Raw genomic sequence first — 68,349 nt, 5'->3', positions numbered from 1 at the left:
GTTGCAACGCATTCTGCTTCTTGCTCTTACTGGTGCCTACAGTACTACGAGAACTGTTGCTGTTCTTGTCCTTGCCAATGTTCTTCCATTGCCTATTCATCTGGACCAATTATGTGCAGAGTTTATGCTTTTTACATTACGGCAACCCGTTGTCTACAGCAAGACATTTTATAACCCGTTTGAAATTCAGCCAGTACTTCATATCTGGTCTGACCATCCCTCATTGAAATATAAATTTTCTTTTGCTCAACTTAGCTATCAGGAAGCCTTGGCTTTTTCGTGTCATCGCCCATTGCATATTTACACAGACGGGTCATTCAGTGATCAAAGTGCTGGTGCTGCTTTTGTTGTTCTCAGCTCCACACAAAATATTTTATACGTTCATCGCATATCCTTAGAACCACCTTCAAGTGCCTATGCCGCCGAGCTTGTAGCATTCTATTCTGCTGTTGCGTTTGCTATTAATAACCCTCCCTCTATGCCCGTTCATTTCTACACTGATTCGCTATCTCTGCTTTCTGCCCTGTCTTCAGTTACTTCATTTAACCCGACAATTATTTCCATTAAGAAAGATCTCTATCGTTTGTCTTCTCTTGCCTAATTTCTTTTATTTCATATCCGGGGTCACTCCGGAATTTTTGAAAATGAGTTAGCTGACCAGGCTGCTGGTAGTGCTGGGCAATATGGCCATTTACACACTTCTACCCCTTCACGCCGTTGCGTGCGTTCCCGTTTACACCATTCTTCACTTCTTTTATGGCGAACTTATTGGCAAGAAAATAATGGCGACACAGAATTATTTAACTGGATCCCAGATACGCTTAATATTCCTGCCATCCGTCTACTTAGGAGACCTCTTATTACTTTACTCACTGAGCATGCTCGATTCCCTTTCTACTTTAAAAAATTGGCTTACCTCCTTCAATTTGCTCATGCGGTGTTTTGTGCGAAGATGTCAGTCATTACTTCCGGAATTTCCCCCTTACTGCTCCTTTAGTTTACCGTTTAAAGTCTCTCTGCTCATCTGGCATTACACGTCTACTCACCCCTCTCTTTTGAATAACCCTGCTGCTTGTGCTGTTCTGATTCAAATGGTTCATCTCATCAGCAGCACAATTCCTACACATTCCCGATGAGTACCTTCGTCACTATCATTTTTCTGCATAAGCTCTGTACAGAGAAGTGCTCTGTGTTCCTTTGCTGGAAAATGAAGAATCTCTCTGTGGTCTGACACTGTGTTTGAACCAACTGTGCCTGTGACTTTATCTGTGCTGACCTTTTCTGTGACCAAATCTGTGCTGACTATCTGTGGTGTCTGGACCAACTGTGCCTGTGACTTTATCTGTGCTGACATTATTTGTGACTTTATCTGTGCTTCTGACTGTCTGTGGTGTCTGGACCAACTGTGCCTGTGACTTCATCTGTGCTGACATTCTCTGTGACGTTATCTGTGCTTCTGTGTGTTCTGCGCCTTTGGGTTTTTTTGTTTGTTGTTTTCATTTTCCTGCTTTCCTCTTTTAAGTTTTTTTTTGAGCGTTTAGCTCCTTTTCTTTTTTTTTGTTGGCTTTAAGCCCGGTAAAGCGTTGCTGGTCCGGGCTCCCTCTCTTTCATTTGTCTTTTTTTGTATTTTTTCTGAGAGGACCAATAAAAGGGTAAAAGGGTTATTTAAGCTGGTTATTACGATTCAACGAGGACCCCGAGTACGCAGGTGGAGCAATTGCCGACAGGTCACTGCATTAACACCACCACCGCCATCGAAATTCTACCAAGGAGCCGAAAAATGCCTGGCCGACATCTCGGAAGTGGTGGTCTACACGAATGAACAGCAAAAGGCGGAAAGCTTTGCAGACAAAACTGTTACGTTTCGATCTTCACTATCGGACAGCGGTTCAGAGAGCAACTTCGATTACAAGGTGCAAAAATCATAAGTCAGGGAAAGCGGCGCTAAAGATTTTATATTTTCGATGTAGCCAGCTCTAGAAGGTTATCGACTGGCAATTGCTGCTTGGCGTTTCTGTATTTTGTCGCTGTACAGGCGTGAGCAAAAGTGAAGGGACCACGGGAACGATGGCAAAGCTTCTTGTTAGCGCTATCTAACGGTGCTTGCCTATTGTCGGGACATGAGCAGCACGCCGTCCCTAATATCCTGACCTGTTCGTACGCGCATTTTAGTCAGACAGGGTTTTTTCGGGAGCAAGAAGAAGCGAGTGTAGGGTGTCTGGGAAAGCAAGATAGCCCGCGCGAGCCGTTTTATCAGTAAAGCTCTACACGTATATCGTAAGTCACTACCGCGGCGCAAAGTTTGCGCGTATAGTTCTGCCCGAATAATCCGCGAAAGGTGAGTATTGCAAAAAAAAATTCCCGCAGAGCTCAACGATCCGTCATGTTTCGTTGACTGTAGCAACTGATAAGCACAGATGTGGACTTTCACAGGATAAGCAGGTCAGCACGAAAAATTTTGAGAGGGACACCTAATCACTGATGACATGTGACAGTGCGATAGCACTGAGCCTCGTTGTGCGCCCTTATCTACTATCACATATATAGGCGACATTCCACTGACACTTTGCACACATTTCATAGACGCCAATGCACGTGTTGGTTCACGGTTCCGATTCCGTCAGCCGACAGCAAAAGTATGGTGCTCACGTAAGGCTAGTGACATCACGTGGATATCGTTTTGGGAGCGAGGAAAAAGTGGCCACTGCGCTGCGCAAAAACAAGAAGAGACGCATTTTGAAGTCCTCCTCTGCCCGCGTGTGCAGCACAGATCAGGGCTGAGCATACGCTGCACCGGGCCACATCCTAAAAAAGTATGGAGGGGTTCGTGCTTGAGGGAACAAAGGGAACGATGACCAAACGTGAACACTCGTATGCTATTTATTACACTTGCAATTAATACAGAGCCGGCCAGATAGCTACAGAACATCAACGAGGCATTCCTCGGTAACAGAAGGCTAGGGAAGAAGGGCTTCCTGCTTCCCGGGTTCCCCGTGCGCGCCGCATTTCTGGGGAAAAGCGAACCACGAGGATCTGCCGGGGGAGTTGACGAGAGTGCGCGTTTGCTGCGTTCGCTTCGCTGCCTGGATCCAGAAGGCCATCGGCAAGGCACGGCGGATCTTCGGTGCGCCAGCCGCGGAAGATGGCGAGAGCGTGCGGCTGCAACCGCTCGTTGCGCTGGCTGGATCCCGAAGAGAGACTCACCGTTTCCACGGAGTTCCGCGCAGCCTTAGAGGTATCGCTACCGTCGCTGCTTTTGCTTCCCCATGAGAGAGACTTCCCTTCTCTCCCAGTCAGTGCTGAGCTGACGCACGACGGTGAAGATGGTCGGCCGCGTCGAGATGGAGGGAAGAACAGGTTTTTCACATTTCTTCTTTCTATTTAAGCATTTCTCATGCAGCTGTGTCATATCAGGTTTCAATATCGTTCTGTCATTTTTCTTTCATCTTGCACTCATTTTGTGCTTTCCCTCACAGAACAGTTCATGTGACCGCCGAGAGCGAACGTTGGCGTGGCTTTGCTTTTGTGATAACCTCGTTCCCGTTATGGTCCACGTTTAATCGCAGGTTTAATCGCGCAGGTAATCGCGTGCCTAATCTCATCTGTCTCGTTCTTCGCTTTATACTTGCTAACGTCGTCGCGGTGACAGCAACGATTTCCGCGGCTGCCAGAATTGCAAGCTCTGCTCTGACAGGTGATGTGAAAATTGTCCCGGAGGCATCGGCTTCTACAGTTCAAGTTAAGGTGCGTGGTATTTATTGGACGGCTAGGGATTTGTTGGAAGTTTCTATGCTAATTGCGCAGGCTCAAACGTGGCCCTTTTATAAGGGCTGCTGCATAGCGTGCTGTACTGGCAAGTAGCTGGCAGGTCCGAAACAAACCCTAAAAGTTGTGGAGTTGCCCGAGGTAGCTGACCTCGGGTTAGGTTTTTTTTTTGTCTCCGGCGGTTGGAGCCCGTTGCGTTTGTGGGTGGTCGGGCATCCCGTATGCGGGGCCGCACCATTGGGCAATCTTGACGCCCTCCCTGTCATGGCCAGGCAGGCCAGTAATGGAGTCGAGTTATATCAAGGATCAGAGCAAAAAACTCGCTGTCCCCATTCGCGTACCAATTACCATAACCCATTTCACCCATCTTCTCCGCCACGTCCCAGGAGAGATCAGGGGAGTCTATTCGTGCCCGCTCCCCCGGCTGTGGGTCGCTATGAAGCTTTTTACCCCCCTCCCCCTTGATTTTTTCTCATTTTGCCCACCTACGGGTGGTAAAATTATAGAATTGCCTTCGGACCTTTTTCATTTATCTTCAGCTTGGATTAAGCCTGTTGTACGTTAGTGGTGTAGGCAGGGGCTTATTATTTTTCACATTTTTAGGTTGCCCCAACCTAACGAATGTTTCTCGTTCCCGGAATGTGTTCAAATTTTCTTTGTCGACGAGAGCTTCCGTACAGGAGCCGGAATAACCTGACCCTAAGAGCTCAGTTGCTAGGAGTGGGTGAACGGAATGAGGTTGGAGTGGCTTTCATGTCACTAGGCAGTTGGTTTTACCGATTATAACTGCGATTCGCTTTGTGGGTCCAGAAAGTCCGTTTGAGGCTGGTTGGTACCTAGCTGGTACACTCGTATTACAACGCAAAATGTTCGTTCCTGCATGTTATACATGTCATCACGAAAACATTCGGAAACGTTCTATCTAAAGCCCTTTTTGGACTTGGCTTATTTTCTATAGTACTGTAAAATTTAGTGAATTCGATCCTCGTTAATTCGGAAAACCGGATTATTCGGACACCCCATCCGCTTCCGTCAAACTTGTGCGCTGTTCTGTGGCGTGCAAATCTAGTTAATTCCTAAGAATTTGGCCGTGCTTCAGTTAACTAGGACAGGCGGCGGGGCCATGCGTTCAGGACGACGAAGATGGGGTAAGTGACGCTGATGTTCAACCGAAACGGTAGCGGGTAGAAGTAACCAAGCGAAGGTTATCTGATTGGTGGCTAAAATCAAGACAAGAGTAAAAGTTTACGAGACGTGGCTAGGTGGCTTGAGCCACTGTCCGATTTAAAAGGTTCAGCATTATCCATCCATCCATCCACGTAAAGGCGCCGCACTCATGGCTATGGTCATCACCCTAAGTTTTTAACCCAATAGCTCGTGTCTCAAAATATCCGGTGTCGCTGGTGTCGTTGACCATGAGCGAAAAATCCAGGAAAAATCCCCCGAGAAGCAACCTAGGAGAAAGATGGGCTGCCTATGTCGCGTGACCTTGTGGCGTCATTACAACCCGTCCACCGAATTGTGAGCGAACTGCGCACCGCGGCAGGTGGCAGTTAAATTAATGATTGGCCGCGGGAGGTTGCTTGCGAAGAGCTGCTTGGGTCGCACAAGGCCCACAGGTGGCAGCAACTGCCATCGCAGGGCAGTGGCACATTTCTTAACTGCTGCACCACTGCGCCAGGAGTGGCATGAGGACTTCCAAGGATATAGGAATATTAAGAGAGAACGACCAACTCTGCATATACAGGGATTGAACTACTTCAGCTATCATGTCATACACTTAAGGCGGAACGGGCCGCCGCGGTGGCTGAGCGGTTATGGCGCTCGGCTGCTGGCCCGAAAGACGCGGGTTCGATCCCGGCCGCGGTGGTAGAATTCCGATGGAGGCGAAATTCGAGAGGCCCGTGTGCTGTGCGATGTCAGTGCACGTTAAAGAACCCCAGGTGGTCGAAATTTCCGCAGCCCTTCACTACGGCGTCTCTCATAGCCTGAGTCGTTTTGGGACGTTAAACCCCCTTAAACCAAACTTAAGGCGGAACGTAACTGCACCCTCCAATTTTTAGTTTTTGTGCTCTGCTTCGCCGTTCCCTTATTTGTTTTCGTTGTGTGCGCGTCGCAAACCGTGTAGTCAGCGTTCTGTATGTTACGCAGTGTCTGTAATAGTTTTAGATTCCGTAGTTTGCGTGTATGCAGAATTGGCGTTTTGTTTTGTTCTATCTGTCGTTGACGCCGTCAGCATCTGAGGACAAACTTGTTGGTCCATATACGACAAAGTACACGCTGTGCGCCATTTGCTGGAGCTGCGCAATATAGGTATTTCCGCGCGTAGAAGCAGTCAAAGATTAGAAATTTTCTCAACAAATAAAGTAATGTTAATGCAGGAAGCTTCGTTTTGGTTTTTTCGGTCTCTCCGATAGTTCGACAGTTCGGAAATAGTTTTTGGCCCCGCGAAATTCAAATTCAGGTTTTACTGTGATAGATTCGCTCGATGTGTCGCGGGGTAGAAGCACCGAGAACACTGCGGCCCTAGTAAATTAAATCGGATTTCGGCGGGTGTCATTCATTGCCGTAAACTGGTTCTGCATTATTTACTTCTTTAAATAAGAACCGAAAGTCGTAAGAAATTTAAAATCTGCCTAGCTCATCTGTCAAGCGAAACCTATTAATCAGTGTAAACCTACGTCAGTGAAGAATGACCCTTGAAACAGTGGCGTCAGTTTATACGGCCCTCGCAGATAGTTTTGCGATCATCACTCACCCTCTTCCACATTAAAGCTGTTGTGCTTGTACATGCTTTTGAGCAAATGCCTTACAAGTCTGGGATTTCGGCCCTCATGCCCCTTTTCCTGCCAGCCTAGGCATAATGCATAATGCTCCACTAATCTAGCTGATCATTGCCGTGAGTGTCAATCATGTTTTCCGTCCTTGCATTTTACTGACATTTTGTACAAACACCCCGACCAGTTGACCAGGGAAATTATCGAGGCGTATAACATGACAAAGAAACTAAGATTATGTGTCAGCCAACCATCCCTGCTCCTGCGTGACTGTGAAGTTGCATATCTGGACATCACATAGTAACACATGCGTTCTGATTTTGTGTTTTTTTTTCGTTTTCTGTTTCCTTTTATAAGTGTGCCACAGCGCTTGGTCCTGTGTATTCTTCGTCTAGTCCCCGTTTGTTCGCGCTGTTTTTTTTGCATTATGTATCACCAACTCGCCCGCTTATCTATCCTGTTCAGCCTAGGCAGTTTCATGTTGCGAAAATTGTTCACCACAAGGCTGTTTGGGGAATGAAATTAAACGAAAGTTTTGGCCTTCATTTCATTTTTATTTTTTCACCGCAAAATCTAATCATCTCTTAGTGCAAACGGAACGCTGTTTTATAAGGTGCTTGTCTGAACCCTGAATTTTGTTTGTTTTTTGATCGGCTAACGTTCGCCATAACCTGCCCGCACATTTCCGATAATACAGGTTTGAGATTAACAAGCAAAGTTAAACAGCGCGCCAACTTTTGATAGTGTGATGTGTAAGAAAAATGATAGGTGTTACGTTACGGGACCGGAAGCGGGCAGAGTGGGCGAGGGAACAAACGTGGGTTAGTGACGTCCTATTAGAAATCAAGAGCAAGAAATGGGGTTGGGGCTGGGCATGTAATTCGAGGGCAATATATCCGCTGGTCCTTAAGCGTAACTAAGTGGATTGCTGGATAAGACTAGCATAACAGGGGGCGGAAGAAAGTTAGGCGAGCAGATAAGATAAGAAGTTTTCGGGGATACAGTGGCCACAGCTGGCAAAGGACGGGGTTAATGGGAGAGACATGGAAGAGGCCTGTGCCCTGCAGTGGGCGTAGTCAGGCTGATGATGATGAACATACAGCCGTCGTCAAAAATGTACATGCCACGCGGTTGGTTTCTCGGCCATGGAGGGCGCCTCGTTTTTCACAGTCAGGATCCCAAACCACTCGAAGGCGAGAGGAACTCCTTCCTCACCCTTCTGAATCTCACCAATTCCAGGGGTTCTTTGAAACCACTATACGGGGTTCATACCCGAACGTGAGAGATGTGAGAGAAGAGATTGAAAGAAGAGACGCGCGTCGCAGAAACATGTCCGCCGAAGTGACGAGAACAGAAATGATTCCGGACCCCTCCACTACGATCCGTATTTCTGCCCTCCTTTTTTCACTCTCCGTATCGCGACTTCCCTCACACCGCGGTTTGGGATGTCTACCTAGAAGTGACCGTTACTGCGCCATTTCTTTAATAATAATAATAATAATAATTGGTTTTTGGGAAATGAAAAGGCGCAGTATCTGTCTCATATATCGTTGGACACCCCAACCGCGCCGTAAGGGAAGGGATAAAGGAGGGAGTGAAAGAAGAAAGGAAGAGGAGGATCCGTAGTGGAGGGCTCCGGAATGATTTCGACCACCTGGGGATCTTTAACGTGCACTGACATCGCACAGCACACGGGCGCCTTAGCGTTTTTCCTCCATAAAAACGCAGCCGCCGCGGTCGGGTTCGACCATTTCTTTTTCTCAGAACCAATTTTATCACCGCGAAACGACGCTGCTCTTTTTCGGCTGCTGGTTCGAATTCTGCAGGTGGTTCTTGTTTGCTAACGCGGTAGCGTAATTGGTCCCCTTAAACGGAAAACCCGGCGTTGTCATCGGAGGCGTGAGCGAAAAATCCCCAGAGAAATCCTCATACTTGACCTCGGGACGCCATCTCAACCTGCCCACCTGACTGCGAGCAAACTGCCCACCGCGGCAGGTAAATTAATGATTGATCGTGAAAGGTTGCTCGGGAAGTCTCGTTAGCACCGCCAGTGGCTGTGTTTGTAACATCCACCTGCCGGCCGGGGCAGTGGAACATCGCCTAATCGCTGCGCCAGGAGTGATATGAGGACTCCCAGCGACCTATAAATGCAAAGCAGATAATATCTAATCCCGTATTATGGGCATTAATCTATTAACGCTATCACGTTAATAGGTTACCCTATTTTATACCCTTAAGGCGGACATGAAGTTTTTTTTTTCTGCTGACGCCATGCTGACGAAGGGTTTTGGAATATTTCGAAGAAGTCAGCTATCATTAACAAGGTGTAACATTTTCTTCACACCTTACATGGGATTCGCATGTTGAGAAGATAATAAAAAACCTCTCGTTGGTAACAGGTGCAATTGCTCGTTGCCGCGCGTTCCTTCCTGGTAAAATAAAGCTACAAATATATAATGCATTATTTGTCTCGCAAATAAGCTATTGCTCATTAGTCTGGTTGACAACAACTAAGACCAACCTAGAAAAAATTTACCTTCTGCAAAAGAAAGCTATACGTCACATTGCCAATCTTGATTACCTAAGCCACACACAGCAAGCTTTTGAAACATTCAGTGTGTTAAAAATTCAAAGTATGTATGAATTCCGAATATTGCTTTCATTTCATCTGTCGTCATCCTTTAGGTCTATGATAGAGGGCACTGCGCTACTGAAACAGAACGATCACACAGTTAATACTCGCAACACAGACACTTGGTTAGTTCCCCATTTTCGCACTGACTATAAGTTCCAAGCACTACAGCACAATCTTCCAGTAATTTTAAATAGATATAAAGACATAAATAACCCTACTAAGAAAGCATTGCGTGAATTATTTCTTCAAAAATAATTCCTGATGTATAATTCGCGCCCAAGTACAGCTGCTCCCTTGTATCTTATGTAAATATGTTTTCTGTATTTCCCTATTGTAATTTATTGATGATTGTGTGCTTTCTGGCTGTCCTGTTTTTTTTTGTGAAAACTGTAACCTGACTATGTGTTCGTTTTTTTGTGTGTGTGTATGTAAAAGTTCTCAACAAAGTCTGCTTCTATGCCTTGTAACGGCTGCCTGGGCCTCGTCAAGCTGTATACCTACAGCTTTTAGTCCAGGCAGCCGCCAGAATTTTCTGGAAAATAAATGAAATTGAATTGAATTGAATTGAATTCTGGCCTTCATCCACGCGCTGACGTTCAATTTCAAGTTTGCCGCGGTTATTGTACGGCCAAAAAGCTGGGCAAAACATTAACCGTCCAGGAGGCATCTGGTGCTCATGTGAAGAGCTTAGCGGATGACACTGGCGATTGTATAAGCTTTGGGCGCAAGTGCATATTCTCGCTGGTTTCGCTAATAGGCGTGGCTGGAAAGTGCTGACGTGCCTTCCGGTGGACGTTCGCGCTGGGCTGAAAAAGAATTGGCCGGGTGTACTCAAGCCAACGTATCAAATGCGATAGAGAGGATGCGTGGCCTTCGGCAAACTTCTCTGATCTAGCGTGCATGCTTCGGGAAACAATCAGAACAATCGACTATGAGAAACACTATCAGAACATTGGTTAGGAGGCGCACTTTCTATAAAAAGTCGCCCAGGGGCGAAAACAAACAGTGTCAAATATGTCTAAGATCACGAACGCAGAGCGTTGCGTTCCACTTGCTAGCCACCCTCCAGCACCGCTGAACCATTTTCTTCCTATTAATCATGAAGGAATGATTGTTTGTGGTTTGAAATAAAAGCGTTAATTGAGCCCAATTTGATGCGCAAGGTTTCTGCAGTCTCATGATTATAATTTTGCACCTCTTTTCACAGAAGCCAGTGATTTCCGTTATGACGCTGTGTTCTTGCTGAATTGTAGCCGTAATTACGCAGTGGAGTACCTCTGATATGGCATTTTATCTTCCATCTAGGGAAAAGGCCGCGGGACGGAATCTCATTCCTTGCAGTCTTCGCCATGTTTCCGCACCAGCCGTTCTACGTTCCATTGAAGCAGCTGCGGTTTAACGTCACCACCTCGTCACCGTACCCTGGAGTGGTTCGCTGCAGAAATATATTCTGGACGTCCACGGACAAACGGCCAGGTTCTAAATGGTGCTCGTCAACTTCGACCTTGAATCACACCAGTCCGCTCTCGATGGTCAGACGGCAAGCATGACCATCAATGGGATTACCTATCATGGCGTGCCATTCAAAAGGGTCAACATAACGATCGAGGCTCCTTTCTCGCTCTTCCCAAAATCAGCTCGTATTTTGGGGGGAATCCATCCCGATGCACGTCACAGTCAACGTCGATGAAGTGATAAAGGTCTCGGAAAAGGAGCTGTTACGTAGGGTCAACGACGAAGCTGACTATACGCACAAGCGAAAAGACACCGAGGCTCTCATACGCGCCTATTTCACCGAGGGAGAGGTGGCCACCACGGAGGAGATTTAGAGGTGGGAATGCGTCATTTACCGGAATAAAAAATTAACGGACAGTCACTGTGATTCATGAGGCAGAGCTTGCGTTAGCATTAGTGTTCTTCCCAGAGAGAGCAGCCGTTGACGTGGTCAGACCGTGCGAGTGGATGGCGTGATCTGTCCGCCAATCACCGTGCGGAAAGCCGTACACTCTCTCCTGCTCTCGCCAACTCCCGACTCTGATTGGCTAGCGCTGTTTGTCTCTTGCCGTTGTCGCTTCTCACCCTATCTCCATCCTGCTCCCTTGGAATGGCAAGGGGCGCTTCCTTCTCTGCACATTGCATTCCTTCACTGAGGCTTCACAGCCAGGAGAATGGTGAACACTCTTTGCAGTAATATGCGTTCTAATGCCAGCGCATTAAAATAATCTCTATCAGCAGGAGTGCCGGAAAAATCCCTCGTTCACATCATACTGATACTAGGAGAGCAGTGAAACGGCTCAGGTTGCGTTTATCTCTGAGAAAAAAAAAGTGTGCACTCTTGAGGTCCATTAGCCCTTCAAGGGAGGAAATGTTTAGCACGTTTATTCTAGCTGTTACGTAGATTTCAGCAACAGCTGCTGATACGCTCTCTCGTCTCGTGATTTGTGCATCAGGCCTACGTTAGGGGAGAATTTGTCTTGTAATAGTATTTGCATTTTCCCGCCCTTTAATTGGTGACTTCCATACAGTGTTGAAAACCTGTGCTTCAGAAGGCGGCGCCGTGACGGGGCATGTTCATTGTCGCACGCAGGTGTCTTTACTGTGTCCGCTGACGAAGAGCAAGATGCGGATTCCCTGCCGTGGTGTCAGCTGCCGGCACGTGCAGTGCTTCGACGCGTTCGCCTACCTTGCCTGCAACGAGAGTACTCTGGGCCCGTCCTGGAGTTGCCCTGTCTGCTGTGACGAAGTTCCCGTCCAGGATATCCGCGTGGACCTGCTCACTTTTGAAATTTTGAGCGCACCCGATAACGCCTGTAGCTTCATAGTCTTCCCAGCGGATGTAGGCTGGCAGACGGTGACTTCGGATGACGGTCACGCCATCGCTTTGGTCGATTGCGGCCGGGAGAAAGTCAAAGCCGCCCCATGAGATGCAAGTGACGTGCATAGCCTGCATCGAGCTTTCTGGTGGTTTGAACGAATACCAGCGGCTCTGGTGTATTGGTCACTTGAAGTGAAGGTGGTGGTGGAAAACGTTTATTTGATCGGAAGGAAGGGTGACTGGAGGCCGATCCTTGTGGGCGGGGTCCTCAGTCCAGAATTCGCACAGTTTATCCTATTCCAGGGGCCCGCACTATCAGCCATTTCTGATTCTCAGGCTAGACTCGGACAGATCAGCTTGCACAAACTCTGGGGATGCGAAAATAACCCGCGCCCACGGTCCTTCCTGCCTTCTCCTACTGTAGAAAGCTGGGACCAGCTCTTCACCCAGCTAGACAAGACCTTTCAACGTGCGCTCATTTCGTGGGTCCAGGACGTCGCCCCCCCCCCCCCCCCTTGGGGCCACACAGGACCCACCGGCCTTAATCCCCGACACCCGCGGCAAATAAAGTTATCTGTCTCTCTGTGCAGTGGTTAGGGAGTGAGACAGGTATGGGTGGTTTCTTATTGGAGTTTGAGCACCACACATTGTGGGATTGAGTGCACACTGTTTCATGACGGCCAACGCGAGGGATATTGCAAGTTGTAGTTGCGCTTGTAGTGAGTTTCAGTAAGCAGTTTGTCTGGAACTAGCGGAATGCGGTAGCGTCCGCTGTGGGGAACGATGGGGGGGTGGGAGGTGCTGGAAGGTGATTAGTTGATTGGTTAATGAGGCTTAACGTCCTAAAGCGACTCAGACTATGAGGGACAGCGTAGTGGAGAGCTCTGGATAATTTAGACCACCTGGTGTTCTTTTGCTGTGCACTGACATCGCACAGTACACGGGCCTCGCTAGTAGCATCTCATAGATTCATAGATTGATTCACACGGGAAAACGCGTGCGGCGGAGTTAGCGGACTCGTCAAGCACCAATAAAGGCTCAACAACATGAAAATAAGCCCTGGAAGTGCGATTCGGGCAGGTGCAGACTTTGTAACTGTTCCATCGGAGCAATTGTAAACCGTGCATCTAATACGTCTTGAAGAAAAAGTTGCCTTTCGCGAGTTTTAAAAGAAGAGGGGATGACAGTGCGTGCCTTCCATGGCATTCAATCTTGGCATGTGTGGAAGCACGTAGCACGTACACGCACAGCGGGGTCTGCATGGAAGAAACTGCACAGGAATCAAGGCTTTTTGCGTCGTCGAATCAGTGGAATAAACGTTTGCAGCCCAGAAATAAATTGTTTTTATTGAAGCGGTTCTTCATGACCTTTCCATTTTATCTATTCCGCTAAAAATTATTTCAATATATTGCTTGCAATTATTTAACTTGCCGGGCTCTACGGGCCTTTTATACGTTTAAACTGCGCGCGCTGTCTTCCAGTCATCCAGATGCGCACGACAGAACTGCTGCTTGCGAGATGTGGCACGTGATTGTAGTGCGATGACTTGATAAGGGCGGTGAAAGCAGCGGGCTGGGGGTGATTCAGGAGAGAGCGCTGCTGGGGCGCTGTTACGCTTTCGTCAGCCAGCACGAGCCGTCGCGATGTGCACTGACGATGAGGCGGCACCTTACCAGTAAGACAGAAGATGTAATAGCAGTTTGGCGTGAGTGGCTGCCACTCCCGCAGCCTGTTTTCTTATGCCTTTTCGTCCCATTCGCGCCTCAGTGTGCTTGTTTTGCGACGCTCAGCTTTAAGGACCCGTTTTGTTGTAGTAGAAGCATTTAGCTCTCGAGAGCACAGACCGCATGCTCTCCTTCGCCGCTACGTTCCCTATTGTGCCTTGTTGAAAGCATTGGTTTAGTCCGGAATAAGCCGGTGTCGTTTATGCATACTGTGGGTGTGTCACTCGTCGGGCGAGACCACAGCTCATGTGCTCGTTTCTTAGAAGGCGAGGCCTTCAAACTTTAACCTCTTTTTGTGTAATCTTAGCCGCTCATAGAGTTCTGACCGCGTTTCGGTTGATGCGGAACGCTGAAAACGTCCGTGTGCTGTGCGATGCCGCAGCGCATCAAGGAACCAGAGGCGAAAAGAACTATTCACGGTGTCTCTCATATCTGATCTGCCGAGTCAGGACGTAAAGGACTACATAGAATGTCGCACCAATATTGAAAAATCATACACGGTTAAAAAAGTTGCTGGTGGTTTAGCTCTGGTTAACCCTGGTCGAAAGCGAAAAGCTGCATCTCCCTGGCTACGTTTGTGGTCAAGTGACCGGCGGTTTCAATAGATAGCCTCACACAGTAGTAGGAATTTTTTTATTTGTTAAACAGCTTGCTTTCCTCGAAACGACATTAAAGGCGCTCACACAAGACAGTATACATTTAATATTGCTTCGATGATATTTATTAATACCTGTATTATTGCTCGTTGAATTCGGAGATATGGAACTAAATGCAGTTGTATACGACGCTCAAACCCTGCAGATAATTTCAGAAAGCGATATTGAAAAATAAATTGTTTTTTTTGGGGGGGGGGGGGAAGGAAATGGCTCAATGCGAGACAGGCATCATTTCTTTTCTTAAATCAACTTTCACTTTCCTTCCCTTACGGCGCGGTTCAGGTGTCCACCGAGATATGTGAGACGTGCGTCATTTCCTTTCCTTAAAACAACCTTTATTTAACTTTCCTTCCCTTACGGCGCGATTCGGGGAATAACATGGTAGTAATGTTGATGATTGGGAATTTTTATGGCCCAAGGGCATCTGTGGCCAAACAGCGCCATGGAACAAGGTGTTTTCTTCTACTCAAGGTGGGGTCAAAGACCCATTTCCAAGCATTTCACCCTGGCCCCGCCGCGGTGGCTCAGTGGTTAGGGCGCTCGACTACTGATCCGGAGTTCCCGGGTTCGAACCCGACCGCGGCGGCTGCGTTTTTATGGAGGAAAAACGTTAAGGCGCCCGTGTGCTGTGCGATGTCAGTGCACGTTAAAGATCCCCAGGTGGTCGAAATTATTCCGGAGCCCTCCACTACGGCATTTCTCTCTTCCTTTCTCCTTTCACTCCCTCCTTTAACCTTCCCTTACGGCGCGGTTCAGGTGTCCAACGATATATGAGACAGATACTGCGCCATTTCCTTTCCCCCAAAAACCAATTAATTAATAATTTCACCCTAAATAAGCCGAGCACCAGACCAGGGGAAAGTTTGTATCTATTGTATCACGGGTGGGTTCCCGGCGGCACTGGGGATCGAACCCCGCACCTCCTGCATGAGAGGCTACTAGTATTGTATTAAGCTGTCCTCATTAAACATGAATTCAGTGGCGGCGCAGGTGGAAAGAAGCCACGGGATAGGACACACGAGTAAACCGAGATATGTGAGACAGGCGTAATTTCCTTCCTTAAAACCTTTTTTCATTTCATTTTCCTTCCCTCACGGGCGCTGTTCGGGTGTCCGCCGAGATATCTGAGACAGGCGTCATTTCCTAGTTTGACCTCTAGCTACATTCAAGGTCAAACTTCCGGCCCCGCTGACGGCTCGAAAAGGTGGCTTAGTGACGCTCTCGCTTCAAAATGCCTTAGACTTTAAACCTGAGTGGCGGGATAGCCTTGTGCAAGGGTCTCATTGTAGCGGCCGTAGCTACTAGAGCCACATAATTATGCAACACGTTTTAATGATTGCGGATGCTTATATAGAGGAGAATGTGTTAAGTTTTAAAATATGAAAAATTAGTTTTTTTTGTTTCGTTCCCTAGCACTTATAGTGACCATTCCCCGCATTTATCTGTTGCGTGTTTGTTTGCTTGTGTGTGTGTCTGTTTGTTTCTCTGTTTGTCTATGTGCAAGCAAGGCGCCTCCACCGTCAGCGCAACGTTCAGCCCCACCAAGTGCTCGGTTTAATGCGTGACGGCGGTCGCCATTTCCGCTTGAGCAGACTCTTCTACTACTAGCGCATTCGTTTATAATTTCCCTTGGGACCATCCCACCTCTGAGCTCTGAGTTAATGTCGCCAAAACGCCGAAGGTGTTTCTTTCATATATCTAACTACTGGCGCTTCGTTACAATAATGAACTAGGAAGTTATTTCCAACCTGACTGGATGTGCAAGATATGAAAGTATATACCGTTTACGACACATAAAGTAGTACTGCGTCAGTGTGTCCGAAACTAACTATGGTTTACACATGATGCAACAAAGTCCGTGAGTTCCTATAAATGTTGCTTCACTCAACAATACAGCAGTAAGCGTTACTCCCTTCAGGGTTCATGGGTGCCTGAAAGAAACTCCACGACGAACAGCAAGATGCTCCTTAGCTGACTGCAGCGTCAGAATACCGCCGTTATCCCACCGCCGCCGTTGGAGGCGCGCGCGTCGCTCCGGAGTTGGATGCTCGCGGCGCCTGACCGCTGAGGAGAGTTTCTTTAATACTCCTGTTTATACAGAACGTACCACGACAATGCAGGCTACAGTTGGTTTAATTCAGAAGGATCTGGTGAGAGCTATCGCAAAACTTACACCTGTACATTGCTCCCAAGACGCATGTACCGTCAACCAGCCGGCTGCAGAGCATTAGAATAGCTTTGAACCGGATGGGAGGCTACAAGTCGAAGCCGCGGCCTAGTATTCAAGGTGGGAGCCCAGGTTGGCCGATGTTTGGCCCACTTCACAAACAGTAACGAGCATATAACTGCAAACATATTCCACGCCAGGATGCCGCCCCGTGCCCCTTATAACAGCAGATGCTCCAGGCCAGGGTATGGTTATCGGGGAAAAAAATAGCTGTTCTAATGGAAATTCTGGTGCGTACCCAAAATAGCGGGTGCCACCCATTTCTGATCCCCAGGATGTCAGCATCCATTCAGGGTGAGAAACGGCTGAAACGATTGCACTGGGATAAACAAGCAAGCCCCGTAACAACGTTCCCTGTGGCCGTAATCTCCCCACCAATAGGCTGCACTGAGAAAATATTGAAACGCGATGGCAGGATGAAGAACAGAGAACGACATGATGACAGTAGGAAATGTAATCGCGGAGCGCCTAGCGCAAGCGCTGAGTCCAGCGTCGCTGACCGCTTGATTTTTATTACGCGATAGCATAAGAGCCCCAGGCCTCCGCAACCGCGGTGGTGTCACACTTTTCTAGCTGTCAAGTGTGGTACATCGAACAGCCAGCTGCGGCCTGTGAGGGCTGGCGGGTGGCAGACGTGAGAGGGGGAAATACCCCTTTTCGTTTTTAGGAGAGGGGAGAGTGAGGCCGTGCGGTGGCTGGCACGGGAAGAACCCAGACGGTGGCTACCGTGGAAGGTATGGGTTCTGACGAAGGCGAAGAAATGCGCCACCTGAGGGTGGTTGGCATGGAAACGGCACAGCGAGGTTCTTATGCTGTCCGATATTGTCACAGCCGCTTGTAATTAGGGGTCCTCTCATTTTAAAAAGATAGATTTAAGGTTCCCTGCAGAAAATCCGGGTCGTTGTGAGGTGAAAAGCAGGGGCCCTCCTGCCGCCAAGGTCACGCGACCTCATGATGTCATCTCAGCCTGGCTAGCGGGGAATGCGGCAGATTAACTTTCAAAGTTTTGCCGCGATAGGTTACTTGGTAAGAGCAACCTGGGTCTCACAAGTCCCGCTGGTGGCTGCGTTTGAAACAGCCACCTGCCGGGGCACTGCAGATCGCTTAATCGCAGCACCATTGTGCCAGGCCCCCCATGTCTATAAACGTGTAATCGAAAAAGACTGATTCCGCATGTATGGGCATATAAGCAGAACTTCCTTTCTACTGCTATATAAACACATTCGTGTTTAGAGCGTGTCCCACTTGGTGACGACGACGGAAGCGAAGAACCGAAATACCGGGTGGTATTTGCAAACTCATTAAGAATGAGGTGGAGGCCAACAACATATTTGTGCATTAATAACCTAACACATCCCTAAATAATGACACTAACGTAACTACCCCGTATAGATATACTGGGCACCTGCCAAAAACCTTAATTGTTAGGCGAGTGTAAGCAACCAGAACCAGCGAAAATCGGCACAAAAGAAAAAACGCTGGCATCGAGCAATCCTAGCAGTAGCAGACCAAATGGTGGAGCTCAAAATCCGGGCGCTATTGTGTTAAATGTACGGTGCAGGCAAAGAATGGTTTGTGCATTAAAGATCACCAATTTCGAAACTAAACCGAGAAGCGGCGTCCAGAAAAAGAGCATGAGCAATGTAAGAGCAGAAAGCAGCATGACTATAGTTTGCATTGATATATTGGACAACACGAGAGAGATTTAATATGCGGCCCATGTCAGTGTCGCTGTTTAACTTGCAAGCTCGGCGCGGTGCCGCGGCCACCTAGCACGAGGGTAATGTGCCAGATAGCCTTCCGTTCTTTCAAGAGTCCGTTGCTGGGCCAAAATCAGAAAAACCGCTAATCTATACAGCGATGTATACAGTAAGAAGAACAATTCCTATTGCGAAGACATAATTCTAAGACGGCCTGTTAGTGACTGCGGTGAGAGAGCACTCTGTCACCACAACGCTACCAGGGGTTATAGCTGCCTTGTCAATATTGCCTCACTAATATGCGCAAGAAGTGAAATCGATGGCAGCACTGCTTCCTCTTGGGGGGCATTCTTAAAAATAAAGTTCTTCCTCCTCCGCCTCTTCCTCTTCTTCTCCTGGTTTTAAGCGTCAATGTACAGCAGCCCCTGCCACTCTAAACAGAATGGAATAGAAAAGGAGTGAACTGTCCGCTAGCGCACTTACTTTTATAAAAGAGGGTGCGCTAGAGGACACCTTATTCCTTTTTACTCTCATGTAAAGGTATTCGTGTTTAAAGCGTACCGTCGTGTTCCATGGAAGTAAAGGCGATGAAGAAGAGGCAACGTCTCGAGCTTACCGTAGCCAGATCGTGCGCTATAGTGCTGACACAACCAGCTAGTACGTATTCGCGTCCAGCCGAGTCCAGATTTGAGGGTCATTGCTTTCGTCTTGCAACGCGCGCCTTGGTTCAGTTACCGTGACCCTTACTCTTAGTGCGAAACTATAAACAACGGACTGCTTGCTCGGTGAAGCTGCCCGTGCGACAGATACCAGCCTCCCTCCAAACTCTTGAGGTGTCTCGAAAGGCGCTTTGGTGATTTGCGTCTTCAATCAGAGACCAGGGCCATCGCGGCGTCATGCAACCCGGCAACCAGCCAGTGGGCAACCCGCCTCCCGGCTACCGCTACCGCGTGGTCGAGATACCGCTCGATCAAGTGTTCGCAGACTCGATGAGCTCCCTGGCTGGGTTCGGCGAAGAAGGCACTGAGCTGCAGTACCGCCAGTACGTGCAGCAGCTGCAGCAGGCCGGCCTGGAGGAGTATTTGCGCCAGCAGTATCTGGACCCGCAGCTTCAGCAGGCGATGATGCAGCAGCAGATTCTCCAACAACAGTTGATGCAACAGCAGATGATGCAGCAGCAAATGATGCAGCAGGAGCAAATGGCCGCCGCTGGTCTTGGGGGTGAGTCTACGCACCCATCAAAAACCCAGCAAGTATAATGCGTTGACCATTCCCAATCTTCTCTTTTACTGTGTTTTCTGTCCATATACGGCGACAGAGCAGCTTCGCTTAAAACTTGACCGTCAGCAAAGTAGATCTGTGAGCGACATCAGCATGTTAAAGGCTTCGATCATTGTATGATAGCAGTGCGAGAACTACAGACATCTCTTATTGTGAAAACCCTCGCCTAATGGACTACGACCATTTAGTGTGTAAAAAGGAGCAGTGAAATGGCCGCGGATAACATGTAGGTACCGAGAGCTCCGCTTTATGAAATCAGGTGTGAAACGGTGTTACTTTAATTTGGCGAAATTCCAGCACTCGGTATGTTGTGATGCGACTCGTACATTTGTTCCGCATGCGTGCACACAGTTGGAGTTCCTGGTGCGCTGCGTACAGCACGCCCTCCGACTATGCTTCCTCCTTTCGGAGAGGTAGTGCCGCCCCCGGCTGAGCCACATCCTCGGCCTCTAATGCCAGGACAGATTGTTTCTGGGAAAGAGCCAATTACTGTGAGTATCATGGCCGCTTAGCTAGGCCCCTGCTTTGATGCGTACAGTCATGGACAGAAGTTTGCGGGATGCAGATTCGCGGAAAAAATTAATTTCCGCGTTGTCCTGCTGCCATTCAGACGGTATTCTTCTGCGAGGTAGAACACGCATTCCTTCTCCCGTTTCTATGTTTTACATTGACCTGTTGTGCCTAACCGCTCCGCAATAAATTTTTTTCCGCGAATCTGCATCCCGCAAACTTTTGTCTATGACTGTACAACTCGTTTTATAGAAAACGTTCTTACTAGGTTAGTTTGGACAGCCACTGCGTTCGCGTCGTATGTCTAGCCACGTGAATTCCTATAGTGTCATAGACGTCGCAAATGGGACTGAGTGAAGCATTTAAAGCTAAAGTGCGTCACTGTTAAGAATCCAAACCTGCCATTTCGATTTTTATTCTTAGTTGCATTTTAAGAGATTTAAGTCAGCCCACTAAACAAACACATGCCGCGCATGGGGAGCGTGGCAATTTAAAGTGGTCACAGTGAAGATGTTTTCTTAGTGAAAAAGAAAGCCGCTCGCCAGCAACGCAAAACTTCTGTGCTCAACCTGCAGTAATTGGGGTGCAGAGATACCGTACATCGTTCTTTACAAGCGTGAATAAAAATGCATGAAGTCGACACCGATGTCGGTTTAAAGAAGCGCCCGTTACACCCCGTCCTCCTCCGTCCAGCAAGCGGTGCAAGTGCTAACGGCCATCAAACTGGCGTCACATAATCGCCATCTTTGCGATCTCTCGCGGGAGGCAGTAAACAAAGAAATGTATCTTACGCTCTTTCCCCTCTTCGCACTCATGGCATCAGTTTCTAGGATTCGGTTCGCATTGAAATTCGCAGGGGCACCTAATTCCATGTTGTGTTGGCAATGCGAAAGCATTCGCAGCTGTTGCTGCCTTTACCAGAAGTAATGTCCCTCTCGGTCAGGTAACGTCACATCTCGACTGTTGAGGTCACTTCTGTCCAGCCAATAGGAGGGCTCCCCTCTGGTGACGTCACTTCTCTCCAGCCAATGGGTGAATTTTACTACGGAAGACGCATGACCAGTGACGTGGCTTCTACTGCTATCGCGTAAAAACAAACGTGCTCGACTCTTACACCCTTGATTTGTGAGTTTTTGTAAAACTTGAGTCACCAACTTTCACCACCCGTCGTCACAAAAACTCTCTAAATTTCTAAATATAACCCCGAAGGCCTGGAGCGCCTCATTTTCCTCACTTATTTCAAGCCATTGCTTATTGACTGACATTAGCGGTTGCTCCGGTGTTTCTGGTGTTTTGAGGCGCCGCGAATAATGGACGATTCGTTGGTCTTACGCTTAACGTTTTCTGCCTCTTCCACAGAGCGGACCTGGTACTCCGCAGATGAGCGAACTCCGTCAAGACGAAGAAGAAGTGAAGGAGATGATAGAGTGAGTTACGGGTTCATATAGTTCCCAGAAGTGAAGCCCGAGCTTACTTTATTTCTTCCCGTGTATATCCTGCCTCTGGAATGGCCCGTCTCGGAATAGAACGTGGACGTTGCACTCTCGACATTATTTCCTCCTAGAAATGTGGCGAGCGCTTTAAAGGAGGAAAAGCTACACACACTAAGCACAAATACGCGTATGTGGGGGAAAAAGGGAGTGATTTGTCCCTCTAGCATACTCCCTTCTTTTATTAAAGAGAGTGTGCTAGAGGACAGCTTACCTCCTTTTTCTTCTTTCTGTTTAAAGTGCACGGACAATGACGGGCGTCACCCAAGCTGCGAGAGAAAAAAAAAAGCGGTCCAAGAACATAAACTGAAGCTAAATATAATTCGCTTTGGGGAATAGTCCCGAAACACAGAGAGAGTACAGTGATTTAATGAATAAAATTATTTTAATGATACTTTAGTAGCAATAAGATAAAATGGACTTCGCCCGTGCGTGCAATGCCGAGAGCAGAGGACGGTTGTTCTGTTAAGGCAACAATTCCAAGAACCGCCAATGAACCGCCTGTGAAAACAAATGGTCAGGTGGGAAGACGAGCTTCTCCAATTTGCAAGGATAAGGTGGCCTGGGCAGGACAGGGTTGATTGGAGGTGTTTGGGGGATGTCTTTGTTCCGCACTAGAGGATGATGTTGATGAAGAGTGCTTGCAGTTGTACTGGTGGTGTATACTAGGCAGTGCTTCTTCCGCTTTTCTTCGTACACGGCTTTCTCAGAGCTGAGATGGACGGCGAAGCAAACTCTCGGGTATTTCGCCTCCCCCGTTTGAACATGCCGCAGCAGTAGGGGTGTGCTGCACCTCACACATTTATATAAGCGGCCACTCCGAAGGCCACGCTGGTTGGATTGCTCAGCGCCACGTGGCTGACACTGTCACTGCCCAGCGGTTAGAGGCTGAAGTTTTTGTTGACGACATATTATGAGGCCGTTTGTCCCTGAAATCTGTACAGACCTATCGCTGAAAAACACTCTTTAATATGGTGTCGCTGAGCTTTCAAGCGCCCCGTGTTGTAGAAATTAAGCTCCGTGGTTTAGATCGATTTACTCCGTATTTTCTCGTTACAAGTCAAGGGTAAAACTAAGTTCTAGATGTTTTTTTTAACTGCTCGGAGAGCGTGGGTGGCTGACTGACATGACGCGGCCTTCAGTTTCTAGTTCATAAATTGTTACCCCGTGCATAACGTGGACGCCTCCTCGGCTTCCATTCGTGCATCTATTCATTCACTCGCCTTTTCTCCTTTCACCCTCTCCGTGTGACGGCAGAGAGATGATGGTCGAGGACGAAGAGGGCGTGGCGGGCATGCTCATCTCGCTGCTTCCGGCCTTCCTGCTGCTGTTACTCTTCATACCGCTCGGCATACTCTTCTTCGTACAAAGTGAGGGCACCACACGCGCAGGAGTCCTTCACGGACTCAAGGAGTGGAAATTGGTCGACGGAGCATGCGCTGCCACCCTGTGGCTGCGCCGCCATGCTGTCACGTGGTTGGTTACGTGGTGCGGAGCAGCTGCCGGCGGCGCGGAACAGTGGCTGATCACGTGGTTCGTCACGTGGCGAGCCCCGTGGTGCGGAGGAAAGTCACTGGAACGGGAAAAGTACCGCAACCATCACCAGAGCCGCCATATTTGGTCCACCGCCGCTGAAGCGACGGACGCGCGCAGTCTCTACGCAGGCATGAAGTGCACAAGCGTCACTACGAGACTGGAAATGCTGTGCACGCTTATCTCGGACCATAAGAGCAAGTGCTACGTAATGCTCCGTATTATCTGTGTGCCGGCGGCCGCGAGAAAGAAGCGAGCGGACCATTTATGGCGGGGAATGACTACGTCACCGAGGAGAACGAATCGGGAGCGCGCGCGCGCTGGCCGGCCGGAGCGGCGGCGAGAGAAAACGAATGCGGTACTTTTTCTGTTCCAGTGACTTCAGCGAAACCAAGCTGCCACATCTGTGCCCATCCGCCGTGTCAAGTGGAACGAAGATGAAGAAGGAACGCCCAGCGAAACGGAGCGGCGAAAGACTCACTTTGCAATTCAACTGAGCAAGCTCCACTCGGCCAGCTGTAGCTATCGCGTAACTCCAGGTTTAACCAGAGCTAAACCGCCGCCAATTTTTGTTTACAGTATAAAAGGGTGTGCTTTATAGGACAGCATACTCCTTCTTTACTCCTTTCTCTTTAGATAATGGGGATGGTGGCGGAAAGCGAAATTAGTTCCCTCTGTCGAATATTTCAAGAGCGTTAGCTCTTACTCATGTTTCTCGATTTCTTGTGGTCTGCTACCACCTCCCTTCGGTGTGAAATTTTCTAAGTCCTAGGAATTCTAGATGGCGGCCACCGTAGTAAATCGCAGTAGCAACCCAACAAGGGATTGATTGGCGATGTCACTTATAAATCGGAGATGTAGCCAATAATGGTAATTCGTTGATGACATCATTAACTAATCCAGTATGGCAGCGTACCTAGGCCGCCACGGTACTGTGACGTCATAATCCAAGATGGCGACCAACCATCTAACGCTCGTGACTTCGTCTTCCAGACCGTGGCGGCAACTTTTTTTTGCGATAAACGCCAGCACGCGTATACGGTCGAATAGATTTAAAAGCTACGCACGCACCCTATATATCGCCCGCGTTTGACGGTCATACTTTATCGTTGAATTTGTTCCGGCTATAAACATGTTTTTATGCGTGTCACATTAAAACCCAATTCTACTTGTCTTTTTGCATTTCCCGTCTTCCGCGAAGCCACTATCACCGTGGTGGAGTGCTCGTTCAAAAGCTGCGTCGACGACGGTGAGCCTTCCAGTCTTAACCCTTCTATGTTTCCTTTATAAAACAAAAGCTTTCTACGTCGTCTCGTCCTTAGATACGGTGGGAACAGATAACAAAAATGACTTTCTCAGTGGCCGATGATCCAAATTCTGTAAGTTAGCTGTACATTTATATATAAAAAGTTACTTTTATTACCAAGGGAGAAAAATCCTGTTTGTTCAGGCTTCAACAGATTTTCGAGCTTCACTGTTCTTTATCACCTTCAAATTAGTTCTATTCCTTTATAGTACTGTAACGCAAGCTGATTATGAAATTTTGTAGCTGCCAAAACTTCTTGCATACTATTAAATGAACTAAGCGACTATTATAAATTCAGAACATTTTCAACAACGTAACGATTTGTAAGCATTTCTGCCAAACTTTTACAAAATTGCCGTCTATTTTTTCTCCTGAATCACATATACGCATTAAATTTCGACAACAGTTTGAGACTCGTTTCAGAACATCAAAATTTCTTCTCAGCTTTTTTTTCTTTAAGTTCACGTTTTTAGTCTTGCGAGCTGAAAAATGTTCAGGTGTCGCCTGATGAACTCGTCTTTGTCTTGTTTGAAAGACTCGAACTAACACTACCTCCTAACAGTCATCGCTTTGCCCCTTCCACCATATACTGCCTTTATAAAAATGGTCTATAGAGTGTCTATAGACTCCTTATAGACTATTTTTCTTTCCCATAAATATTTCCTTTCGTCTTTTTATAGTCTGTACACTACATTAAAACGTCAACTAAAAAGGTACGTCCATAAATCTATAGATTGTCTATAGACAGTCTATAAAATTTGTCCTTAGAAAGCCTATGGGATTTGTCTCTAGGAAGTGTATAGATTTATAGACAAGTCTATGGACAATCTATAGACTGTCTAAAGAAATATTTGTAGAGGTGTACTTTGGGCAAGACTGCTGTTTGCATTCCTATCTAACTGCTTAGGTTAGGTTAGCTGATTAGTTCGCTTCCCTTTAAACCAGGGGTGCGCTTCGACGAGATCATCGAGCACGCGAGCGTGTCTGCCTGCAGAGACTTCTACGAGCACACGTGCGCCCACTGGCGGGACAATAACCCGGTGCCGGAGTTTGCCACGCGCTTCTCCTACCTCGACTACATGCGCATGCGTATTGAGGAAGACATCAGCAACGCGCTCAAAGGCACGCCTCCTCCTTCTTCTTTGTTTTCTTCTTCCCCCCAGGCATATGGCACATGCCCACGCGGGAGGATTGGCCAAGGTGTAGTTGAATAAACAAAGAAGTTGCCATGGAAGATGACGACAAAATTGTAGCACCAATCGTGAAGTTTGAAAAAGCAATGAATAAAAACAACAGAACAATATTGACAGTTAAATAACAGACAGCATTTTGGTGAAAAAAATAAGAGATCATGGAAATTTAAAAGAATTAGCACATCAACCTACCAGTTGCAATTATGTAATCGTGGAGAAACCCACAAATAGAACCCAATGCAAATCCCTTGGCGTTCGCACCAAACGATAATAATACTGGCAAAGATAAAGGGAACCCTAACCTGGAGAGAGGGACCTCCAGGTAAATCTTTCCCTGAAGTGCGAACTTTGGGCAGTAGAGGAGAAAATGGTCTAAAGATTCAACTTTCCCACATGCGTCACATAGATTCGTCGGTGTCAACCCACACCTGCATAGATATAAATCCTCCTTCTCCCCTCCCCGCTTCGTCGTCTTTCTCTTAGAACTGTAATTTCGCAGTGGGTAATTTTATTTCCTCAAATATTATGCGTGCTTGTTTAGTGGCTTTGTTTGCTTTGCAGCGGAAGGTGTGTATGATTCCCTTCCATTTGTAGACTGCGGTCATAATGGAGGACTACCGTTCACACTTGCTGCTAAAAGAAACTGTCGCGGTTATGCGGTACATTCACAAGGCTCAGGCCTCAAGGTCGGTGGGACGTAAAGGAAAGGCCCGAAATATATTGCCATCGTTTATCATGTGTTAAGGGCTGCGATGCAGTACAGATATCGTTATCGCATCTTTGCCCCGCAAGTGGAAAATTCGGCTTTAATTAAAAAGCATTGGGAGCCAAAATGCATAGTCTGTCGTGAGATTCGGTAATTGGCTGGAGAGAAGTGACGTCATGAGGCCGGAATTTGTCACTTCCTGTACAAGCATCAACAGCTAATAATGATTTCTAATTTCCAATACATAATGAAATTAGGCGCACCTGTGAATTTGTTCTTCTTACATTCCGATATCATTGCTACTGGCGCATTAGACAATGCCAACTTGTTTCTTACTTTGTTAACTTGCTGTTAAATGTTTATTAGTTTGCTTGGTTGCTTTCTTCTTTCATTGACTGGATGTCTCAAGACCGAAAGCCCCACGCATACAATGTCTTTGTTAATGATAGCCTGCTTGGTGTCTTCTTTTCCTTCCAGGCGAAAGCCAGAAGCGCGCCAGGACTATCACTACCGCCCACGTCTCTACTATGGTGGACATCTACCGGGGCTGCCTCAATGAGCGTGAGTTCAGCGCACCAGTGTTCTTTTTCGAGCCATATTCGGAGACATACCTTACCAAGGATTTCTTACGGTATATTTGATCACTTACTCGAAATATCTCGGGGTGTCAGTGCTCCCACTAGTGTCAGGGTTGCGCTGGAAGCCAGATTCACCAACTCTACCAACCGCTTCATCGGTAAGCTGGGCGGTGCTCCCAGAAGCGCGAGTGTAGAGAAAAAGATGAATATAATACGAGTTTAAGAAAACTTTAAACTATAAATACTGTCTATTTGATTTTTACGTTCCTCTTAAAGTTTACGAAAAAAAATCTCAGCGCAGCACTTCTACTCAGGTGCCGTGCATTCTCGAATGCGTTTAGCGTTATTGAAAGAGGGATGCCGGGAAATGTTTTTGATGCAATGTATCTTCGTATGTATGGATTTCCAGAAATCTTTCCAGAGGGCACCTCTTCGGTTGAAAGACTTATCTTTCCCTGCATGAAACTGTCAAATGTTCACCCAGATTAGGCTCCGTGTTTTCACGGGGCGCACTCGGACGACTTGTATGCAGAGGATGCGAGCGGAGGTAAGGAGGCGATGCGGGATCTGGAAGGCATCATCTTCGGTCGCAACGCAACGGTGACCCAAGTTCTGGCCCGAACCGTGCTGAAGCTGGGCATCGACACCTTCTTCGCAGTCAGATTTCGCCGCTCGGACCTGTCGTACCCCAGGAACTATCTGGAGGTCGGTTACTCAGATTTCAAGTGCTGTGAAGAGCGTCAGAATGGGCGGGACCAGTTCCCTTTCTTTAGAAGGCAACCGTTCGACTTTTTAAGGCATGTCGAGCATTTTCTGACAAAACTTTTGGATACTGGAATATTATAAGCTACTTCTATGAAAATATTGAAGTTAATGGTTTATTCTTCCGATGCATAGCAAAATATTTCTTTTCCATCGCTCGCACTGATCAGTTAAAATTGCCATGGCAAACAAATGGGGAACGTTTTTGACGGTAGCCAAGACGTTAATAGCAAAAAAGAAAGGACTGCTCAAGAAAGATCTGCGGATTTATTTAATGTTATAGCGAAATCTTACAACATATGAAAAAACTGCGCTCATAAATTCTTTCCCATTGAAAAATGTTTTTGTCAAAGTTGTTGGGTATATCAAGGATTCAAATTCATATTGGCTTCTCGGTTTTTTTTTTGCGCTAGCTTTTAGAATGGTGACGTGATCGCCGATTAAAGCTAATGCTTCTGCTCACAGCGTCAGAAAAGTGCAGAGAAGCTCGGGGATGCTGTCACGGACAAAATTGAAATTGAAATTAGTTTTGGGGGAAAAGAAATGGCGCAGTATCTGTCTCGCATATCGGTGGACACCTGAACCTCGCCGCAGGGGAAGGGGTAAAGGAGCGACTAAGAGAAGAAAGGAAGAAATAGGTGCAGTAGTGGAGGGCTCCGGAATAATTTAGAGTACCTGGACATCTTCAACGTGCACTGACATCGCACAGCACACGGGCGCCTTAGCGTTTCGCCTCCATCGAATGTCACGGACAGAAAGACCATATCTCTTCGTTCTTCCCCGAAACTCTGCCGAGCATAGTTGGATAATGTCAAACAACGCTTCGGGGGCTTTGCCTTCGGTGACTTTTTGTTTTGTTTTTTTTCCTTCAAAGCAAGGTTTTCTCCGTTTCAAATATACGGACACCGTAGATTACGTCTTCATGCGCCCCTCACTGGGCGCTGTGTGCTAGGGAGAACCCTGAAAATCGTCCTGGTTTCAAACAGCGATTGTGTCACAATTTAAAATGCTAGCCCAAAAAGACTTCGCGCGCATTACCTCCCAGTTTGACACATTCGGCCCCTCTAGCTTCACCGATTTCAAAAAGTAAAAAGTTGTGCAGTTGCCTTGTAAGTGCACACTGAGGACAACTCTATCCAATTATTGTTCTCAGTATTAATTACCCCTCTGATTCTTTCCTTGTATGTATCGAAAGTGTTTATATCAGGACGTATGCAGGAAGTCTGTATGTCGGAACTCCCTCACTGCCCTGCTCTGCACTTACCGCGCATTGGAGCCTTTTATTCCTTTTTTTTCCCGGCAGCTGGACTTCCCGAACTTGGTCATCCAGCCGGAGAACTTCCTGACCAAGTCCCTGGTGCTGAAGGAGCCCGATCGGCGACTGCTGGTCCAGGCCAGCCAGGAGATGTTCCGCGCGCTGCAGCTGCCCTCGAGCCAATACCGGGATCGGGCTGACCAACTCGTCTCCATGGTCAAGGCCGTCGCTGGGGTAATTCGCCTGCCATTGCGTACACAACAAGGAGGGGGGCCGTGTTGCTCAGAAATGGCTTCTTTAATGACCACGTATACCGAAAACAATGCGTCTGTGTGTAGATGGGATAATCTACGCACCTCGTAAACTGTGGGATGCTACTGAGATAAACCACGGAGAGAAGGTGATAAGTTCCCAGACCATCCGTGGTACTATGTGGTTTTGGGACACACCGCTCTGACGAGGCCTGTGTTCCATCTTTGGTGCACAACGTGCGTCTTACCTTTCGTGTCATTGCGTTTTGCGTCCAGTCCAGTTAAGGATATCCTAGCTGAAGTCAAGAATAAAAGGAAATTGGAAAGGGCGCCTCAGGGCGGAGAGCAAGTAACTGATTGTGCTTTGGCGTTAACACAATGGATACCAAGAGGGGATAAGCTGTAGTAGGAGGCGGTAGGTATTTAGGTGGACATACGGATAGAAAGTTTGTGGGAATAGGTCGGTCGCTTCTGGCCCAGTGCAGCGCTAAAACGAGATTACAAGTGCATACAGTTTCTCATGAGTCATACATACTTAGAGGGAAAGCTGGCGGCACTGTTCTTTATCCGCCAAAGGCATGCCAGGAAGATGAGGTTCCGTATTTGGCTTGACTAGCGTTGGGCTGAAACCGTGGATTCAGTTGTAACAATACCACTCTTCATAAGACAAACCTCTAAGAAAAGCTGCGAAAGTTTCTGTAACCACATTGCGCCGAACGTTCAGTTGCGTTAAATTTATAATGGAATTAAAAAACGCGCTTTTAAAATCCTTTAATCTGCGCACAGAAGAGATAATCGCGGCGCAGCTACCTATTCTGAGGCATAATCCGTGTTTTTGGGCCGAACAGCCTAGCCAAATATGACACCTCATTTTCCGGCACGACCTAGATGGATGAAGCGCTCTTTAAGCAACTTTCATAGACGGTGGCGGCGCTTTTTTTTCTTCAGATAATTTTGAGAAACTCTGATTAAGCGGGTTGATGACTGGTGATTATTTTTATACTGACGACAATTTCGATGATCTTCATCATGCCCAAGTTTTCCGCGCTCATGTCCTCTTAACGATGGGTCATCTACACCCCGTTGGCATCGAGTGCTATCAAGATGTATCCATAATGAACACCCATGTAATTGTCCAATTGCATTCACTAGGCAACCGGACAGCTGTCCAGCTATTAGCGGGTCGCCAAAACAGTGTGTGGTCAAAAGGTGTTCCACGTCTCAGAAAATTGTACTCGAACTATAAAAAAATAATTTTTTGGGGGTATGTTCTGCCCTACACCTCCAACTTTAACGTGGTTGACCACGATTTCCATTTATTTACATTGGCCCTTACGCCCCCATTGAACACTTCCACAGCTCACTGCATCGAGCCGCGAGGCATATAATTTTGCAACTGCATTAACCGATAGTCATACCTAACACAAGCAAACGCGGCATTTCAAAAGCAGCCCACAGAAATAAGCCCGAAGATTTTTTTAATTTGCCGAAAATTTCTTAGCAAAGATGACCGAACGCAGCTCTTTATAGCTGTGCAACGTTTTTTCTATTCTAAAAAAAAACAAGTCAGACAGCGGGTATTCTTATCAGCACCAAAGGAAGCATTGGAAGAATTACGAGTGAAACGCAAAGCATTTTCACCTCGTTACGTGCGTAGCGAGCGAAGTTTCCGCTCACGAAGCAGCACCTTTGATCATCTTCAGCCATCGTATTCCAGTGCCTCAATCGCTATGGCTAATTCTGATAATCAGAACGCAATTATTTGAAATTCGACCGGCGAAGATGTCTATATTAATACAGAGGCGATATGGGTGAACTCCTGAGTTGCATAATTTCGGCGTGCGTAAAAAAAAAAACAGACTGGCTCTAATCTGTTCGTGGCGAAACTTCACAATTTTAGCATCTATTCCATCAGCATTCATTTAGATCGTCAATAAGCGCGTATTTTTTTCCTTTTTCGACTGACATTGCACTGACGCTGTGGATATACCGCCAACACGAAGGCGTAATGCTGACACCTACAGCACATCGGAACCATTCTCTCGCTTTGCTGCGATGCGCTAACGATCCCGAGCTTGTTTAGACTTGCGCATTGTAGCACTGCAAGGCTCCTTTTGCGAAGACTTCAACTCTTTGAGCGTCGTACATACGTCTCATTTTGCATCGTGCTTATTCAAAAAGTCTTACAGGTACCGACTCCTATCGGTATGTGCGAACTCATCTGCCTTCAGTCGCCGTTTTCTTTTTCCTTTTTTTTAAATTGGCAATGTTTTGTGTTGAACTCACCTGCCTATCAGCTGTCCTTTTCTTTTTTATTTAATTTCCCGGTGTTTTGTATACTGGCGCAAGTGTATGCGGCGATTTAATTTTCTTTTCACCCTTGTTTCTAAAGAAGAATACACAGAAACCAGCCTGAATTTATCTTATTGATAGCACTAAAAACGATGTAACCTGTATAAACTGATTCTGTTGCACAGAGGATTCTATTCTACAAGCCAACGACGATAGAACACCCGGTCACCTACAGGAGGTTGTCCCAGCTACTCGGGAGCAACGTGGTAAGTTATGCTACACCGTGTGCGACAGTTCTGTACGCACCACTCATTTTTTTTTCGTGTTCGTTTCTCCAGGTTCCGCACTGAATTCGATGACTGGGTACTTTTCTTGCGAAATGTCAGGGTAATGTGTTTATTGCTTAAATTGCAGTATCAACTTTGCCAGAGTTGGTAGCTATAATATATCGTCTTTTTTTATCAAGACGATGTCCTGTTTCAGATGTTTATCTACGGTTTATGGTTTATGTGTGTTTAACGCCCCAAAGCGACTCAGGCTATGAGAGACGCCGTAGTGAAGGGCTCCGGAAATTTCGACCACCTGGGGTTCTTTAACATGCACTGACATCGCACAGTACACGGGCCTCTAGAATTTCGCCTCCATCGAGATTCTACCGCCGCGGCCGGGATCGAGCCCGCGTCTATCGGGCCAGCAGCCGAGCGCCATAACCACTCAGCCACCGCGGCGGCTAGATGTTGTTTATCTACATCGTGACCGTTGTGTGCAAGCCATGTGTTAAGACTATTGAGAAAAACAACAGAAGAGAAAGCTCTGCACGTTTACGTCACATAAAATCTTGCCGATTAATCATTAAGTTCTTTTCTACGAGATCACTCTCTCGACACAGGAAATGTTTGCGCAGGGGCTACATGAAAATTCTGAACAAATCACTCCATTACCTTGAAAAGTACTAATCTGGAAGTAAAATTCACATATCCCCAAAACAACAGAATGAAAGCAATGCCAGTTATTAACCTTCCATTTCTTTTTTTGCATCAGCTGAACTGGCTGGACTTCTTCACAGAGGTGACGCAGCACAGTGTTCCCCGCCTCACCTACACCATGGTGAGGCTAGTGAACGGTCCTTACCTGACCACTCTCAACGCGTTCCTGGATGCGCAAGCTTACCCCACGTAAGCCCTGCTTCTATGTCGTCCCTTAGTCTATATGAGGAGTTTATGAGATGTAGCTTTGCGCCTGAGGTTTAGCACATATACATCGACGCTCCTCAGTTATTTTTCCCCGACTTGGAATCAGAATCTGTCACTCGTATGCAGAGCCGCAGAAGTCTCCCTTAGCATCTGCCCTTGCATAGAGGCAGCGACGCCCGTGTCCATCATTTTACTGCAACAGCTGAGTGAGCAACTTCCTCCATCGTAAATCGCGTTGCCTTGGGTTACTGCGAAGGGAGCCTTAGACTAAACCGATGTTTTTTACTGGTATAACTTCAGCGTCGTCTGGCAAAACACTCTCTTAAAAACCAGCGCCGATCACTGCCTTTTTCCTTAACTTGATTTTAGTAGGTCTGTATTCGAGGCAACCAAGGCTTCTTTTGTAAAGGCATCCTGCCTTTCCGTGGCAGTTGATCTTATAGTGTGAAAACAAGGAAAATCGTTTTTCTTTCTGTCCCCTGCTTCTGCAGTGGGGAATCAGCGACGTGATTGTTGGTTTGACCTTATCTAAAGGCCTGTCTAAGGCCTATCTAAGCGTAAGGGACGGAAAGTTACGTGTCCCGTGTCTAGCTTTCACAAGCGGGACTTCCAAAGTGATACACCACGCCTAGGTTATCTGGACGTGCGCTTTTAGTTTGCGCTGTCGCCAGCACGTGGCACATGGTTTTGCACACTCAAAATTCGTAGTCTTACATGCACGATACAGCCACTGGTTTTTCCATGGCCATCAGAATTAGGCAGTGCTGCCGCAAGAACCATTCTACAAGTAAGATCCTGCAACATGCCGGAAGGCAACGCAATAACTATGTACGGGTGGCATCTCAACGCACACTGTACCCCGATCGAGTTAGCGGAGCTCGCTGCTGGCTGCTGACAGGTGGCGCTAACTATCGACACCGATGAAAGCTAGAATTTTTTTTATTACCATTTGCTTAGTATGCCGCCGATACCCCCTTTGCCTTTACTCAACTTGCTTCCGGTTCGCGCAGGGGGAATCGCGACAACTTCCTCGACTACGTGCGCTTGCTAATCTTCCTGAACTTCGCCGTCTCCTTACCAAGCCTTCCCCAGGTGGGTGCCCCGTCACAGTCCTCGGCACATTCGTTGCATACCATCGTACGATAGACGCACTTAGTGCTTTGTATGCGTGTTTTGACACAAGCGCACTGACGGATAGTCTTACCAAATGCTATGGCCCAGACAAGCACACGTACTTATGTTTGTTCTCCTTGTCTTGCGCCACAGCGTAAGGGCCCCGTTCTGCACAAAACCTGGCGTCGGCGTTGTCGTTGGCGTCGGCGTGACGGAAAAATCCGGACTTGGCGAAAAGGCGGCTGTTACAAGAGGCTCCCATAAATGGCGCCAGCCACATCAACAGCGCATTGCCGCCTTCATGGCATTTCGGCGCACGCACGGATTTTCTCCCGGGCGTCTCCTTACGCGTATTCCTTCTCACCCTCGTATAAACACGCAGCAGACCCACCGCTGTATCCCCTAACCCTTAGACTGCGAGCCAGACAGGCTCCCGCTCGACCACGCAGACACGTTCGTACGGCTTCGTTAAAACGGAGCTTTATATGCATGTTGTGCAGTCTTTCCCATAACGATTGTGACTGTGAAGGAGGGAACAGTTGAGTGAGCAAGAAGAACCGCTGTCGCATCAAACCCTTAAAGGCGGAGCCTAATTGTCACCCAATTTTTTTTTATGTGCGTGTGCATAGATTGCCATGACGCACGGCGAACAGGTAACAGATATCCTGTTGTACTGGTGAATTCGAAAGTAAGGGTAACGTATGCCCGAAGCTGCAGAAAGTCAAGGGGGTAAAGAAAACCTTTTGGGCGAGGATATCTCCGGCTGGCGCGGGGCAGGCCTAATTGGATACCATTAGAAGTATATGTCATGCATTGAACGTAATCTGGTTAATAATGATGATGGCTTGGATTTCTTTTTTCGTATACTTATAATTTATAGGTAGGGAAGAAGCCAACTTGGCACTTGATATAGCGAATAAATTTAGGAACTAATATTTTGTGAGTGGGTCTGCAGGTTTTGTGAATCAGCAGCCCAAGAATGGGGCGACCTTTGCGTGAGTGGGTCTGCAGGCTTTGTGAATCAGGAGCCCAAGAAAGGGGTGATCATTGCGGCTTAAGTCGCTCTGCAGATGGCGTAATAGGGGGCTACTGTTTCTTGGCGATGGCTTAAGAATATGCTAAGCGCAGCCGAACTTAACTCTTTATTTTTTGATCACAGCTGCCTCTCCGGGTTATTTCCCCCCAAGTTTTATGCATGGCCAAGACGGATGTATGCTCCTTTTTTTTCTATCACCCTCCTACGCAGCTGAACGAGGTGTACTGGCGCTACGGTCATGACATGCACAAGGCACCCGAGAGGTGGCGCCTCTGCCTGCGCTTTATCGACGAGATCCTACCCAGGGCGCTGTCGTGGTTCTACCACCGCTACCACCTGACCCTGCGCGTCGCCAAGGAGGTGCGCTTACGCGTATTTAAGGGTTTCACGATTGCGAGCATCTTCACCTCCTCCGTATACTGCGCTCCAGGCAGTTAAAATAACCCCTGAAACACAAAACCCTATGAGTTTAGCACATTGCGCTTCAAAACTAAATATTTCAATTTTTTTTTCGGGGTATGCATTTTAGGGCTTCCACACAGGATCCAAATCGACTCATGCGTCCGGACTCTGTGACAACGCTCTTGCGCCCACACAACGCAGAGTTTGCCTGTATAACAATAAATGCCTCATATATGTGTTTAAAAGCATGCACTGTCTTCGACGTAGTTAGCAGTATAGGCTATCCATGTTAATGGCACGGCTTGGGAGCATAGTAAGACGAATAAGAGGGACAAGGAGCAGGCAAAAGAATTACAGCTGGTCGCCTTCAGAGTCGACTTATAGTCAAAATCAAGAAGAAGAAATGTCCTTGGACAGGGCACGCAATGCGAAGGCAAAATAACCGCTTGTCCTTAAGGGTAATGGAGTGGATTCCAAGAGAAGGCAAGCGTACGTAGCAGGGGGCGGCATAAAGTTAGGTGGGCCGATGAGATTAAGAAGTCTGCAGGCATACGGTGGACGCAGCTGGCAAAGGATGGGGTTAATTGGAGAGACATAGGAAAGGCCTTCACCCTGCAGTGGGTGTAGTCAGGCTGATGATGATGATGATGATGCATTCAGAGTACGACGAGTGATCATTACTGGCTGGTTCAGGAAACTATTAGCACAATCATGACTGCAGGCGTGACTTTCACTGAACACACACAAATAGCGGCAGTAGCCTATGAATTATTGGGTGGGTTCTTGGCTAAGAGATGCTCTAAATATCTTTCATCACTGTTTGGCTTAGTGTATTCGGTTCGAATTCGGTGGTTGCCCAATTTGTCTTCTGCCAGAGTGTGGACACCAGAGTAGAGTGATCGTGCCCCTGAGTCAGTAGCTTTGTGCGCATTTGCGAAAACGACGACGACAGCTAGGTTCAGGGTAAATTTTTTTCACTTCGAGTCTTCCCACTCTGGTGCATTCCTACGCTGAGCGGCATGCAGGTAGGAGGACGACACCAAGGACGACAACGCGAAACCTGGAGAACGAGGCTAATACAGCTAGCGCTGTAAGATCAGAACAAGAAATCCTCGATAGAGTCAGGGACCTATATGTGCGAAATATGTGAAATTGCATTTCTGCAGCAGTTGCAGCCAGCGTTCCCGCGTGTGTGTGAAACTTCTTAATGCGGAATCATTATATGGCTCATCTGGAACGAAATCCGGCGTCGGCGTTGACCAGCAGCAGTGGTCTCAAAAATCCCAGATGACGTCACTGTGGTATCAAAGAAAAATAAAATTTCTTCCGACCAAAGGTGCAGGGAATTCAACCCAGGACATTTAGATTTAGAGGTGAGCAAGTCACCCATAGGCCACGAAACTGCGTTGCTTCTCGCTGAACAAAGGTGGACCTAGTGTATGCGTTGCCTTACGACTGTATGCTAATGAGTAGATATGTCATTAGAAATGAAGAGAATAAATAATTAAAAGAAAACAAAAATGAAGAGAGTACTTTCGTATTCAAAACACGTAAGTAGTCTTAAGTGCCATCTGTAAATTTCTTTCACATTCCTTCGCCAGCCATTCACCGTCTTGCTCACGCCCCTCACGCAGGGCACTGTCCAGGAACACTTGGAAACCGTCGAGGCCCTGAAGGATGTGTTTGGTATCTTCCTGGGCAACGCTGACTGGCTGCCCTACAACATGCGTATCGACGGCTCTACAAAGGTAAATAATTATGAGGAAAGGCGCACTGCGGAGGTCCAGTGGTTGTTAGCGCGCTCGGTTGTTAATACCGAAGACGTAGATACAGTACAGGCTGCGGCGGCCGCGTCTCGATACAGGCGAAAGGCAAAAGGCGCCCGTGTGCTGTGCGATGTGAGTGCACTTTAACAAAAGCCTGAGGTATATCCTTTTAAACGAACACTCGCCAAAGTCATAAAGGAAAAAAAATAACCGTAAGAGAATTGACGTTTCGGCACCACTACGGGTGCCTTGTTCACAATAGGATGAAAAACGAGACGGGCTGCTGCTTATGTAGGGAAAACGTTGCGTATCGTGCGGATGTATATCTCGGGTAGATTGCCCTGCGTCCTGTTAATCGCTTGGCTTGTCATTTGTATGTGAAGGGATTCCTTGAGCAGACGAGTAGATAATGATTTTTCTTTCTCAAGTATGCGCGTGGAATCCCAGTCAATCAAGTTGCCCGTGTTTTGCTGGTGTTCGGCGAGAGCGTTAGAAGTCACTGTTTGTTTCTGACGTCACGCTGGTGTTCATCTACTCGTCTGCTCAAGGAATCCCTTCACATACAAATGACAAGCCAAGCGATTAACAGGACGCAGGGCAATCTACCCGAGATATACATCCGCACGATACGCAACGTTTTCCCTACATAAGCAGCAGCCCGTCTCGTTTTTCATCCCATTGTGAACAAGGCACCCGTAGTGGTGCCGAAACGTCAATTCTCTTACGGTTATTTTTTTTTTCCTTTATGACTTTGGCGAGTGTTCGTTTAAAAGGATATGCTGAGTTTCCCTCGCCAGACGGGTTTCCGTCGAACCCTCAACTAAAAAGCCTGAGGTGGTCGAAATTACTCCGGAGCCTTCCACTCGGCATTTGTTTTAGTGCCAAAGCGCTACTTGAATAGGTCTAATCGGCTCACCGAATCTGTGTGAAGCCTGACCTTGAAGGTGGTGACCCTGGCGAAACCTAGCACAGCAACACCCGGTGCAGAAATAAAAAAAAAATAATACCGCGACTGGGTTTCGAACCCGCGGCAGCGCGAACAGATCAGTTTCTCTGGCCTCTGCATGACGGCACTATGCTATCGCCGGCAGAAGATCGCGCCTTGGGTTAAACTGGAACACACGCTCGCGCTGTGCAAAAGTCCGACACACGACATACCTCCTTCCGCACTGTTCAGTCAAAATGGAAGACAAGCCTGTCGATCCTTATGTACTGTTTTCATGGAGTACAAACCTTCCATTTCTTTCGTTCTTTAAACTGTTGTTTATCTTGGCTACTTGATGCTTCCAAAGCGGTGTCCTGCTCGAGGAACTAGTATGCATGAACATTCAGGCATTCAAGGCAGAAGTATTTCTAGAGTTGCGCCTGTTTTATATGTTCCATTGCATTCGACTCCTCTTGTTTCTCTAAGTTTTTCGTAACTGAAAACACTGTACCCAAACGTATCAACTTGTGCTTGACGTTCGAGTTACGTATTTCTTAGTGTTGTTTTTATTATTCTAATCTTGTTGAGCCTGTCATATCTGACTGGAGCAGCCTATTCAAGGCAATTGTGTCCGTCACCAATAATGCATTCATATAAATCTAGCACTGAATTACTTAATCCTCCCAAACGTATACTTCAGGGTTTACATACCAATTACGGCCTCCTAGGCCTAGGAATATGGCCTCTAAAATCAAATACCATTGTGCTACACATCATTATTCCCGAAAAACCGTCGCTTTCTTGTGTACTACCCGGCTACTTGCAAATTTGTGCACATGCTTTTATACGCTATCAGGCGCTCATTTAATCACGATCGATTGCTGGGTTATCGACATAATATGCTTTTACTTCTGCGTTCTCGACAGCTGGAGAAGATGCGAGTGGTCATGTTCTTCACGCCGAACATCGTGCAAGGTGACGCCATATCGATACCTCCCCCTTCGGTGAGTCTATGCGATGAATTTTTGAGCCCAATTCAGTGTGCCAACATGTGCCTGCAAATAATCGGCAGCACCAGAAACCGTTGTAGAGGGCAGGTGTTAACATTTCTGCGGCTGTAGCCAGAGCAATGCTGCTACATTAAACTTCTCTGCCACTTGTCCAAAAAATGAACTGGCAAAGGAGTATCAGTTGGCTTCTAAGTGCAACAAGCTGGTTGCAAGATAAAAGGGTAGCTATTGCAGAAATACAAAAGGTTTTGGTTAACTATACCTGCACTAGCAGAGAAGCCGTCGGACCGTTTAGTGATCCTCTAGCAGCGGCCAATGAACCGCTTATAAAAGCCGTTGATGCAGGTCAGGTACTAAGGTCGGTGGGATTGACGTACAATGCTATTCCACGAAACTACGCTGCTACTTGTCTTACCCCAACAAACTTACAAAGGGACATCAGTCTTCACGCAGCAGCTACAAACTGGGCTAATGCTAGAAGGCAATCGCTGCAGAAAGTTGCAACTGTCTGCACTAGCGAAGGGGTCCTAGTATTGTGGAGCTGTAATAGCGGCCTAAGAATTCTGGAGGTAGCACTTCACAAAAAAAAAAACTATCTCATGCTGTGTGTAGGTCACTGTAGTGCTACGTTTATATATTTTTTTCTCTCTAGTGCGGTGTGTGTAAGCGCATTCCCCTATTTCAAACACAGATCGACGTCGATGGTAACAACATCGCGAAGGCAGCGGTGGAAGCTCGCAAGGTTGAAGTCAGCGACTACTACAACTACAGCATCTTCCTAGAGAAGGGAGAGCAGTTCGGGTAGGTGAAGTCTTTCGTATGCGTTTGAAGATGCTAGGTTTTATGAAGACCAGGGGAACCGCAAGAGCCTTCGAAAAGTCGAGAATTTCGTAATATCGAAAAATGGAAGGTCATGCAGGCTAGATGTAAAATTGATCGCATTTCAGAGATTGCTGATATTCTTCCTTGAAAGATGCTCGTTAGCCATGTCATCAATAACATGTATATTCCAAGGACATAGAGCATTCAGTATCTCAGCTCACGGCAGCCAGTAAGCAGCCTTTGTGCCTGCACTGCCATCCACTTATAGAGGGAAGGAACAACGGATCGCGCGGACACTGCCAGTGCAGCGCAATGGAGTTTCGAAGGCGCAACGCGAGGCAGTGTAACGCAGTAGATAGCGCGTGTGTCGTATGTTGCGACCCTTGGCCGTGCAGAGCATATGTTCCACCAGAGGAAACTGCGCCAAAGTTCAATGTTTACGCCTTTGTTTTGGCCTTCTGCGGGCCTTGAACCGATTCGTACCCCCCCCCCCCCCCCCCCCCCATGCTCAGCAGCACTGAAAGTGGCATGGCGTGCTCGATTCTTACGTTTGATTACGTTTTCTGAGGATCATTAGTTCCTGTTTTCATACACGAACAGTTAGTAATAGCTCTCTGAGAAAACACTTCTAATAGTTGTTCGACAATCAACCGTCTTTCACCTACAGCACACGCAACGTGCCCCGATGACGGAAGGGGACCACGAAAATTCACATCTGCTGTTGAGTTTTCAACGGCCCCAGTGCACTTGCCTATGAAAATTCAGCAGCTCTATGGCAGTAGTCCACAATATGAGAAAGTTTTCCCATTTTCTTCACCACCCGATACCGCGCTGTGCCCCTTTGCTGGTAGCACAGCTGTAAACGTCGCATAGCTTGTTGAAAATCAGTAAGCATCGTTCTCATGCTTCATTCTCATTGGTCAGGAGAGGATCACATGGTCCTGAAGTTGTGATTGATGCGTGACGATTCTCCTCAATCGCAGGCCCCCGTATAAAGTGTTGGACATGAACTGTCACTACAACTACGGCACCAACACCCTATGTAAGTAAAGCAGGGTGCCGCTGCATACATTGTATTCATTCCTGTTTCTGATTACGCCGCGTCGTTTATACTTCCTAAAAGAAAAAGCAGGGATGATTAAGAAACCTATTAGCTGGGCTTTGTAACTACACATGCTCAGAAGCCCAGAATACTGATATGACTTGTAAATGAACACTTGCGTTCCTTTTGAGAGGCGTTCCCTCCTGTATTTGAAACGAGTTCACATAGACACGTAATGAACTCTAAATAATATCTCAGTCGGGTGGCACTCTGTATTGCACAAAGAGCTATGAGCAAGAAAAAAACATTGGTCGCGCACTTCTACAAGTCGGCAATGCTTGCACAGAGGTCACTACAGCAATCTACCACCCTCGACTACATTATCGAGGAGTTAATGACTACGCAAATAATGTGAAGGTCTCGTTTCAGCCATAGCTCATATTTTGAATGAGACACTCACAAAACTGATCCTCCCAAAACATAAGCGGTGTTTACATGAACATGACAGGATTGGTTGAGTCGAGTTGTCGGTTATAAAATTGGTTAGTGGGTTCATGTAAAAACTCCGCCGAGTAAGGTGGGGGTCGACTTGACTCGACCCCTCAACTCCGCGTCAAAGAGTGGGTTGACTCGCAGCCCCCTCCGCAAATGACGCTTAATCTTCCCTGACTCTTGGGGAACGCATTTTCTTCACAGGAGAACAGAAGCGGGAGCCGGCTTACTACTCTTGTGATCGCGCTTCAGATGGCGCCCCACGAGAGTTGACTTGCTCATATAGAGTTCATGTGAACAGACAGTCATCGAGTTTGGCTGACCTTGCTCAGCTCAATCCTTTGACTCGAGTCGCCACTGTCCGGTTTATGTAAGCGAGGCTATAGAGATTGTGATACGGAGGTGAACATCAAGGGAATACCTACTGGTACCTTGGCACACGCACCGCTCAGTTACATTGTACTGAATAGAAGCGGTGCGGATCACAGAACAATACATATGAAGCACATCGTAGTTCAAGTAAAAGAAGGAAAAGAAGTTATAGCAATACTCCTCGAGTGCGGAACAGACAACAGCTGTACAGAAAGTGCAAGTGAGAACCATGTCTGATAAAATCCGGCGAGATGTCGAGGACACCAGGAAGCTATAGGGCAAGAAGTGTTGACCTGGGAACACGTTATTCCTATGTGGGACCGCACAGTAGAATTTAACCGAAAGCACTTCGACCTGCATTGGACAGTGAGGACGATGTTTAGGGGATTGTGAAATTGTTTACTGTACAAAGAATAATTTGAGATGGCTGATGGGGTATAATCTTATAGGTACTACGCGAAAACAAAGGTACAAATAGCAAGGGATACGAAGTACTGCTACAATAAAACTTGTCAGGCTGGTTGGTTCATTATTATGCTCCATTTATGCTGCGCGAAAAAGACGGAATGAAATGTTTGTTTTTTATGTTTAGAGCATGAGGATCTTACTTGTTTGTTTTCGTAGAAGAGTGATTTGTTCCAGCGAAATTTTCTTTCAGTTGTCGTGCGGGTCGCCTCCGTAAAAAACGTCAATGCAACTCTTTTTTGTGATTCTATTTTATCTTTCTTTGCACGCTTGTCTCCTATGAGCACTTATCCTATGCTGCAATGTGTCGGTTATAATGTCGGAGTGATTTCGAGAGCAATGAAATTCGCCTTAATATCTTTAATTAAATAAATCTGGAAATCGGAGCTTCCGCATTGTATGTGTTTCCTTACTTTTTCCTCGTGTTTTTCACGCGGTATACACAAAGCATAGTACTGCCACGTGTTCAGAATGCTTATCGAGGAAAAATGAGCTTGGTTATACAAAAACGTGCACTTTATTATGCAGTGATTTAACCCTATTGTATAGAAGTTAAACCCAATATCGTCTCACTCTTTATCTAAATCGCATAATCTATACAATTAAATAATGGCTTACTATCGCTGAATTTTTTTTTTCAGACGTGCCGCACGTGTTGTTCCATGGCCACCTCTTCAGTGAGGGAGAAAGAAAGTGAGTGTTGTTAATCTCGCTAGCTCTTTCCTTCCTTCCCTAAATCGTGTAGCAACTTAGAATAAATTATTGCATGTCAGCATGGACACCTTCCCCTGAGTTCATTGGACGTCAGCGGTTAGGTTTTCCCAGACATTCCAAGGTAGACGCGTTTGCCTGCAGTAAAAATTACTGAACTTTGTAGGAAAATGACAAGGCGCTATGCTCTCCTCTTTTCAGCGAATCACACCAGGTTTGTCCTCGTCCATGCTCAAGTTAACGCTCTATTTAAGGTAGCCTCAGGATCTACATAGGCTATATACCTAGCTCGTTAGAATTCGCTAGGTTCGCTGTGAATAATGGACTACAACTTCTGACGGCTTATGAAGGCAAAATAAGCCTTCGAAAACTTCGAAAACTATGATGTAAAAATTTGTATCTCAGACTTTGCACGCGTATCTTCACAGCCAATTTTTTCTTTCCTTTTTTCAAGTAGTTATTTAGGAGTTTTTGCCAAATGTATACAATATACTACGTGAAAATTCAATAAACTTTGCAAATGCAGCAAAGCGTCTCTTGGCGCTGTCGTCTTTTAGCTTGTCACTAACTTAACTAGTTCACTTCTTTCCTTGCCTTCTTCATTCGCATACTCTTTCGTTGTTCGCAGCCTGGTGTACCTGCCCAAGCTGTTGCACATCATCGGCCTCGGGATGGGCAAGGCTCTGGATCCGCACGGTAGGTGCGATCGCATCATCATCATGCAAAGCTGATTGCTGTGTGCTGAAAGTTCCTGAGAATCCAGCTTGAAAGTTAGGTGGGAGAATGAGATTAAAAAAAAAAAAAACTCGCAGGGGAACGGTTACAACTGTGTAACGCGATGTTCAGCGATAGCTGTTTAGGCGTTTAGTTTTGGGGATATATTCCTGACGCACTGGTGTCGGGGTCAAGCTCCCGAAAGAATGTATAAGCGCACCCTGGGTATTGCTGTCAGAAAAAGAAAAACGCTACCTCGACCTGCGAATGTTGACACGCGTGTGCTTTATTCTATTTTTTTTATATTTGTGTTTCCGTTGCATGACTTGTGCGCATTGCTTTCAAATTCTTGCCGCCAGTTGGGAACTTATTCCGGCTGGCAGCTAGTAAAGATATCAGTTGTGAGTCAGCGCTGTGTTGTGTCCCTGCCTGTGTCCTCCTCCTACGTCCCGTTCATTGCGCTGTGGTCATGTAATATCGAAACGAACTCGCCCAACAACTTACCTTGCCGATGCACTCCTGCACTTGCAGGCGGCTGTTCGAAGCAGGGCCGCCCGTAGGCTTATGCGACCTAGGTTTACAGTGACATAAGGTCAGGTGGCATTTAAGGTCACGTGACATAATGTCACGTGACTGTGACATTAACGCACCCACCTGTTACGCCGACGGCGACGAGAAAGCCAGGGACGGTCACCTAACAGCTATCGCTGTAAAAGTTTGCCGGGGTACGGGGGCTGCAGCTGTCACAGGACAGGCTCAGTTGGAGATATATGGGAAATACCGTTCCCCTGCCGTGGGCGTAGTCAGGCTGATGATGATACTTATAGTTAAAGGGGCACTGAAACAAGTTCATACAACCTTTGTTCCCCCACTACTCAGGCACACGCATCAGCTCCGAGCCGGAGGACGCCGACTGGCTGTGGGGCGCCGCGCGCACTCGATGGGAGAACTACACGGCCTGCTTCCGCAACATCTACAACGTGCTCGAACCAAAGTTCAGGATGCAGGTACCTAAGTTCAGGGTGCACCTGTATACAGTTATCGTGCGCCTCTTCCACACGCTTTCCATTTCCAGTGCAGCTGCTTATACTGCTTGTTGAGTCAGCCACTATTGCTATAACAAGGAGCCAGCTGACAAACGCAAGGACCTGGAAAGCAGTGGTGCTATCCTTGTCAATGTTTTTTTCCCCTGCAAAAGCGAGAAACCCGGCAGCGAATTATTATTATTTACGTGCAGTGTGGTCTCAAGGAGACCAAGCAGGTGGGCCGGTTTGTACATCATTTTCTTTCCATTAACATAAGTGATACATATGCTCTTGTGTTTGACATGTGAAGCAAGAAAGAAAAAAAGAAAACAAAAACGAACAAGTTCACATTTCAGTTTTGTAGAATGATGACCTTCACGTAATATGAACAGAAATGCACTTGCATACGTTACCCCACTGAATACAGATAACCAAATGAAAGGAGGGAAAAACGACACAGAATATTACGACGCAAAATGAATAAGTAGCGCTTGGTCAGAATTGTCAGTGCAAGTAGGGGAGATCACTCCACTGACTAACTGTGCGAGGAAAAAAAATTAAACAAATACGTGCGTGTAAAGGCAGCAAGTTGTGATCGTGACAGTGCCCTGAAGCGCGTGGCAGGTATGGTTGAATGTATTTCCGTCCGTTAAATTCCAGCGACTTATCATACATCGTGAAAAGAAATTTAAGTGTTGCTATAGTTCTTCGCGATTCTAGGTAGGGGTATGGTTCTTTGTTGGAAAGAAATACTCGCTACACTCACAAAAAGAGGAAATCGGTTGCTGTAGTCTTCCTATAGAATCTGTTTACTCTGTCTAAACTCTTTATGAAGATAAATACCTCATTCGCCAGAGAGTAGAGCGGCCTCAGGACTCCCCCTACGGGCGAAAGAGTTGGAGAATGCTTCTCAGGAGTAAAATTTTCGGATTGATGGCTTGCGAAAAAAAAAAATTATTTCCGCGCAGTCACGCATGCCAATCGCCTGAAACGTCTCTGATTATGAAGGGAGGGCATGCTCCATTCATTGGCACAAATATCAAGATGCTTGGTTGGGTTGCTAGGCATCGTTACAAGAAACTTGTTTCTGAACACACCCATCCCGTAAACTTCTGCTGCCGACAGTTCAAAGAAATCGGCTGGTTGTGGAATGTTTCCACCGATGTAGGCCAGTTTTTTTTTTTTTTACTGTTAACAACTTCGTTGAGCGCGCCTCGATCTTAGGCTGTTCTGCGCATGCGCACTAAGCTGCTTCGGTCAAATTTGGCAATCCGAGAGCTGCCGCCAGAGCCCAGAGGAAATATGGCCGCGTCAGAAAATTTGAAAAGGCATATAACTTTTACCGTGATGAATAGCCCGCAACTGAGAGAACCTCGAGAATAATAGCGTTTCAAGACCTCTTTGGTACATTACGCTTTTTCACAAGGGCACTGCGCGCATCCTATTAAGCCATGACACTTCGCGATTGAGTAGGTTGTCTTTTTTGTTGTTCCTGGAAACTTCTCAGGTGGACGCGAACAGGACTTTCGCAGGAAACCTGGTCGACAGCATGGCACTCCAGGCCGCCCTCTGGGTGAGTAAGCGACGGGTCTTTGAGGACAAACGTCGGCAACTGTTGACTATATGTTCCAAGTTGTTCGCGCCAACGTGTGCGTGACCTACCGAGGCCAGTACTGGGATCATATTTATCATCATGTTTGAAAGCGTTGTTTCAAGGACATCAAGGTATATTCATGGCAGTTCCGGAAATCTACAAACCACTGGCCTCTGGTGTGGCTTAGTGGTGGTCTGTATTAGGTTTTATAGAGCCCTGCCTTTGATGTTGAGTTACAAGAAAACTCGTGTATTTGTAAGTGCTAAAAAAATCGATGGTATATCAGGGTGCCCACAGCCTTTGTTAAGTGTAATAAGGCATTCAACGGTTTATTTAAGTTCAATAAATGCTTGGACATAACCGCAATATGTAAGAATATATTTTGATTCTCCATAAGATCCAGGGTCTACCTTTAAATGTACTTCCTGCGAGAAATCTCAATTCATCAAAGTAGTAAGTGCAGAGGAGCCCTGAGGAAGGAACATGGACTGGCACTCGCACTTAACTTTCTTTGCATCATCAGTGCTTTATGACCCCAATTAGTTGTTGTCCCAATTCTCGGACTTACGTGTGCCCGCGGGACCGTACGCGCATGCGCAGTATTACCGCCGACGGGCCAAGGAGGCGGCGCATCCACAGCCCGACTTTCAGCTTCCCAAGGCGAAGAACCTCAGCAGTGACGCCATCTTTTTCTACTCCTTCGGAGAGGTACACCACACTCAACTAAAAGGAGTAAAGAGGAAGTAAGCTGTCATCTAGCTAGCTCATTCCCTTTTATGAAAGGAGTGTGCTAGTTGACAGCACTCCCTTTATACTGCCATAGAGGCGTATTCATGTTATGAGTGCATACACATGCTTCGAAGCGCCAGCTCGTGATGTTTCTGCTTGAAATTCGCGCGCTTTGTTCCGCTCGGTAATAGCCTGTTACATATAGACAACCATAAGCAGACAACGGTAGTGTGATGACTCGTACCTGCAGACCTGTAGAGAATGTTTTTCTTCGTTTAAAAACTTATATTGCATCATCTCTTTCTTAATTAAAAAATACATTTGTGAATTTTACTTATTAGGGTATACATTGAGAGTAGTTTTCATAATAAATTATGTCTGCGGCGGCTCAGAGCATGTTTCTGAAAATATAATTTTCTATTCTGTGCACCACATTAGGAATTTTCGAAAGTGTTTTCTGAAACATCCTTTAGAAATTTCGCCTCATTCGAAAACCCCTAAATGCGGGCGTTAACGTTTCGTGTAGAAACACTGAACAGGTTTCTTCCTTCGCTCTTTGTTTTGTCCTCTATTTCCTTATTTATTTGCTATTTATTATTCATGCGACTTTTTATTTGTTTGCTCGTCCATTAATTAATTCGTCTGTTCATTAATTCATTTCTCTTTATGGCTTCCCAATGCGCAGTACATGTGTGAAGTGCTTTCGCCCAACGCCAACCGCAAGCTCATCGACTTCGGTCTATTGCCTCCGAACCACGTCAGGTACGGATAGCAAGCAACGAGTTTTAAGGGTGCACTAACCATTCTCCTCGACAATTTCTTGCGTTATATTAAACCTCGTGGCTACTTGGCACTGTATCATATATTAAATGTGACATATCTGTCATAAAATTCTCTCATTGGCTGGAAGAACTGACGTCACCAGACAGAATGATTCTCATTGGCTGGAGAGAAGTGGCGTGATTCGAAGCTGGTTCCTCAACTTGCCTGCGATCGTTATGTCGGTGCTCCCTCAATCCCCCTGCTAAAGCCAGTCATCGGTTGACGCCGTAACGCTCGGAGCGAATATCGGAACACTAGAAAGAACATCAGGGAAAGTTCCGCTATCTTCCCTCTGAAGTAGATGCAACATTTGTGGAGTTGCGAATTTGTAAACTAGTAATTTAAAGTAGCTTCTAACAGGGAGCATTTGTGAAGCTGTAGAGCGCGCATGCGCACACCCACAGGCTAAACACGCTGCTGCGTCACATGCCTGACTTCGCAACGGCGTTCGAGTGCCCGCCCACCAGCGAGATGGTGCTGCAGCCGCCGGAATACTGCGTGCCGTGGCCGTCCACGGAGCGTTACATCATACGGCCCGCCGACGCGTTCTCCACCACCGGCGGGGATGTCACCGCTGCGACCAATTGATCCGTGCCAGGCAGCGCCCTGTGGTCACCAATTGCAGTGGCCATTGGAGCAATATTGTCAATTTCGTACACGAAATTAGGTTTCACTGTGAGGAATCTCTTACCAAGCTAAATAAATTAACACAGAACAGAAAGATTAGAAAACCAAACTAACGATGAGATGTGATAGAAAATAAAAATTTTGTTAAGTAATACAGAGTTCCATGCTTTTGGTTCCCACTGTTAACAATGTAAAGGGCCCTGAAACACCTTTAGAGGAAAGTAAACTCGCTCAGTGGCTACATTACGTTCTCATGAACATCAGCCAAATAATACACTTGTAAAGAGTACGCACAACCTACAACCGCGCGCGAAAGTTGGCGAACCCTTTCAGGCGACATTTTGAGACACTAGCTCTCCTCCGTGTCGCACGTCTGTGTATGTCGGTTAAGAGCTGGCTATTGGTTAGATTCATCCAGACGTCACGCTGTTAACGGCAGAGCCCACTAAGACGCGTCCGTCCGGGGGGTCAGGAAGCCCTGCCACCCAGGCAATTCCCGCGCGCGTCGACAGCCCGCAGTGGGGCCAAGTGGATGGGACCGGCGGAATTAATTAGTTTTGGCGGAAAGGAAATGACGCAGTATCTGTCTCCGTTGGACACCTGAACCGCGCCGTAACGGAAGGGATAAAGGAGGGAGTGAAAGAATAAAGGAAGAGGTGCCGTAGTGGAGGGCTCCGGAATAATTTTGACCACCTGGGGATCTTTCACGTGCACTGACATCGCACAGCAGACGGGGTTTTGCCTCCATAAAAACGCAGCCGCTGCGGTCCGGCGGAAATTAATAATTGGTTTTGGGGGAAAGGAAATGGCGCAGTATCTGTATCATATATCGTTGGACACCTGAACCGCGCCGTAAGGGAAGGGATAAAGGAGGGAGTGAAAGAAGGAAGAAGAGGTGCCGTAGTGGAGGGCTCCGGAATAATTTCGACCACCTGGGGATCTTTAACGTGCACTGACATCGCACAGCACACGGGCGCCTTAGCATTTTTCCTCCATAAAAACGCAGCCGCCGTGGTCGGGTTCGAACCCGGGAACTCCGGATCAGTAGTCGAGCGCCCTAACCACTGAGCCACCGCGGCGGGGCTGCGTGGTTCAGGTGTCCGCCGATATGTGAGACAGATAATCCGCCATTTTCTTTCCCACCAATTTTCTATTTCATTTTTTTTTCATTTGTGGTGTCCGTACGAGTAAGTACTTTAGCAATTTCTGTTTTTAAAATTGAAAATTGGTTGCTGGGAAAAGGAAATGGTGCAGTATCTTTCTCACATCTCGGCGGGCACCTGAACCACACCGTAAGGGAAGGGATAAAGGAGGGACTGAGAGAAGAGATGCCGTAGTGGAGGGCACAGGAATAATTTCGACCGTCTGGGGATCTTTAACGTGCACTGCACACGCACAGCACACGGGTGCCGGCCGCGTTTCGCCTCCATCGAAACGCGGCCGCGCGGTGGGGTTCGAACCCGGGTACTCTGGATCAGAAGCCGAACGTTTAACCACTGGGCTACCGGGGCAAGTCGAAAATGAAAAGAAAAATTGAAAATTGGTTTCGAGGAAACGAAATGACGCAGTAACTGTCTCACATCTCGGTGGACACCCGGACCGCGCCGTAAGGGAAGGGATATAAAGGAGGGAGTGGAAGAAAGGAAGAAAGACGTGCCGCAGTGGAGGTCTGGGGAATAATTGCGACCACCTGGGTATTTTTTAACGTGCACTGACATCGCGCAGCACACGGACGACTTTTGCGTTTCGCCTCCACCGAAGCGAGACCTAAAATTGTACGAAACCCGTATATGGCTTAATTTAGCTCTAATTATTATAGGCCCTAGCTACTGTTACCTGGCAACATAGGGCAGAATTCTCAACCTAAAAGGATCTCGATACATGAAACAGTGCGTGTGGTGTGGGTGCTACGCCACGACGTACCACGTCGCCTGGGGCTATGAAAAAAAAGCCATTTGCTACCCAAGATAACTAGCCCTAGTTTAGAGCAATACGAGCCCTCCTGACGGAGAAAGAGGTGCAGTTCATAGACACAGTTAATGCTGGTGACTAGGTTGAACACTGAAGCTCCAAATCTATCTATCCCCCACCCCTATGCCTTTTCTCTTCCCAAATAAATGTCTTTACTACTACTACTTCAAGAGCACGAACACAGAAGCACATTTGCGCGCGCAAGTGCGCAGGCTTTAATGTATCAAAGCCGCATGGCTTTTGGCAGCGAACGTCTTGCGTCGATTCGTCCGAGCAACGACCGTTTAAAAAATATGGCAGCTAGCAGCCACCACAAAAATCTCTCATAAAACTGGGGGCTGTCAGAACATATGCCCCCTGAGACCCGTCGGCGCCAGTGACAACGGATCCGCGTCGTCACTGCCGCTCCGGCGCACCGGTGGCCTCGTCCAGGACGTCACTGCACTGTCAGCACCAACATTCGCACTCGCACCGGTAGACGCACTTGTACCGGCATCTGCACCCTCACCCTCATTCTCACGGGCAGCCCGCTGGTCGCTGACCTCGAAGAAGCCGCACCGCAGAGCTGGGTTCATGGGCGAGGCCACGGGACACGTAAAGGCGGTGGCGAACTCGCGGAAGTTCTTCAGCGGCAGTGTGCAGGACAGCTGTTGTCGCTCGCTGGGCTCGCGCGCGCAGGACGCCTGGCAGAAGGCGACGAAGAAGGCCTGATCCTCTGACAGGCCCAGGAAAGTGCGCCGCCTCTGGCGCGTCCGCATACCCTGGTCGGCGATAGAGCGCGACGCGTTGAAGGCCGCATACGCTATCTCGATGGCAGCGACTCCCTCGAAGGCCTGCGCACCTCCTTCGGCTCCATTGGCGGCAGTCGCTGGGCACGCTGTCCTCCGCTCGTACTCCCGGTACGAGGACTTTCCCCACCAGAGACCGGAGGCGGTACCGCGACCGTCCAGAAGGACGCCTCGAGGGTCGAACGCCCGGGTCAGGGCAGCGGCGTAGTGGGCTCCGAGGCCTCCCATGTTAACGGCGAGGCCCACTCCCTCCACGAACAGCGGGCTGCGCAGCGCGTGTAGCGAGACCGCCAGCTCGTTTAGGTAATAGTGGTAGCGGAAGAGGGCCCGCTGCGACTGCACGTCTCCAGGGTAGAAGGCGTTGGCCACGTCCCTCCGCCTGCCAAGGAGCGCTCGACGAGCCGCCAACGCGTCAAGCCAGTACCGGAACACGGCACCGTCCTCTCTGGGCTCAGGGAAGTTCTCCAATATGGCGGCCACCTCCGATGCATTGAGATAGGAGTCGGAAGGCCAGAGGGAGGTGTTCATGCGGCGCAGCTTGTCGACGGCGGCCGCTCGGCTCTCAGCGTCGATCCAAGATGTCTTCAGGAATAAGTTGATGGCCGTCTGAGTGATGGTCATCAGAATGCTATCCACTGAGGAGCGCAAGTGAAGCGGGTAGGTAGTGTTTATGTAGCCGGAGAGGAGGGTTACCCCAAACGCTCTGTGCGTGGCCCAGAAACAGTTGGCGCTCCGCATATCTCCCATCTCGTACGCCGTGGGTCGGCCCGGAAGCTCCGAGTCGGCCATCCATCCGAGTATCTGCACCAGCGACCATGCCAGCTGGTGTAGCACCACCTCAGCAGGAAGCGAGCTCAGCAGAGAGTCGACTGCCTGCAGCAGCTTTACGTTCGTGGCGAGGACGCGGTCAGCCTCGGTCACCCTGAGGGCTTTGTTGAGGTGCCAGTTGAGTAGAGTGACCCACTGGGCGGTGGCCAGGCGAGGAGTGGCCAACTTCTGCATCTGCTTCAGCGGGAAGGCCAGTTCATTCTGGCCACCAGCCACCGAGCCGCAGAGGGCATCGACGATCGTTGACTCATCACGGCGGAGCTCCTCCACTTCCTTGTCGCTCATGGCCGCGAAGCTTCTCGCACGGAGGACGTCGTGAAAGCGACGCACGCGTGCTTTGTACACTCCCCGCGTTACCATGGTGTCCAGAGCCCGCTTCCAATCGCTGGAAACTATGCCGGGCCCCACGCGCACCTGCCGTTGGTTGCGGCCCGGTATGGGTGTGACACGAACCGAGAACCACAGGCCCAGGTTCCAGTTGATGTCCAGGTCCAGGAGTACGTCTAGAGGCTGCGCGGGCGCCGTGGTGCGCTCGGGCCAGGACAGTGACCGGTTGGCGAGGAACTCGCTCAGCAAAGCCGCGTCCCTGGTACTCCTACCGCTGTGCAGGCAGACCTGGTACACCCGCTCGGCTCGGTTGATGCGCAGGGTCGGACGGGAACCGGGCACCAGGATTTTCCTGGTTGGCACCACCGTTTTGTTCGAGGCATCGTTCACGGCCTCCAGGTACCGGATGGCGTCTTGCTGAGCCACGGCCAGGAGATCTCGGAAGGCAGTCTCTGACTTGGCTACGCGAGGATGCCAAGCGCCGCACGCGAAGCGGTAAAAGTCGTCGCACGGGGCCGTGCTCCGGTTCAGGGAGTCCTCGAGGCGGCGGAAGTGCGCCATGCAGAGCTTGGAGTTACAGGTGTTCCACGAGCTCCGTCCCATGCCAAAGACGCCGCTTCCCTCGGAGCCTCTCCTATGACGGAGCACAGACAGGCCGATGGTGATGGCGCTCAGCGTCAATGCTACTCCCAGGAATGATGACAGCAGGGGACCTAGAGCCACCGCCCGCTGCCGCCGGTCTAATCCTCCGCTCGTTGTCGATGGCGCCTCGCAGCCTTCGCCAGCCGTTCGAGACCACATTCTTTGCGCCCGCCACTCGTGGCGACGTGGAACAGCCTTCTGCCCGTTCATGGCTCCTTGGGGCTTCGAATCGTGCATGCGATCTGCTCGTGTACACGTGGTGTTGTCCCTCGTGCTGCCGAGCGAAGCGCTTGCATCTCGCGCCGATTCCGCTTCTTTCTTCCCTGTTCCTCACGTGGTACGCTCATATTGTATGCATTGATATGTCATACGATGCACTGGTAATCAAACGGCCGTGGTCATACATTAGTTATTTTATGCAAAGCGTTTTGTGAACCACACCACGGTTTTCTTGACGATTTTAGGACTGGGTTTCGCAGAACGCGATATCCATAGGTGTTCCATCTGAACATCGCAGATGGACCGCCGATTTCGAAAAGCCGACTTTCGTTGCCTATACATTTCTAGTAGAGATGCCTTCATAAAATGAGAAGTATGAGTGTCCTTTCTCCGTGTTCCCGGCCAGTAGCAACCTCCATCTGTCATTGCATTACTAGTAGTTAATTAGTGATGCTTTAAAGCAAAAAAGATGCCGCCACCGTCTGGAAGACGTTGAAGCGACGAGCGGCAGCGGCGCCTAGCGCCTTCTATCACAGAAATTACGATCACATGATTAGTTTAATCTACGCATCTTTTCCGATAGACCTCGTCAAGACAAATCGTTTGGTACTGGTCCCATTAGTGCACGTCTACCCGTTGTCAAGTTACACCCCCCCCCCCCTCAAGATATGCCCCAAAACGGAATTTGCTTCGTTTTACCCTGCACAACTTGTACAAATGTATTGTTATATAAATAGTGAATTTATCGCCTCTTCCTCTATCCTTTCTTACTGTCCCCTCACCTCTATCATTTCATTTCTTCAAACTGCCTGCTATCCTTTATTTCCGCTGCCCCAGCTTAGGTGCCGCCGCCGTAGTGATGGCAGATGCCACGGTTAGCAAAAACCTTGAACCTTCATTTTTGTGTTTATTTTACATTAAACACTTACTACTACTACTTCTTTTACCCGCCGTGGTGGCTGAGACATGGACGGAGAAGGGATTGTTTTTATCATGGTGTGCTGACTGCTTGTTGTGTCCCAAACCAAAATATGTCCCAAAACGGAATTTGCTTCGTTTTACCCTGCGCAACTTGTACAATGTATTGTTATATAAATAGTGAATTTATCGCCTCTCCCTCTATCCTTTCTTACTGTCCCCTCACTTCTATTATTTCATTTCTTCAAACGGCCTGCTATCCTTTATTTCCGCTGCCCCAGCTTAGGTGCCGCCGCCGTAATGATGGCAGATGCCGCGGATAGCAAAAACCTTGGACCTTCATTTTTGTTTTTATTTTACATTAAACACTTACTACTACTACTACTTTTACCCGCCGCGGTGGCTAAGACATGGACGGAGAAGGGATTGTTTTTATCATGGAGTGCTGACTGCTTGTTGTGTCGCAAACCAGAGTCAATTGAACACATCTTTATTGACTGCTGGGATGCGCTGCTCCTTTGGGACGCGCTCCAGCGTACAATAAAGAAAGAATTGACGCCGTATGGGATACGATTCCTCGACGTTGAGCCGGATCTTTATAAAAACGATGCAATTTTCCTTCTTGGCCTGCACAGCATTTGGCGAAGCATGCAGGATGCCTGTACGACACTCTGATGAAGAGGCGCGGTCTGTCCGAGATTACTTCAAAGAAAAAATATATAAGCTGCGTGAAGTGTATAAGAAGCTATGTTTTGGAAATGAAGTTATCGAGTTGATGGGACAGTTGTGTTCTTTGAAACAGTTTTGATTTTCTCACGGGAGTGAAACGCATGTCCGCTCTTGATGTTTGAGAGTGATGCGCAGAACATGTTTGTGATATGTTGTAAACAGTCAAATTTGGAAAAAAACAGCGAACCGTAAGACACGGACAGAGGCAGATATAACGATACAGCGCTGACTTCAACTAGTTCTTTATTGCAGAGTGACAAAATGTATGTAGGAAAAGTGGGCGGGAATATATGGGAAGCAGCTGCTTGGTTTGCACGCGACATAAAGATAAATGAGGTGAGAAGACACGAGATAACAATGCGCACCTGGGAGTGAATAAAAGGTAAGGGCTGGTAAAGGATGGCGCGGAAGGGCAGTAACATGGTGACAAATGACAATGTGCAATAACAACATGAAAAAATGGAGTAAAAGCCAAAAGGGCGTTACAAGCAGAGTGAAGATAAAATGCATTAAAAGGTCAAAAAATGCTGTTAAAAGCAGAATGACAATTAAAATTCATTAAAACAACCAAAAAGGACATTAAAGAAAGGGCACGGCAGCTTGTCAACCATGTATGCTAACCCGTTTGTCTGCTTGGTGCAGCTCATCGGCGTCCTGCTTCTGCTTCCACCTCGGAGCGACTCACCTGCCTCCCCAGCCTCGACCATCGGCTCAAAGTTACTGAAGCATCGCGCATGCCACGGGCCAGCTGCAGTTCATGACAAAGAATTCCAGCATGGCCTTCCGGAGAAATCCACAATGATAGCCGTGTTGAATATCAGCGACACACTGGGGCGCTGCGAGCTTCCCCGGAGTATATAAGGCCAGGACATCACGCCCCGCGAGCCCAATGGCACGGCAGCTCGTCAACCATGCACGCTAACCCGTTTGTCTGCTTGGTGCAGGTGAGCAAACGTTATGGAAGATGCATTCGCTCTAATAACCCTTGATTGATTGTGCTGCCGTGCCCTCGGCTTGCGTGTCCGTTGCTTTATGATTTATGCTTGTATCTTTCACAACTGTTATTGCTTGCTGGGGACGTAGGGACTAACCCGGGTCCCGACATGTCACAGCTTTCTAGGCAGCTGCAGCAAATCGCAGACGACCTAAAGGTTATTAAAGAAGATAGGCTGTCTTCCATTGACGCCAAATTAGAAAGGCTTTCATTTCTATATGATAAAGTTTCCACTTGCGTGAAGCAAGTTTCTGTCTTACAGGAAACAGTAGCGTCCCTTGAAAAGAAAATTGATGAACTAGAAAACTACTCGAGAAGAAATAACTTAATCGTGTATGGCATTCCTGAGGACCCTGAGGAAAATAACATTTCACTTGAAAATCTAGTTAACGAAGAGATATTCAGGGACACACTAAAAATTGAACGGGTTGCAATTGAAAGAATTCATCGGCTAGGCAAACCAGAAGCTAGCAAATGCAGACCCGTAATACTGAAGCTTCTGGATTTTCGAGACAAACCTATAATTCTAAGAAACTGTACTGAACTAAAAACGACTGATTACTCGATTGGTGAAGATTTTTCAGCTCGAGTACGTGATATCAGAAGGAAGCTCTGGAAAGTTGGTAAGGAAAAAAAGAATTCAGGACAGAAAGTGTCAAAATGTCAGAAAGCTACGCGTCAACAATGATCTGTACCGATGGGACGACAAGACAGACAGTATTGCTTTGATACGATCATACCCTCAGGCTGCTAACCAAAGAAATGAGATAGACAGCAATGCTTCGTCTGAGCCAGGTGCTCAGACTAGAAACGAAAAAAAACGACCCAGCCGAAACTCGCTTGCTACGTCCTCGCCACCCAAATCACCGTCCGAAATAACATTTACCAACATGAACGTTCGTAGCTTAGTCAACAAAACAACCGAGCTTGAATCATTCCTCCTTTCCGTCAGCCCAGACTTCATTGCAATCACGGAAACATGGTTATCAAGCAATATTAAAGATTGCGAGGTAACTCTCCCCAACTACGCAATAGTCCGAAAAGATAGGTTAACATGTGGCGGGGGAGTTGCTATCCCGATAAAAAAGGAAATTCCATTCGTGGTTCTCCCTGAAGTCAAGGAGGTTGAAGCAATATTTTGCAAACTCTCGTATTCATCGCAATCAGTTTTTGTCGGCTGCGTTTATCGCAGCCTATCTTCAAGCATCGACGCACTGCAGTCATTGCATGCCTACATGCTTCGGCACTTCCTTGGAGTCAGATTAATCATTATGGGGGATTTCAATCTGCCTGATATTGACTGGAATACTATGCAGTATCATTCTAAACACGCAGATGTACTCTTTGACATTATGCTAACGTTTAATTTGAGTCAGATAACAAATCAGCCAACGCGTGTACAAGGTAGCAGTTCAAACATACTAGATCTAGTTTTTCTTAGTGGTCACTTTCCTACAGACAAAGCAAAGCTACAGCTTCTAGATGGTATGTCAGATCACAAAATAACACTCTGCAATATCACCATTCATGACCTGCCAACGACCTCAAAATCATTCCTATCATTTCCGGATTTTTACAGAGCAGATGACACCCGCATACTCGCCCATTTACCTTACGAATTCTCTTCTTTTGAACAGCTTGCACTAGACAGTAGCACTGACACTGAAACACTGTGGCAAAGATTCAAACGAATTATAGCTTTTTGCATAACTAACTACGTACCAGTTAAAACTAAGAAAACGAATAAACACAACTCGTGGATAAATCGCGACATCATTCATGCCAAGCGAAAAGTCAAAAGGTTGAGAAAATCTTTAAAGATAATACCCAGGGTCAAAGGAAGTTCTATTCTCTCAGGTGCAATCAGTAATATGAAATCAAAAATAGAAGTCGCCAAAGCGAACTCTTTTTCTTGCAAACTAAGTAGCTTCCTGAAAGATTGTCTGCGTAAATTTTGGTAATATTTAAGCCCTAAAAAACAAGATACTAAGGTGATGAGTCCTGAAGAAAGCAAATCCAGAGCAAACTTACTGAATAACTAGTTTCAGTCGATCTTCATTACTGATGACGGAAACTTACCACACTTAACAGCTCCCAACACGTGCCTCCAGCCCCTTACAGTTGATGAGGCTGGTGTACTCAACCTCTTGCTTAAATTAGATTCGAAAAAGGGATCTGGACCCGACAATATACCCAATGCATTTCTAACAAGATATGCAGAATGGATGGCGAAATACTTATCCCTTATTTTCCATAAATCGTTATCTTCATCTTTCCTTCCAGCCGACTGGAAATTGGCCAAAATAAATCCTATCCACAAATCTGGAGATGAAGATCAAGTCTGTAACTTTAAGCCCATTTCACTTACTAGTACCGCTTGCAAACTACTGGAACACATAATATTGAATCATATAACATCCTTCCTTGAATATAATAAAATTATATCGCCGTTTCAGCACAGATTTCGCAAAAAACTATCTACCGTCACGCAGCTCATCGAACTTATAGATGACGTTTCACTAAGCATCGACCATCAAAAACAAATTGACCTCATTTTACTAGACTTTTCTAAAGCCTTCGATCGTGTATCCCATAAAAAACTAATTCTAAAGTTGGAATCTACACTTGGCGAAGGACCAAACATTAACTGGATTAGAAACTACTTAGCTAATCGATCACAATTCGTAGAATTTAACCGTGAAAAGTCTAACATAACTGAAGTTACGTCCGGTGTGCCCCAGGGCAGTGTTCTCTCACCTATTTTATTCATTATCTTCATCAATGATTTACCTATCATTCCTATTCGAATGAGGTTTTTTGCTGACGATTGCATACTGTACCATGAAATTAACTCTCCAGCTGACCACATAACACTTAACAATGCACTACAGTTTGTATCTGATTGGTGCGCTAAATGGCAAATGAGTATTAATATCGAAAAATCAGCCATCTTGCGAATTACCAGGAAACATAACTTATCAGGCTTTTCATACACACTGAACAATATCCCGCTTCCCGCAGTTACACAGCATAAATACCTTGGTTTAATTTGATCATTTGATCTTAAATGGAACTGAAGAGGCGCCTCCGAGACGCGCCGTCAGACATGAAATTATTTTCCTACAATACTTTTGGGAGACCTGTACTTGAATATGCGAATATAGCCTGGTTTCCGTTTACAGATAAACTAATAAAGAAATTAGAGGGAGTTCAAAGGAAAGCTGTAAGATTTATCTACAACAAATACAGACAAACTGAATCACCCACAGAACTCATAAACCGCGCCAGGCTTGCACGACAGAAACTACTTTATCAACTTATTCACAACATGGTGAACATAGATTGTACAAGGTATATTCCAAAATCAGAAACAAGAACAACGAGACATAAGCACTCACAAACATTGGAAGAATATCGATTCAACACAGACTGTTTTAGATATTCGTTTTTTTCCGTCAGCCATTCGAGAATGGAATAACCTACGATCAAGTGTAACCATCTCATCTTTAGAAAATTTTTTAGAGACATATGAAGCGCACCTACTAGCTTTACAATGTGCATTATAAACACCATTTCGTCACCTCCAGTGCTCTATTTGATTTAATGAAAATTGTTCTTTTTAATGTGTAATGCATTTATGTTCTTGTTTCTTTTCCCTTGTATTGTTGCTCCCATGTTGTTTCTCACCGATTATTATTATTGCTATTAAACCTAACAGCCTCTGTTCACATATAGTTGCAACGCTGTGTTTTATGTACCTGCTTTGTTGAATGCTGTTTTTGCCCTTCCTGCGATGATCCCGATTGGGATTGGCAGTATTTCTAAATAAATAAATAAATAAAATAGGAGGAAAAACTGATGCCAGAAGGGCCAATAAGAGCTAAAGGTTGAATTCAGAATCCATTCAATAAAACATCGAGGTTAGGATACGGCTACCTAATTACTCCAACGAAACCTGGCTGAAATATTCTAATTCCCGCTTTGTTAGAGTTATCGATGGTGTGCTCACAAAAATCCTCTCCTCGCTTTAGAATGTAGGCGGCTTCTATAATTTTACGTGTGAGTTGATGTGCATTCTTCGCGATGACAGTGCATTCATGTAAAAAGGGCTCACAGGAACGGGAGGGGCATTTTAGGCAGTGGACTCCCAGGTTTCTCTTTACGGTGTTGTAAACATTGGAAAAATCCATAAGACGCTCATTGACGCTCATTAGAATCCGTTCTATCCCTTCAAATAAAGCCTAGGCTGCATGTCTACTCGCATGTCAGTGCACTTCCTCTTGTAGGTGCAAAGTTTTGAATAAGATTGGGCAAAAGACGCCGGTCGAAAAACAACACTCCTAGGATGTTCCCTGCTGTGCCACTTCCACCGTGTGCACCGCGATCAAAGCGATCACAGTACAAAAAGCAATGCAATATGGGTCGGGGCAGTTTGGATGACTAATTTTTTTCTCTCTCATGCCATAATGTCATTGCGGCTGAATCGAAGACAGAAAACTTCACAAGCAGTTGATTCGGGCGCGCGGTCCACTGCGCGCCAAAGCTCCGCCTCGGCGAGGGCGCGCGCCATATTTATGACCACTCCTTGTCCCGCCTGCGTCCGTTGCACGTTCGGAGGCCTGTTTCCCGTCGATTGCAATTTTTCTTGGCCGCAAGATGGGGAAGGCATGCCGGGGTGCTGAGTGCCTGCGTGCACAAATCACTCCTGAAATGACTGGAGAATGCTTCCATTTTCCAAGAACCGAAAAGAAGGCTCCTGCGGACTGGAAAGGTGAAACGTGAAAAGCCGAATCCAGATGCTTTGGAAATGAGGCGTACTTTCAAACCTGCGTGCATTGGCCAATTTTTGCACACGCCGAAGACAACCAGCTGTGGTTGCAATAAATCGGAGTGTCTGGTGGATCTTCTAACACATGGCAAAGGTGGGATAACTGAGCCAGACCCATGCATATGAAATCGAAGACTGCGAGATGTTCTTCACTGAAGAGCTGACACCTATAAAATGTAACACCCTGTTACATATTGCCGGATTCCTCGTGAAATGCCTTTTCAAAGAGAGAAAGAGGTTCCAGCAGTGCAAAGCTGCTCTGCTAGGTTCGACAGATAGTCAGCATTCATACCTGACAAGGCTAAAGGAATACATCTGAATCAGCGACAACCTACATTGTTCCAGTGCTGAAGTAATGAGTATGCTAAAGTCGTGCGAGGAACTTTTCAAGGGGATCACGGAATGGACCTAAAGCCTTCGTTGTGTACAATCTCCATAACAGGCTGTGGTAACGTACTTGAGTAAAATGGTAAAGTTCAACGTCAGGCTTGCCAAGTACACAATTCAACTGTTCAGAAGCTTCCCATTTCCATCTATGCTCGAATGAGGTTACGCATTCACCTGCATCAACATGAAAAAAAGTCAATGGGCGCGGAACGACAACGGAATCAAAAAGTCAACTTAGTGCCACTGCCATTTTGGATAATGTGTGTAAACTTTGTGTGTACTTTAAATGACTTTCTTCTAGGGCATTTGTGTATTTTTCCTATATTGTTGTACTAAACTGATGGAGTGGTGTCGCAAAGTTTTATCACTACACTCTAGCTTTTGTGCATTCTTTCAGTGATTTCCGCATAAATGGCTTACTGTAATGAAAAAAAAACAAATATTTGGTTAACGCGACGCAAAATTTAGCAAAGTAAGCTCGGTAAGCTGGAATTGTTCGTTTGATTGAGATTTTTTAACGGGTGCGCTTCCAGCAAACTCTTTTTTGTAGGTTGAGGAAATGCTGTTCAATGCCGTGCCGCTGCAGTGGTTAAGACGCTCGACTACTAAACCAGAGTACCCGGGTTCGAACCCGACTGCGGCGGAAACGCAAAACGCGGCTGTGTGCTGTGCGATGTCAGCGACCGTTTAATTTCCCCAGGTGGTCGAAACTATTCTGAAACCCTTCAGTGTGGCCCTTCTCTCTCTCTCTCTACTCTACTTCGTCCACGGCGGGGTTGGAATGTCTTCCTAAAAGAGAGCGACAGTTACTGTGCCTTTCGTTTCCTATATAACCACAATTATTTTTAAGGCCCAATAAAATGTCGACTTTACATGAACGGGTTTCGCAAAATACGATATAATATCAGATGCCACAAATACATTGCAAATATCGCACTCTAGCATCGTTTGTGTGTGTGTGTGCATGCTCCCGAAGGATAACTGCCTTATAATGGGCAGCTACAGAGGTCCTTGACTTCGCCAGAAGTATGACATTTTTTTCATTTTTCATCCGCCTTCTATATATATTGATTCCTTGGCTTCGCCAAAAGTATGACACTTTTTCATTTCAGTCATCCGCCTTCTATATATATTGATACGTCTTGCTCAGTGAGCAGAACAGCTTACTTTCAAGGAAGAGCATTTGGCCTCATTAGACGCTCCGAAGCGCAATGAAAAGAGTGGGCACAAATATGTCGGATGCCGCAGCAGATGACGCGGTTGTCCCCACCCTCCACGGTGTGGTGAAGTGGGAAGCGTGCCACCTCCACCGCGTGCACCGCAATCAAAGCGATCCCAGTACAAAAATAAATCGATAAAGCTGTGCAACGTTGCTCGGGACAGTTATTTGAGTACATAGTTTTTAATATCCTATGCCATGATCTCATTTGGACCTCAGCCAAGGCAGAAAACGCACGCACGGTCAACTGCGCGCCAAAGGGCTAGCGTTGGAAGCGTCTGCTAGCTTCCCCCCTGCCTAGGTGCCGCCACCTTCGGCGACAGGGGTGGGGTGGGGGGACCTACAGGTGCTCTAGAATGTGGTTCTCTAGAATGTGGTTCTAGAGCACACTGTAGCCGAGCCTGGCCGAGCGAAGGAGCGCCGGCATATGAGGAGGTGGGAGGATATGTTGTTACTTTTAGTTCATTGACTGGTTTGTTTCCACGTGCCGTGAGAGCGCGTGGGGACCGGTTTCGTTCACGGCTTTCCACGAGTGAAGAACTTGAGCGGCAGAATCAGATTCGTGTGATTGTGGGTGTAAGCAGGTCATCCTTGTGCAATGGCTCACAGCAACGGTAGTAACGGGGACAGTCTCCAAACGAACGGCAGAAATGGAGAACAAGGCAAGTGACGCTTTTATAATGGCAGAGTCACCGTGGAAAAGTTTTTTCACTTCAACGCCTTGTCGTGCAGTTCGTCGAGCCTTGATTTATTTCGGAATTTCGATCTGGCGCAGTGTTGCGTGTATTCGGTCAACAAATGGTTTGGTTGTTTCCTCGAGTGCCGTTGAGCACGAGAGAGGAAGAAAAAAAATGCTGCCACAATGCTTCAATTGCCGTAAAGCACACTATGGTGGCGGGTGTTCGCAAGTACTGCTCAATAGCGGTTCTATGTTACGCTACAAACTTGCGTTTCGCAAGGCGGCCAGCACCTAAATTAAACAAGCGCGACTGTCGCTTGATCTTCAAATTACCGTATGTGTAGTGAACGTACCGTGTAACTAAATTGCATTATGTAATGTGTGTACCGTGTGGTAGCTATATGCTCTAATTCTGGACTGTCTGTGCGCAGGCGTGAAGACAATGGGGGAGGGAGGGTGGAGGCCTGAGAACGGACCCTTGCGTGCATGCATTTAGTCATCGCGCAAGGCTGCATTATTCCTTCCTATTGAACGTGGGCCTCCTGCTCATATATGGATAGCCGCGTGTGTGTTCGGTGCCGTAACCAAAATATTTTTCAAGGGGAATGCTTGGGGGGGAGGAAGGTTGACATGTGCCGGACTTTTGGGGGAGGAGGTTGGGTTAAGGAGGAAAGTGCGCCGTCGACACGAGGTCGAGCTCGTGGAGGAGGTCGCAGGCCCAAACTAATAATTATGCTGCCTCTCACTGCCTGTTTCTCTGCTTATGTTCCACACATGCTCTCAACGGCCTTGTGACATCAGAAAACTGTAGGTCACACTCCCTGGAAAATTCAGGCAAGGGAGATGTTTTGCAGTTTGGTCTCAAGGCTGGAGCTGTATAGTGCTTGCAATTTCGTATGTTCTGGCTTTGTGTCAAGACCAGTTTCCTTAGCTATCAATACCTTCACATTGCAGTTGAATGTTAAATTTGTGTCACTTTAAACTATAAGGCCACCTACAAGCTTTATGGCCAATAATCCAAGGCCTCCCTGTCATTTTACGTATACAACAAGCCTGCCAGCATCGCTTCATTGCATTACCAGAAGTTGTTTTTGCTCAATTTGACAGAACTGACGTTTTGTTTTAGGCCATGCATACTTAACTGGGATAACCATTGAAAACTATATAAGCTTCCTCCATTTTACAGAGCAGCTTACTTTGTCATGTTATCAAGCCATTTTGTTATCATTTACTGAATGAGGCAATTTCCACTATGAGCGGCTAAATTATGGTTTGAAGTCCGCAAATAACAGTGCTATAAATTGGAAGGCATGTTCTCTTGCAAATGTTTTGCAGGTTATACAAAGAGGGAACAAAACAAATGGTTAAACCTGCCCATAACGTGCAGAAAAATATGCTTTACCAGAGAGTAGGAGCATGACTTCAGGCTCCTTCTCTTGAGCTATCTTTTTTGCTTTGCTGTGAAACCTATTTCCTCTGAATGAAGGGCCAGTTTGACCATTTCTTATGTTCCCTGTGAGTGTGATGCATACTGTTCATATATGCATGGGTCATTAGCAGGAAACATGTACACTGAACTGCTTCTTTTGACATTCTGGTGTAAGTTTAGCTTTTTTTTTTTCAATTTCTGCTTATGCAAAGGTAAATTATTTTATGCTTACTCAGTTTGAAATCCTTCTTTTTAATTTTATCTAATTTTTCTACTTCTTGCTGTCTCATTTCAGCCAATGGCAACAGTCAGACTGATGCCAGAACCATTTTTGGAGGGTAAGTGGTACCTTCACATTTAAATGTTAAAGGTACCCTGAGACAAATAAGTCAGCCTAGATTGATTGATTACTGTGTTCTCATCACAAAGAGGCTTTTTTTACTGAAATTTGAATTTCTATAAACTAGAACAGTCTCAAAATTGAAATGCAAGTATTGCCTACACAAAGCCGTTTCATAAGCAGCTCAATCCTTTTTTCACATGTCTCTTTGAGGCTAGACTACACTACTAACGACTTTCAGCCAGTGATCTCGGAATTCTTGATGGTCATGACATCATCACCAACATCAAAAGTTTAACCTATTCCCTTCCAAAGATGCAGAATGCAGCTGCCGGAAAAGTAAAAATAAAAATAAAATTTGCTATCAGCAAATAACAGATGGCGGCACATAATAAGCTCTTTAGTGTTAGTTAATAGTTTCTATGCCTAATGGCAACAGCTGTCCACTAGGTTCGTAAATATTTACGTGGAGGAAAAAAAATCTACATAGTTGAACAGATGGCTGAAGAGACTTGCCTGGACACAAGCGCAGAGGTAAGCCAGCTGCAGCTCCATTTCCTATGCGTTTAGGACCTTGTGAATGGGCTTATTTTGCTCGGCTGACGCCTAAAGCCATGAAGTAGAACTTATACCGCAGATGCTTCATCTGCAAAGCCCGGGTCAAAAGAAGCGAGAGCTGTTGGGAGTTCGAAAAATGCAACATCACACTTGACATGCCTGAATGCTTTAATATTTTTCACACATCAGAATGCCTAGATCTCGATGTATGCATGTTCCGACAGCCAAATAAAATATAATTTGTGCTGCTGTGACATTTGTAGCTCGAGATATTGTTTCAGGCGACCAGGGTCTCGCTGTGCGCTCAAAAAGACCGCATGGGGAACGTAGACCAAACAGGGCAACGAATGGGTTAAATTGAGTGGCGGTAAAAGATAGTCCATTTTTTTACCCCAAATTCGACAGCAATGTATAGATCTTTTGATGCTGAACGAACGTTGACAAAGACAGAAAAAGGCAAGTAGGTGACTTCTACTTCGAACCGAAAAGATGTCTTTAGTGTCCCTTTTATGCAGGCAGCTTCAGGCTGGTCATACAAATACTTTCTGTGCCCAAATGTTAGCGATGCACCCTTAGCTTGTGCCAAGGCATCAACTGTAACGGCACTTTTGTTTCTTTACTTTTGCATCATTTTTTGGGCTACTGTACTCGCAGGATGTTCAGCAGGCCACCACCGACCCCCCAGCACCCGGTGTTGAGAACAGCGCTCAATGCGGAAGAGTACAGCATGACTCGTCAAAGACGCGGAAAGTGTGTCATCTTCAATTACAAAGTGAGTATGCTTCAAGAGATCAATGGCAGGATGTTACAGCCCTGGCACCTCATCTGCTTGTTTATGTGTAACGATGCAGTAAGCTATGTGGCACATATGAGAACCGCAACAAAAGTAATTCTTTTGTTGAAAAGCTGCTGAACAAAGCAACAGCCCAGCTTTGTATACATTTGGTCACTGCAGCATATTCATCCAGCATTTATATTCAGTGTGTTCTAATCTATAAAAGATGTGCCCCAGTACTCTGCTAGAAAGATTCCATATTAAAGACCAAAGATAGCCCAGTTAGTTAGTCATAAATAGGCGCTGGACTTTTTGGTTCAAACTGGAAAAAAATCGATAAAAGTATATTTGAAAGTCGGTATTAACCGCAAAAGGTCAGTGTTTTTGGCTTGCAAGGTATAGTTAGCTGGCTGCTGAATATGAGTTACACCCACTTAAAGTTGAAAATTAGCTAAGTAGTGAAGCCAGGAGCATGCTGAGATGATGGTATTATAAGTTAAGCGGCACATTTGTGCGATTTGAGGTATTTCTCCGCTAGCTTACATGCCTCTGCAGACCGGGAAGCATCATCTTCTCGCTGTCTTCTTGCTAAGCACTGTTTCTTCACTATCGTCACATGGTTAGAGCAGTTAGTCGATTAATTAGGTTAATCAAATGCAGGCAGGTCATTGACATGAAACCGCAAATGGGCGTGACAAAAAAGTATGTTTTTGCTACCACGACGATTGAGCGACAGTTCCATCGCCGCCATCAGCACGAACACGATGTGATGCCCCACCCTCGCACTTAACGCAGCTTGACAACCCAACGATAACCTCATATCCAGCAATTCTGGGCAAAAGCATTTTTGAATGGGAAATCATTAATGAACGCGAATTTTTTCATATATAATGTATGATTTCGCTATAACAATCAACATATCTGCAGATCACCAGACAGCAGTCTTCAGTTTTCTTTCTATTAATGTTTTTGCTATCATCAAAAGTGTTCCCCATTGAGGCAAGCGAAGGTTTTTCTAGTCTGCCCACTGATGTCATCGGGTAGGGGATGCATGGTCAGTGAGGTGTCGCCCTAATTGATTGCAAGCTACTGCGAGCAGTGATTTTTAAAAATTATTTCTAAATTATAGGGTCCACGCAGAGCTTTCAAGTTTGACTCTAGTACCCACATGGACTACCTCTATATATCTGTTGCACTAGAATATGCCCAGAGAAATCATTTCACAGTCCCTTTAAAAGCTCTGTTTTAGAATGTGACACCCTATCAGTCTAGGCCAACTTCTGTTGGTGCTTAGTGTCCCTTTAAGTGTGCCTTTCTGGATTGCACATGTGCAGCATGACGTGGTTGTGATTTTTCGTTTTAATAGCACCACCACAGGGTAAAATAGAACAAGGTTTCAGACTTCAGTGTACCTCCCTGTACACCATTTCTGTCCAACACAGTGTTTCGATCGTCACACTGGGCTCTGCGAGCGGACAGGCACAGACTTGGACGCTGACACCCTCAGCAGCTGTTTCCAAGACTTGGGCTTTGAGCCGGTCCTCCACACGGACCTGTCATGCAGGGACACTAAGAAGGAACTGCAGAAGCGTGAGTGACTGAAACAGTGAATCTGTGTTACTGCAAAAAGGTTTCGTATTTTTATGAATCACAATCGAGCCCACTTATAACACATTTGGCTGGTGGTTGCGTGGTTTGTGTTTGTTGTATTGGATGTTCAGAGTAAGTGGACTCCCGGCATTACAGTCAGAAATACAAAGTCTGCCAAAAGTGGCGTTTATGTCTCAAGCGGGCCCTGTCACGGCACTTTCCAGATCACCTGGGTGGTCATGTTCTCCTCGCCAAGATCCTTGCTCATTATGAATAAGAAAACTAATCGTGGTTGGAAGAATTTATAGCAGCTGGTGTCAGGTCAGCCGCATTACTACTTGTCGTCCTTTGCATACAATGGCTTCATCAAAGCACGGCTCTGCGACATTGTTGTCCGCTCGAACTTAGTTATCTGATGCAACATCTGGCTGACTATTAATTGACACGTAACCACAAATCTAGATGCATCTGATCGTGGTGTCTTTGGCAGCATCATTTATCGTTCTTGGGCCCATGCAGCAACAAAAGTAGCATAGCGCACATGTGCAAAGGATGTATCAGCTGCACTGTGTGCTATCGGGTGCTGCCTGCATGTGGTAGCAGCAAAAAGGTAGAGCTGACTGGACAAGCGACACATACCACATGACCAGCATGGCAAGCAAGGCATTCAAACTTTCCAAATCACTGCCGCTAGTTTATCCATGACCATGCACATTTCCTTCACTTTCTATCCTGCCACTGTCTTGCGCCCAGTGCTTTTCTGCTTCCACTTGGGATCTTCTCTCAGCTGGTGCCCTTGCAAGCAATAATTG

At 46.9% G+C, this 68,349-nt stretch overlaps 3 protein-coding genes across 5 annotated transcripts in view; 2 read left to right on the top strand and 1 right to left on the bottom strand.

Moving 5' to 3' along the window:
• The first annotated feature begins 19,195 nt into the window (after nucleotides 1-19,195).
• On the top strand, nucleotides 19,196-48,277 carry LOC144110931 (neprilysin-2-like). The gene is made up of 24 exons (XM_077643997.1): nucleotides 19,196-19,520; nucleotides 19,932-20,071; nucleotides 21,450-21,517; nucleotides 22,838-22,950; nucleotides 24,315-24,362; nucleotides 25,365-25,541; nucleotides 26,796-26,879; nucleotides 27,429-27,601; nucleotides 28,962-29,147; nucleotides 31,642-31,722; nucleotides 32,498-32,631; nucleotides 33,660-33,741; nucleotides 35,009-35,158; nucleotides 36,802-36,948; nucleotides 38,818-38,895; nucleotides 39,593-39,702; nucleotides 40,707-40,765; nucleotides 42,736-42,787; nucleotides 43,434-43,501; nucleotides 44,399-44,526; nucleotides 45,971-46,117; nucleotides 46,739-46,846; nucleotides 47,553-47,629; nucleotides 48,094-48,277. Exons 1-24 carry the CDS (start codon nucleotides 19,196-19,198, stop codon nucleotides 48,275-48,277), a joined length of 2,919 nt encoding a protein of 972 aa, XP_077500123.1.
• A 2,274-nt stretch (nucleotides 48,278-50,551) lies between these two features.
• On the bottom strand, nucleotides 50,552-53,082 carry LOC144110930 (endothelin-converting enzyme 2-like). The gene has a single exon (XM_077643996.1). The coding sequence runs from the start codon at nucleotides 53,080-53,082 to the stop codon at nucleotides 50,629-50,631; it is 2,454 nt and encodes an 817-aa protein (XP_077500122.1). The 3' UTR covers nucleotides 50,552-50,628.
• Nucleotides 53,083-62,487: 9,405 nt separating this feature from the next.
• Nucleotides 62,488-68,349, top strand: part of LOC144111075 (caspase-1-like) — a 13,255-nt gene continuing 7,393 nt past the window's right edge. The window contains exons 1-4 of one of the 3 annotated variants that reach the window (XM_077644210.1): nucleotides 62,488-62,828; nucleotides 64,570-64,612; nucleotides 65,827-65,944; nucleotides 67,390-67,537. In XM_077644210.1, coding sequence (XP_077500336.1) covers nucleotides 62,765-62,828; nucleotides 64,570-64,612; nucleotides 65,827-65,944; nucleotides 67,390-67,537 — 373 coding nt within the window. In that variant the 5' untranslated portion in view covers nucleotides 62,488-62,764. The remainder of the gene's footprint in view (nucleotides 62,829-64,569; nucleotides 64,613-65,826; nucleotides 65,945-67,389; nucleotides 67,538-68,349) is intronic. The other 2 variants (XM_077644211.1, XM_077644212.1) reach the window with 2 other exon arrangements.

Source organism: Amblyomma americanum, chromosome 11, assembly GCF_052857255.1.
Source record: "Amblyomma americanum isolate KBUSLIRL-KWMA chromosome 11, ASM5285725v1, whole genome shotgun sequence".
Lineage (NCBI taxonomy): Eukaryota > Metazoa > Arthropoda > Arachnida > Ixodida > Ixodidae > Amblyomma > Amblyomma americanum.
Note: the sequence above shows the minus strand (reverse complement) of the source record. Positions and strands in the feature narration are given on the sequence as shown.

Excerpts from the sequence above, each read along its gene's own strand:
- LOC144110931 (XM_077643997.1), top strand. The coding sequence starts at position 19,196 with ATGCAACCCGGCAACCAGCCAGTGGGCAACCCGCCTCCCGGCTACCGC. Across the intron at positions 25,542-26,795 it reads CATCAGCAACGCGCTCAAAG|GCGAAAGCCAGAAGCGCGCC; the intron begins GCACGCCTCCTC and ends TTTTCCTTCCAG. Across the intron at positions 35,159-36,801 it reads CCCTGCGCGTCGCCAAGGAG|CCATTCACCGTCTTGCTCAC; the intron begins GTGCGCTTACGC and ends TTCCTTCGCCAG.
- LOC144110930 (XM_077643996.1), bottom strand. The coding sequence starts at position 53,082 with ATGAACGGGCAGAAGGCTGTTCCACGTCGCCACGAGTGGCGGGCGCAA.